Source organism: Coptis chinensis, chromosome 5, assembly GCF_015680905.1.
Source record: "Coptis chinensis isolate HL-2020 chromosome 5, ASM1568090v1, whole genome shotgun sequence".
Classification (NCBI taxonomy): domain Eukaryota; kingdom Viridiplantae; phylum Streptophyta; class Magnoliopsida; order Ranunculales; family Ranunculaceae; genus Coptis; species Coptis chinensis.
The window spans coordinates 93,012,718-93,069,947 of NC_141460.1; the positions used below are offsets into that span (position 1 = coordinate 93,012,718).

The 57,230-nt window shown below is 36.1% G+C and overlaps 3 protein-coding genes, 4 long non-coding RNA genes and 3 pseudogenes across 11 annotated transcripts; 7 read left to right on the forward strand and 3 right to left on the reverse strand.

The window, feature by feature from the left end:
- The first annotated feature begins 906 nt into the window (after positions 1–906).
- Positions 907–1,822, forward strand: LOC147500171 (uncharacterized). The gene is made up of 3 exons (XR_015194640.1): positions 907–1,257; positions 1,351–1,432; positions 1,517–1,822. It is a non-coding gene; the product is annotated as an uncharacterized LOC147500171 (long non-coding RNA).
- A 2,970-nt stretch (positions 1,823–4,792) lies between these two features.
- LOC147500172 (translocon-associated protein subunit alpha-like) lies at positions 4,793–9,990 on the reverse strand (annotated as a pseudogene). The gene is made up of 9 exons (XR_015196231.1): positions 9,969–9,990; positions 9,828–9,860; positions 9,594–9,682; positions 8,478–8,555; positions 8,080–8,285; positions 7,741–7,812; positions 7,469–7,639; positions 6,591–6,675; positions 4,793–6,486 (listed from the first exon to the last, which is right to left on the reverse strand). The product of XR_015196231.1 is annotated as a translocon-associated protein subunit alpha-like (transcript).
- On the forward strand, positions 9,833–16,491 carry LOC147500173 (NAC domain-containing protein 67-like). The gene is made up of 3 exons (XM_086561863.1): positions 9,833–11,490; positions 11,642–11,946; positions 12,216–16,491. The coding sequence occupies exons 1-3, from the start codon at positions 11,148–11,150 to the stop codon at positions 12,708–12,710; spliced, it is 1,143 nt and encodes a 380-aa protein (XP_086417989.1). The 5' UTR covers positions 9,833–11,147; the 3' UTR covers positions 12,711–16,491.
- A 2,314-nt stretch (positions 16,492–18,805) lies between these two features.
- On the reverse strand, positions 18,806–21,264 carry LOC147500174 (uncharacterized). The gene is made up of 2 exons (XR_015196237.1): positions 21,131–21,264; positions 18,806–21,020 (listed from the first exon to the last, which is right to left on the reverse strand). It is a non-coding gene; the product is annotated as an uncharacterized LOC147500174 (long non-coding RNA).
- LOC147500175 (1-aminocyclopropane-1-carboxylate oxidase homolog 1-like) lies at positions 20,710–27,500 on the forward strand (annotated as a pseudogene). Its single transcript, XR_015196233.1, has 3 exons — positions 20,710–21,266; positions 26,125–26,438; positions 26,531–27,500. The product of XR_015196233.1 is annotated as a 1-aminocyclopropane-1-carboxylate oxidase homolog 1-like (transcript).
- LOC147500176 (uncharacterized) lies at positions 25,883–27,713 on the reverse strand. The gene is made up of 2 exons (XR_015196235.1): positions 27,342–27,713; positions 25,883–26,837 (listed from the first exon to the last, which is right to left on the reverse strand). It is a non-coding gene; the product is annotated as an uncharacterized LOC147500176 (long non-coding RNA).
- Positions 27,714–28,493: 780 nt separating this feature from the next.
- On the forward strand, positions 28,494–46,898 carry LOC147500177 (1-aminocyclopropane-1-carboxylate oxidase homolog 1-like). 2 transcript variants are annotated; one of them, XM_086561865.1, is made up of 8 exons: positions 28,494–28,738; positions 28,831–28,894; positions 29,622–30,074; positions 31,759–32,032; positions 32,671–33,252; positions 44,720–45,190; positions 45,885–46,206; positions 46,438–46,898. In XM_086561865.1, exons 5-8 carry the CDS (start codon positions 32,747–32,749, stop codon positions 46,687–46,689), a joined length of 1,551 nt encoding a protein of 516 aa, XP_086417991.1. In that variant the 5' UTR covers positions 28,494–28,738; positions 28,831–28,894; positions 29,622–30,074; positions 31,759–32,032; positions 32,671–32,746; the 3' UTR covers positions 46,690–46,898. The 2 variants fall into 2 exon arrangements, with proteins under 2 accessions (XP_086417991.1, XP_086417990.1); XM_086561864.1 differs by lacking the exons at positions 28,494–28,738; positions 28,831–28,894; positions 29,622–30,074 and having other exon boundaries at positions 30,132–33,252.
- LOC147500178 (uncharacterized) lies at positions 35,568–42,562 on the forward strand. Its single transcript, XR_015196236.1, has 2 exons — positions 35,568–35,620; positions 41,772–42,562. It is a non-coding gene; the product is annotated as an uncharacterized LOC147500178 (long non-coding RNA).
- Positions 46,899–47,016: 118 nt separating the features above from the next.
- Positions 47,017–48,643, forward strand: LOC147500179 (1-aminocyclopropane-1-carboxylate oxidase homolog 1 pseudogene; annotated as a pseudogene). The gene is made up of 2 exons (XR_015196234.1): positions 47,017–48,009; positions 48,108–48,643. The product of XR_015196234.1 is annotated as a 1-aminocyclopropane-1-carboxylate oxidase homolog 1 pseudogene (transcript).
- Positions 48,644–49,537: 894 nt separating this feature from the next.
- Positions 49,538–51,098, forward strand: LOC147500180 (1-aminocyclopropane-1-carboxylate oxidase homolog 1-like). The gene is made up of 3 exons (XM_086561867.1): positions 49,538–50,080; positions 50,282–50,603; positions 50,732–51,098. The coding sequence occupies exons 1-3, from the start codon at positions 49,575–49,577 to the stop codon at positions 50,978–50,980; spliced, it is 1,077 nt and encodes a 358-aa protein (XP_086417993.1). The 5' UTR covers positions 49,538–49,574; the 3' UTR covers positions 50,981–51,098.
- The last annotated feature ends 6,132 nt before the right edge of the window (positions 51,099–57,230 follow it).

Here is a 57,230-nt window from a genome sequence, read left to right on the forward strand (position 1 = left end):
CCCACCCCAATTTCCAAAGCTTCGGCAAGCAAAAGAAAAGAGAAAAATGGAGAACATAAGGGTTTGGAGAAGAAAACCTTCGGCAAACCGCACCCCATCTATCTCTTGGAAACCCTATTCTCTCTAAAAAAAATCATATCCTTCCTCCAAAGTCGAAATCTTTTATTCCATCTCTTTTGCTATGAAAAACCAAACAAAATGATTTTGAATGATCGTTTGAAAAAATAAAAATAAAAAATCACGCTTTCTCTTAAAAAATTGAAGATCTCTCAGAAGGAACTCTCATTCACAAAGAAGACGAAGGAAGCCATTGATTTGTAAGTTTTTTTTTTATTAATTTATTTTTTCACAGAATTTAGATTTATTTTCTTTTTACTAATTTCTAAATTTAAATTTATAGTCCGTGTTATTGGTTGAAAGAGCAACCACTAATCCCCCCTGCTCGGTAATCAACAACAACTTGAGAGACTTCGGGTGTGTTTGTTAAATTTTAACTCATGGAAAGGAAAGGAAATAAAATGGGTGGTCCACTATGGAATGGAATGGAATGGAATGGAAAGGAAATAATTTTAAGTGGCATGTGTTTGGTAAACTGGGGAAAGAAAAGTAAAAACTGGGGAAATGAATAATCATGTTTGTTTTTATGGAAAGGAATAATTGTATTGTTGGGTCATAGGTGTATTAGTAGTAAGTTCTTTCTTTCCACAAAAATTTATTTCTGATTTCAATAATTTTGTTTCCATATGGAAAAGACATGGGTAAACAAACACCTTATAAACTATGGAAAAATGGTCTTATTTTCCTTTCGCTTTTAAATGTTTTCCATCAAAACAAACACACACTTCGCCGTCTCGCACCTTTGGAAAATTTTCAAGATTCATATTCCTCGATTTTTATTGGACATGCGATGGTCCAATCCCGTGTAGGACATCCTCCGGATGATATCAAAGCTCTTGTCAAATTCTTAGGAAATCTCCACTAAATTATATGAGTTGAAACTTCCTCAAGCATTTGAACAACTTTTTATTTTTTACAAGAAATCAAATTTTAGTTTACAAAACGGTCAACGTTAACTCCAAACTCGAAGCAAGCAATGCACTCAGATGGTCAGACCACAGCCCCTTTGTAAGGAAGCGAACCAAAATTGGAAAAGAATGTATTATTCTCTACTTCATCCTTGCTCAACCACCCCGATACTGATGCTCAACCTATTGCCCCTAGCCTTGGCATACAATACCCTTTCCCTCCTCATCTCCAGTATGTCCCTTTTTCCTTTTTCAATGCTGCCCATTTTAATTTTTTACAATAGTAATTCTGTCCATTATTGTTACTTATCCTATTTTATTTTAGGTATGCCTATCCTCCTCCAGACGGCAACATACTCACAAACATTGTCAATGCCCTTATTGCCATTCCTCGCTTTTATACACAGGTAGACAACCACCTCCCCACCAAAAACTCAGGGCTCATACCTTATATTAACTTAGCTTCATTACTTATGAATCTTTGTCTGCAGGTTTTACATTTGATGAACAAAATGAATATTCCCGCTCCATTCCATATGGCATTGCCCACTCCACCTTTGCCAACTTCTAATTTGTAGAATTAAAACATCACCATGTTCATTTCTAGAATATTGTCATTCGAATCTTTACTTTTAAATTATGTTTGGTTTGGTTGACATAAAATAAGTAACCTTAACTATGGAAAGTGTCTTAGATACTAGAGCTGTACAATTGATGCATGTGATAAGAGTACAAAGCAAATTGACAAATATACGAAGAAACATTCTAATAATGCTAGATTTGAGGAATTAGCCAAATATTGGTATATTTGTCATTGAGAAGAATGTTTAATGAGACTTCTTTCTAGCTTCTTAGATAGCGACTATATCTTTCCAGTTAGTGATTTATAGTGTCACTTTTTCCAGTTGCTGGAAACAAACAATCCCCCAAAAGGATAGCATACAAACTCCGCCTCATGATTCTTTAGCAATGCACTAACCAAAGCAAAATTCCCTAATCACTAAGGTCACAATACTGTTTTCCCATGCTAAATGTTGACTCCACATAGCCCAAGTCCTTTTAATCTTACGGTTAGTTAGTGTTACCCCTCCTAGATGAGCCAAAATATTAATCTGGCTTGACCGTGTTTTTTTTGTGTATTTGGGGGGGGGGGAAGACCCTAATTTCCCCATCTAGTGGAGGGAAATCCTAATTAATACTAGTTAACCCTTAATCTTATTAGGCACTCAAAAGCATCCTTATCTCTTTGGACTCAACTTGAGATGCGAACAAGTAATTATAACGGATAACCACCCATCATCTGGCGGCATGCAAATGATGCATTTGAAAGATGATTTAAGGGTAGGTGTGACTCAAAAACAGCATCGTCCTTCTGTTCTTGTCTTGGCCTCAGAAACCTCATATCAACATCCTTAGTCTGGCTGGCCCCTGATAAAAGATTGAGGTGGAGCAATAGCCTTTCCAAGATTACCACAATCGAAGCCACTAAATGCAAGGTTTCCAACAACAAGAGGAACATTCATTGGCATTGACATTTGGAAGTCTAAAACAACCTGACCAATTGGAGCCGCTTGATACATTCCATTGTGGGTGGTATTCAATCCAAAAGAACTAGAAGGCATGGGAGGGTGGAAGCTTCATGTCATAGCAGGCAGAGGAGCCAAACTCCATATCACTACCAAATCCCCCAAGATTACTAGGTCTGAAGAACTCATTGCTGAAGTCGGGTTTCCTCTCAAAATGAGGTACCAAATCTTGGATTTGTGTTTCAGGCTTTGGGATATTGGTGCTTCTCTGAAGCGTCAGGGAGGCTTGAGTATTTGAGTTGGATAGAGGTACACTACCACCAACTGAGTTCATGTGACTACTGCTCCTAGCTGCAGGCACCTCATGGTTGTGTTTCCGCTCACAGAGCATCCCGCACTCGTGCATTTGTAGTAACAATTGAAGGATCAAGACGGAAACAATAATAAAAATAAACCATGATCTTCCATTCAATTACGTTTGAAGGCCAAATAATATGGATTCAGACAACATGCACACACTAAATCAGCACACACCACATAGTCACACACTATGCAGCAGACACAATCACACCACTCACGCAGCACACCAGTGCTGTAGTAGCAGCACAGCACCAGCAGCAGCAGCAGTAGCAACAACTAGAACCAGCAGCAGCAGCACTACCTGCAGCGCGGCCAACACCAGTCCACACTACCACACCCCACTACCAGCAGCACCACCACCACCACACTCACCACACTATCACCACCAGGCAGCACACACACACACACTACCAGCCAGCACACACCACACATATCATCCACCACCTGCCAGCACACATCACACACTTACCACCAGCCAGCATACACCACACCACACACACACACCACATTCACGGAGTCCACAGGCAGCTTGTATCCCCCTTTCTAAAACACATCGACAAATAGTTAAATATCTCAAATGATAAGTAGAATTAAGGATCTTGGTGGGTTTGAACCACCACCACCTTGAGATACATGAAGATATGCTCCAACTCCCAAGTGCTCTACCATTTGAGCTAAAGATCCACTACGTGTTTTTAAAACAACTTAACAAGAAACATTCTAATTATCGAATGAACCTCCGTCTCCGTATAGTATTCTAACCAACCAACGATAATTGGCATAACGAAAAAAAAAACATATCAATAAACATAGTCCACCAGTTACAGCCACACTATATCAGAGAGAGGAAGAGGGAGAGGGTGAACGTGAATGGCTCTACCCTTTTACATTATAACATAGCCCACCAGTTACAACCACTATACTCATGTACCTTCATGTGATAAATAGAGAAGAATAAAGAAACATGTCCTAACCTTGAAAAAGATGAAACCTGAAAAACACAACAAATAATCAATAACAGAAGCAAGAAGTAACAACTTTCTTCCTAAATCACCCAACTTATCCACATACTGAATATTAAAGAGCAAACACCAGATCCAGGTTACCATTATAAAACTTCAAAACGATTTGGTACAAAGCATAGTTTCGTCGTCATTTGAGCTATGTTGTCAAAGGCACTGCCAATGAATAAGGTAAAAAAGAGAAATCACCTTGGCAAAGCAAGAAAATCACACCAAAAAAAGATTAATATTATAATCTGCAGACTTTTTTCCAAAGAAAACTTATGAAACTTAAAAATATATAATACCAAAACAGGTGAGAGGCTAATAAGACATTACGGGTAATGCTAGAGCATGCTGTCTGGATGTTCAAATGATGCCGAAGCAGAAAGTAACCTTACTTCTCTAGGTGACAGTCCCATCATAAAAAACACAGGATCTATGAAAGCGTGGCCACAAACACAGGGACAGCAAAAGTTGCTCAATGAAGAAATCATAAGGATGAAACATTGATCACGATATAATGTAAGAGGTATGAAACTACCTCACGAAATCACGTTCACCCTCTCCCTCTCTCTGATATTAACTATGAAGAAACACAAGGAAGAGACATGTTATAATGAAAGGGATGAAACTACCAGCACTCTTTCCAGCATGTAAAACAAATAAAAAAAAAAAGCTGAACCACACTACCAACACCCTCTCCATGAAACCTCATACTAACTTCATTTTCAGCATACGCGTGCAGCATACACCACCTGCCAGCACCACCTCCTACCACACAACACCAGTACACCACCACCACCACACTACCAGAAAGACACCACCACTTAACAATAAAATTCCAAAAGTAAAAACAAGACCACTTCATAGTAAAACATCATCCATAATTACTTGCAACTAATCACATAATCAATCAAACACCAAATCATTATCTTAAGTAAACATGAATAACTAAATTAACAACCTCAAATTCAGTCAACATGAATAGCTAAATTAACAACTTCGAAAAAAAAACCCCAAACTGTGTTTCTCATCCTCATGGACTCATGAAATCAATTTATTTTTAACAGAAAAATCGATGATACCAACTAATTTCATGATTAAAACTTCACATACTAAATCAAATGAAATAACATGAATTTGCGATCTGCGCGAGAGAGAAAAAAAAAATTAAATTGATTCATGGAATCAATTGACATTGTGTGTGTGAGAGAGAAAGAGAGAGAGAGAGAGGAGAATGAAGAGAGCGAGAGCTCAAGAAAGTGGGGGAGATGGGGTAGAGAGGCGTCTTCTGAAATGAGAGAGAGGAGAGAAGAACTCGAGAGATAGATGGGTGGCAAATTTCCACTGGCAAAAGAGTTTAGGGGAGGTGGATTCTATTTTCCCACTTCTAGTGGGAAAATTTCATTTGCCGGCAAAATGTAAATAGTGTTTGTCACTACCCTTAAACGCAGCCAAACACAGACAAATGGTGTATCTAGTGGGAAAATATGGTTTGCCACCCCCATTTGCCAATAAACAAACTCAGCCTTAGTGCTCAACAGTCAGCACCTTAGCAACCAAAGTGCGAGTGAGTGCGAGGGTGAGAGCGAGTTCGTTGAAGCGTTTAAACTTAAATATTCCCTTTATCCAAAGCATCCTAAAAGCGTGCCTTATGAAAATTTAAAAACTTACATATACATTAAGAAAACATATACAAAAGGAAGTAGTTTTCTGTTTTGCAAAAATTAAACTATGTATATTAAAGTGATTATGCTATTCAAAATATGTTTTCCCATGAATAAAGCAGTTTATTTGGCACATAGTTACATATATGGGATATAAGCTTCAGACTTTTAGCACAATAATTCGACCAAATTTAACAGCCATGTCTTTAGAATCTAGGCCAAAGCATAGTCTATTACTCAACTCTAACCTTTACTAACAAAATAATAATAATAATAAATAAATTGGTATTGAAATAGTGATCTGACATTTGAAAACAAAATGATTACATTAAATCTGGTTATCTGAGATTCTCAATTAGTAATCAGATGACTTGTACAACAAAGTCATGCCTGTGGCTAATACTCTGAGAGTGGGACAACTAGAGAATGTATTTGACATTTTTTTGAAAGCACGACCTAACACGTTTAAAAGTGCGTTTTTTGCGAGACTTAGTAGTAAAAACAGGAAAGCGCGAATTCAGTGCGTGAACGCGCTACCTACACCTGACGCTTTAGGTTGCTAAGGTCAGCACCACCCGCCAAATAAATACCCAGTACTACCCTAGGATTTCAACTAAGAAACAGGAGATATCAAAGTATACCTCTGAGGTGGGAGAGCGGGCATCAAATATCCATCTTTAGCCCCTAACACGGTACGGATCATATGTTGCATGAGCAGGAGGTATCATATAGTTTTCTGCTGCAAAAAGACAAAGGCATAATGAAATGCAAGACAAACAAAATCACAAGGGAATTAAAATCCTAATACCGAACTACTTAGAACATTGGAAGGTTCAAAACAACACCGCCATCCAAGAATGGCATTATGAGGCGCATCGCAATCCTCTATCCTCTCTGTATTACACTATTACATACAAAAGAAATCATTAATCTTCTAGAATACTAAAGCAATCATTAGCTAAAACGAATTTAAAATAAATCACAATGGTATACATTGAAGGAAACTACCTTAAAATCAATTGGCAAGTAGAGAAAATCATAAGTACCCTTGTGGTTTTCATCGATTGCAGCCAACAACATCTTTGATGTGTATCTGGATCAAAGACAAAAGAGCAAACAGAAAAAAGAATTAAGTTTTTGTCCCACAATTTCATTTCAACAACAAAGTGATCAAATTTCATCATACTTGGTAGGAGTGTTTTTGATCATTAGAGTAGTACGAGTATCTTTCCTATTAACAATCTTATCCAAGTCAAGTTGATATTGCTTCTTGGTATCTATTTGGTTCACAATGTTATCAACTCCTGGACGAAGTTCAGGCAATGCCTCGATGCTGCTGGATGTCAGTCCAGAATAAGGGCTGCCCCAAAGGAACATAGGGTTCAACCTCTGGGAGGACAACATTCTGAAACTAGGAGAACCATTTTCAGTCAAATTAACATCACTTGACACTGCTCAGCCATTCAATATATAAGACTCAAAACAAAAGAAGGCAAGCTAAACAAAAGGAAACCTTCAAACTTGAAATTTCATAGATAAAGAGTTATCTTCAAGCCAGTAAGATAATGAAGTACACGTACAAAGGTCAAGAAATTCAATACGAACCTTTCACTGTTTCCAAGTACCCAAGGCATACTTTAAGTGCTTATGTATTTTACTTCAACAAAAAGACAAAAGAAAAAGGTTTTGAAAAAAGAGTAAAGAAATCAGCATAAAGTAATTTACACATCTCGGAATTAATCATCAACACCTCTTAATCAACTAATTATTCAACAATATTTTGAGAGTCTTTGAAATTAGCGAGTAAGAAATACAAGTGAGACTCAAAGAGTAGCTCAAATCTTAGAATACTTACAGGGCCTTTCCAAGGAAAACATATTAGGTACCTTTTCTGGTTCACTAAACTATCAGCTTTGTGCCTTTCCAAGGGAGCCTCAAATCCCTGATGTCAGTAGCAGATCTCACTTCCTTGTAGGTTGTCTAAGCTAAAAGCACAGAGAAGTCCACTACTTTTTCTTTTTCAGCTTGTTCGACTCTGCTTGAGCATATGCAGTCCCCTGATCATTGTGAAGAAAGAATTACCATTTATTTACATTGCAAGATGAGGATGTACAAAAACAGACCTTTTTTTACTGAACACGTGTACAAAATATTTTACCTGCAACCATTCATCCATGGAGGCATCAATAGTTCCAGTGCCAACTTCCACTTTAGGTGACCTCTTTGTTTTCTAGGCGAGCAGACAAACAAAAATCAGTTAATCATGAATGTTACAGCAATAAGATATTTACTCTGATGGAGACATTTCATATATTACTAATTCTCATCATTAATGGAATATCTGCGACCACTTCAAATTTTTATATACGATGAAGTGATTCAAAGACAAAAAACAAAAAACATTTTGACAATTCTCCCATTGCAAGAAGCTAGGTTCCATTTTACACTCTTGACGATTATTTCAGTAACTTGGATTTTGCAGACATAATTTACTTACCTTGGAAAGGTTTTGTATTTGCCATATATCCACAACCCACCGAGGCCAATCAGAAGCGCGACACCAAGGGTAAAAAGAAAAACAGACTTGATGCTGATAAAACCACTAGCCTCAACAACTTCAATCGTGCCATTATAGAAAACGCTCTGGTGTGGAGTCTGGTCTATTTCATAAATGATTGAACCCCCAAGATCAAAGGTTCTCAGCTGAAATAGTAAAAGAGAATCATATGCCAGAACAAAGCAAAAACTTCTTTGGATGGTGATTAACTGATCATGCATCAAATGCAGAACCAGAACAAACAAGCCATAACTACAATTAATTTAGATTGCACCTCTTCAGTAAACAAAAAAGGTAAACTGAATATACTTGATAAAAAAAAAGGAGAGAAAGCAGACCTGCAAAAATTTGCGAACAGCAAAGATGGATGGGAAAGTTGCCTGTGTTGATAACGGCACTGTTGCATCGTTAAACTCCTACAGTTCCAATAACGACAAATCAAGTTTTCCATTATTTGTAGCTGAAAGAGAAGACCACAAGAAAACCTAAAATTGTCCGAGTGTCACACATATATAACTTGTTAAGCTGATAGCATCAAAAACAATATTGACTTGGCCTCAATTTGGCACATCAAATAGCCACACTTAAACACATCATCATCAGCTAAATATTAACCCAATCTACGAGAATTGATGTGGACAGTCAATTTTCTATCAAACTTCAGTTTGAACCACAGTTATACTCGAAATTAGTTAATACAATACAACAAGACATATGAAACTGAAACATATAATGCCTTTGCATCAGATTATTGTTGCATATGCATTTCTTGTAGCTTCTATCCAGATATCATATGATAAATAGACAATCCATCAAATAGACACAAGACAAATATATCATAAAAGAAGTTTTTTTTTTAGAATGACATAATTCTTACTAATTGATGTAGCATACATTGCATGTTGCTTGTATCATCATATCATTTTTAATAATAATAAAAAAATAACTTACTGATATCAGTCAAAACATAGAAAACTAACGAGAAAGAAAATCTTCGAGGTCATAAGGTCATATTGACAATCAGGAGGAAAAACAAACAAGGAGACAAAACAAAACAAAAAATGTAAATCTTATTATCCAAAAAAATCTTCATCAGTTTTTTCTATTAGTTTTGTTTAGCCACAGACCACGGTAAGACTGTAAAAGTTTCGCTATGGATATATTTCAATATTGTAGAAGCCGGTTTATACTTAACCGAGGAAAAATGAAAAATTGTCTTACAGAAAAGTTTCTAATTCACTCTACTCAATTCCAAAGGTGATATCCTCCCTCCCACCAAGGCAACTCTATTCATCACCACCACCTCCAAGAGTACACATCAAACCATCAAGGTTTAAAAGATTCAAATTGCTATCTTCAAAATTCACCACGCACAAAACTAATACTACACAATAATACAAGACAAAACAAAGTTTATCCATATATGCAAAATCAATATACGAAACATAGATTACCCGCACAGTAAGATTCTGGACCAAGAGACAATGATCAAAAGGAAGATGGAGACTGGCCTTAATAGCAATTACATTCACAGTTGATTCCCCTATAATCCCATACAAATGACACATTCAATGCAGTTACTAAATGTGAATTTTTGGATACTAAATGCAAACTGTAGATAAGAACTTGAACCACATTCAATTATTAACAATACCAAAACAGATCAACATTGCCAATAGACGAATTACCCTTATTATTCAGTCCGACAAGTAGTTCAGCCTCTTCCCCAGCAGGTACAATTGCACAAAGTTTACGAAACATAATTAGACATTTGAAAATAATAACAAATATCAAACAATGAATCATTTATTTGAATTAAAACTTCTTACTCCTCGCAGAATTAAAAACATTTATTTGAATTTATCAATTCCAGGAGCCATCATCAACAATTCCTAGCTCACCATTTCCTTCTTCACCAACTCCATCTGATTCTGCCTCAGAATCAGACTGATACCTCAGAATCAAAACCAAAGAAATAGATATAAACTTGTTACCTTACAAACAGAGAAATATCATTTAGAATCAGATTGACACCTAAGAATCAAAACCAAAGCATTAGAAACTCAAAAAGTAACAACCAATAACAGAAATTGGTACTTTACGAACAGAGAAACGGAAAAGCTCTCAGCTTTAATGATATTTGAATTAGATATAAACTTGTTACTTAGAAAACTCTCAGCTCTCAGCTTTATGTTCCCAAGATTAGAAACCGAAATCTCCTCGCATTCCCTTTGTCCTCATTTCAAGTTCCAACAGAAGTGCATTTGTTCTACCTCATTACACTCCAACAAAAGGCAGAATTCTGCAACATAAGATACATTGTGTAAATAATATATTTACTTGAATTTTCAAGACTTGGGCATTGAAAAGTTTAATTTCAGCATTCTTGTTTCTCAATGGCGACAAACAGATGGCAGCTTGTTAGAATCCGCATCATGCTCTTCTTCACCTTTAATTCGTGCTGGAATGCGAAACCCTGAGAATCCAATTCCAGATATTCGAATTGACGATTGACAGTTCATTGAAGATAACAATACTCCTCCACTGCCTGCATCCGTACCAGCACTCCAAGCAACCATTCTGGAAACTAGATAAATGTGCTAGTTCAGTGCAATACACGGTCCCAATGTTAGCGGGGCGCATTTCGAAAACTTCGGACAATTGCGATTATTTAGATTGTGAATGAAGTTATCTCAGCCTAAAATTGTTAGATAAACATACAATTCAGTATCCTATAACCTATGAAAGACTTAAACTAAATACAATTCAGTATCCTATAACCTATGAAAGACTTAAACTAAATACAATTCAGTATCCTATAACCTATGAAAGACTTAAACTAAATACAATTCAGTATCCTATAACCTATGAAAGACTTAAACTAAATCTCGTATTCTGATCACATCAAAGATATAAATATATGGGGAAGAGTCCTCAAATTTATAAGTTAACTTTCCTTCTTCAACATCTTCATTAAGATTATTACCTTCTCCTATAATTGATCCTAGATGGCAGGAAATAATCCAACACCACTCTTCACTACTAATACTATTTCTTATACTTCACTTTCACTAGTGAAGAAAGAAGATACTTTCTATACTGGTAAAGATACAGTAGATGGAGGTCATGAGCATATTGAATATCTTCTAAGCACTACTGCTAGCGCTTTAGAAGGTGATTTAGAATCAGTCGAAAAGTATCTCCATTCTTTTCCAGCTGGTTATAGGTTCGCTCCACGCGATGACCAACTCATTGAAGAGTATCTCATTAGGAGTATTCAAAATCGACCATTACCTGTCAACAATATAAAAACAATCAATGTTTATAAGCATAATCCATATGACCTTGCAGGTGCGTTTAATTTGTTTATTATCTTGGTTTTCTTTTTAGTTTACACTTATTTTTTTCCTGTTTTTTTTCGTGAACATTTGTTTATATTAATGCTGAAGTCTGAACGGACTTAGTTATTTTTAATCCATGTCGATTCTTGTTTATGATGTAGAGATGTTCAAGTTACACGAAGATGATGAGAAAGAATGGTACTTCTTCACAAGTAGGGATCGAAAATATCGGAATGGGTCACGTCCAAATCGTGCAGCAGGCGACGGATATTGGAAGGCTACAGGAGCAGATAAGGATATCATAAGCAAAAAGACTTCGGCACTAATTGGCCACCGGAAGGCTCTGGTCTTCTACAAAGGAAAACCTGGCAAAGGTATAAAGTCAAATTGGATCATGCATGAATACAGAACTCCATCAAGTCCCTCAACGACACCTAAAGCCAGATTGAATGTGCATGACATGAGGGTAAGGCATAGTCATATGTTATTCGTTACGTCCAATTTTATTTTATTATTTATTTTAATTTAGTTGAATATATATGAGTACATAGTTACATGCATACTAATTATGAAGATGAATCTTACTAAGTTTGATTGGCTGATGGAAGAGTGGTTTGAAATATTCACATTTATGTTCTAAGGTTTAATATACTTCGACCACGTTCTTGTTTCAAGCTTATTATTGAAGTCTTTAGTTTCCCAGTTCTCACTCTTATCTCATATTTGTTGTGGCAGCTGGATGAAGTGATTTTGTGTAGGATTTATGAGAAAACTGACAGAGGTATTAAGGCAAAGGCTAATGCTGGACAAGATGATGGAGATGCAGAATTAGGTGGCGGAAGTGTGTCCCCTGTATCTAATAACTCGGAACCTGTTTATGATGAAGATGGAATAACGGAGATGGAAGGACTAATATTGAATGAAGACATTAGGATGCGTTTAGAAAACGAAGGCTGGGTTGACCCTATGATAGACGATTGGTTGCAGATGGAGGAACCTGTATTGCAGGGAGTGGAGGACTGTAGTCAACACGAAACTCTTGAGTCGAGTCCTGCCAAAATTTGTCAACAAAATGTTGATAGTCACAACAACCTCACACATCAATCAATGAATGATCTCAAGGAGTACTTCAATAAGGTGAAGCCTGAAGATTTTTGCATGGATCCCCATGATAACTGTGTTTGGCCTCGATTCCAACCGCCACCCCCACCACCACCACCAGCAAATTAATCAAGAACTGCTTAGTGCTAGGATTGAGTTTGATCAAGCTAGGTCTAGTTATGGTAGGAGTAGTAGGAGCTGGTATATATAGCCAATATAGGCAAGGTGGGAGGAATATAAGCTTAGTTTGGGTCTGTAGGTAGGAGGAATGGAGTTGGTCCATGTAATAAAGTTAGGAGGATTTAAGAACTCTAAGACCATTGATCGATTTTAACTGTTATATAATATATAGTAGGACTTCTGCTTACTGTTCAAAGTCTTTCTGTCATGTTACAAATTTAATTACTATACACATGTTTTGATGTTAATTTGAGAACTAGCCACCTAGCTAGATCGAATTAACCTACATAAGGCATAAGCAGGTATCTAAACCTATTGGACGTCTACATCGACCTAATTGTTCATAATATCCGTTCATTTAAGTAGCAGCCATACAAATTTAATATAAATTACCTCTTTTATGGCTATTTGTTGTGTAAATGATACACCCTTCCAGAGGTAAAAAAATAGGTAACAACCCGCTCAGAAGTCACTATATGGTTTCATCCATGACTGTTCATCACATGTTTTATTGTATTTTTAATTACAAGTGATACCAGAATACCAGATAGATGTTTGCGTTATCACACTCGAAACAAAAAAAATTATATGTTTGTGTACGTGAAGATTGAAAGAACGTTAACGTATTCATAATAATACTACAGAATATCATACCTGAAGCTATTTCTTTTGTCCCTTCAAATGATCTTTTAGATCGAGTATTTCCTGTCAATCTCAAGTATTCAATCCCTCAAAAACATGTGGACAACCTTTTCATGCTTTGTACAGATGGCGGTTTTGACTCTACTACTAGTAAAGCTGGTGTTGGTTTTACTATTAATCAATGGAATAAACCTCTCAATTTAGCAGGAAGCAAGCACATCACAGTCGATTCAGTAGAAGAATCAGAATTGCAAGCCTTAAAGCTCGGGCTTGAGCAAGTGTCTCTCTCGGGTATTAGCAAACTGGTCGTTTGTTCTGATTGTCAAAGCTTGGTGAAAGCTTTTAGTGGAGGCAGTTCAGATTTACCTTGGAGTATGTCGGGTCTTTTGCAAGAGATTGCCTCTCTGTCAGAGTCTTTTGTCTTCTTTAAGATTATCTACTCCAAAAGGTTTTTATTCACCATGCCCATCTCATGGCTGAATCAGCTAAGTCTGGTATTTCACTACGTTGAAATAAATTAGTTCCAAGTTCTGTGCACCTTTGCTTTAATCGAGTCCAAACTCAGTTGTATGACTTATGTAAGACCTAGCTTAACAACTGACAAGCGAGGCAATATGGCTCGCTCCTCTCCTTGGAGTAAGAGAGGTGTCGATCTGAGTGATTCTAGGTGATATGACGTGTACTGGACAGGAAACTCGGTGTAGCCCTCCACCTTCGAGGAATGGGATGGTGTTTGCCTATGGGAGAGACTGAGTCGTATGACTGCCTACATACCCCGCCGAGGGGATCAAGCATGATGTAGTTCCACGCCTGTGTAGTATGTTCTCTAAGTGGAGGGAATGGGTGAGGTAGTGATGGTGAACGAATGATGGTTATACGCCTCCTTCCTTTAGGGAAGGGCGACACTGTCAAAGGCTCTAGTGCTCTCTCAAAACCCTCCACTTCTTCTCCTCTATCCTCCAAGGAACCCCCACTTCTCTCTCTCCATCCCCCCTCTTCCATCCTGGCGTAACTGTAACACCCCTAATTTCCAGAAAATTTAAAATAGGGAATTATCCAAGATATAATTATCTCAATCGTCACCCTATTCAATCATCTGAAAACCCATGATGAAACGAAACTCTAATAACCCAATATATAACACGACATTAAAATCTGAGATCAAACTAGATAAAAAAAAACAACTCTTCATTCACGAATTCACGAATTACCAACCAACTCTATTATATCTGTTTCAAATAAAAGTTTTACTCTTCATAAAACTTAAACCAGTAAGACTCCAAGAGCGAATCTAAATCAAGTGTCGTCATCCACTGCATTATATCATCTATGTTTCCAAGAACACACCCACGTTACAAAACAAATCAAACATGGGTCAGCAAATTGAATTTGCTGGTATGAGTAAGACTAAATATAAAATAACAATACGTTAATATCTTTCGAATAAATAAATATACTATTCAATCATTTCAACTTGGAAAACAAGTTAGTTCCGTTTTGAGAGTTTTCTCAAAACGGCATGTAGTTTTTTCCAAAGTAAAATTTCAATCCCAATATATAGTAAATTAATTTAATTAAAGTCTTACTTATAATCACTTAAGTGTTAGGGTAGGATAGCGTCATTGCATAAGATGTTAATAAGTCCTACCTTCCTGCAAAGCAAAGTTAGGTTTCCCAAACATAAACATTTAATTCATACATCTACTTCTCTCACAACAACCATGAGAATATACAATTTGGCATAATATATCACCAATATTAACATTTATGTCACACCACCATATCCATTACATCACGTTAACCATATTTACATTCCTTCGTAAGAAATTATATGTATCATATCATAATACACAACCAATCATATCCAACAACTCGCTCATACATAAAGCTAATATTTTACTTAAAAACCACTCATCTACTTTTGAGAACGAGGAGAATCATAACCAGTGAGTACATTCATTCATCCCTCGTGAGTATCAACTCACACAAACCACATATACATTTTTTGCAAGAAATCATGTACATCATAATACATAAATATTCATGTGCAATAACTCACGATATGTAAAATCAATATTTTATTTTTCTTATTAATTATCTTGTTGACTCATTCATTAATAGACACAGTCCAACCTTTAGTTCCTATTCTACGATTTGCACTTCACACATTTTTCAAATCACACATACTCGTGTGCCTCACTCACACCGAGTACCACTACAAGACATATGTGGGATATCGCCTCTAGGAAACATATTTCCATCTTGTAAACTCATAACTTATGAGTCACAGCCATCTCTGGGCTTTCCATACACATAAACAAAGTCTCTTTTGGGCATAAAAGTATAATAGGTCATTCATGACGTACACATTCAATGAATACCTTGGGTCATTCCCGCAACATTCAAGGAATATCAATCATAACACTAACAGGTCATTCATGGCACATTCAATGAATACCTTGAGTCATTCCCGCCACATTCAAGAAATACCCATCATAACACTAACAGGTCATTCATGACACATTCAATGAATACCTTGAGTTATTCCCACCACATTCAAGAAATACTCATCATAACACTAACAAGTCAATTATGGCACATTCAATGAATACCTTGGGTCATTCCCGCCACATTCAAGGAATACCTAGACCTATATTCTCATTCACTTAAGGAATACAACTAATCCGCAAGGCGAATGCCTTAGTTCCTCTCTAAGGCAGATTTTAATTCATTTCTTTTCATCAAAGAGGCGTGGAGAGATCTATAGATATGGGCGACACATTAAATTTTCACAAACACTTTTACACCAGATTTTAACACTCAAGAGTTCTCATTTATTATAATCATTTCATTATAAAATAAACATCATCTCAAGCAATAAAAACATTACTAAAGATTCAAACACAATAGTCATTCAACTCGCCTCAATATCGAATATATAAACCATATATATCAAAATTCTCAATTATGAGTAATGCATTAATTAAATGCCTCATGAATTAAAATACAGTCCCAATCGAGGAGCAACACTCTGAAAGAGCACAATCAAGTTCCACATACCGTTTATCACAAAAACTAATATATAATAAAGTGGCTGCACTTTTGCTCAAAGCTGTCTACGAATCCAAATCTTTCAAGATTGGAATCAAGCCTTTGTAGTTCTTATCAGCCACATAGTCAAAGTCAAAGAACAATAAGAATTCATGGCTTAAGGTTGCACACTTCATTTCCCTTTCATTCCTCAATTATATATATACTAAACTCAAACTTTATTGTAATATGTCACATGTTAACATTTAGGGTTTGTGCAACAATTGTACAAATGTTAAATTAAAAAAATAAGACACCCATATGCCTAACTATAATTATTTATCTCATTACAAAAAGAAAAGTTAACTAGAGCTCACCTAAAAGAAAACATGGTAGGTTATCTAAATAACTTGTCAAAGCAATAAATTTTCCTACAGTCATCTAAATGATACACCACTTTATTATTTAAAAACTAGGATAGGTATACTTATTTTTTTATGTAGAACTCGAAGTCCCAATGTCATTCTATCTAGGACTAAAAATAGTTCAAACTTGGTAAAAATCCTAATTGTCAACAAACTAGATTTCTGACGGACTATCTTCCGAATGTCTCAACTCTTTCCACAGGTATCCAAATGCATCGAGGCCTTTTGTGTTGAAAAGCTAACACACATAACTTATTTTATTATGTAAAAAATACTCAATCTCATTCTAAATGTGCGAAAACTAGGTTTGAACACAGTGTGTAGAAACTGATTTCTTACGTATTGTTTTATACTAGTCAAACTTCCAGACGCCATAATTAATTCAACGGGCCTCGGAATGCGATGAGGCCAAATGAGTTAGAATGAAGACTCATAAAACTCACTTTTTCATGTTTACAAAAACTATAACTCTCCCCCTAGATTTATACAATTTGTGATCAAACCCTATGCAGAAAACTATTTTTTGATGAATAGAATTTCTGACGCAAAGAATTGTCGAGGTCATATCTTTTCCGTCACTCATCCAAATTAAGTGAGGCTCACTACGTCGGATAAAAGACTCTCTAAGGTTTCATTAGGTTTTGGTTTCACACAAATCTACAAAGTATAGTGTCCTATACACTTCCTACAATGCAACATGTCCAGAATATGTGCACAAACAATCATCATATATTAAAGTCAGTATTTATAATCTTAAACACGAGTATGAACTCGGGTCAAAGTATGAGGTTGTACCTCTATAAGTCTAGATTCTAATGGTTTTGGAATAAACACAAAAAGTAAATTTTTTATTTTATAAGATTTTATTATTGCAGACTGCTCAGTTTCAGTCCCAATTTTTGCGTTAGACTTCAACTTAAATTTCAGTATGCAAAACGACTAGATATGAAATTTTACAAAATATGAAAGTTATATATATATATATATATATATATATATATATATATATATATATATATATATATATATATATATATATATATGTCTGATAAATAAAGGCGTTGGATTCATATAAAAAAGATCAAAAACGAATTTTCTATGCTTAAATTAGCAAGAACAGTTCTAAAATTCTGAAAATCAAACCCCTATAACATGAATCCAATAACTTCACATCATTCAAAACAGTTGTAGGCCTATATAATACTACCAATCAATCAATAAACACATGGTTTACTCACTACCGTATACAAATACTCATCAACTCGACAACACCTATATATCAAAGCTAAACTTTTGGTACTAGTAACTCAGTGTACCGAAAGTCTCTGATTAAACAAATAATTTCGATATCAAAGTTCCATTATAGAGAATTAAATACACAACTAATCTAAACCATAGTAATAAATCAATTATATAAAAATAAGGTTTAGACTACTCACCAATATCACAAAACTTGAGATCATATCTAATAAAGAAAACCGGAAAACGATGTCGCACCGATACTCCTTAGTTTCTTCATTCTTCCTCCAACTTTTACCTCTGTCTCTCTCACTCAAGCACTCTCAAGCAGTAAACACTCCTTCTCTTTTCCCTATTTACGTCTCTTTCTATCTCTTTTGGTTCAACAAAAACCAAAACACCCGAAACCCCCATCCCTTATTTCTAGCAACTACTCATCCCACTTCCCACATTTTTATCTTTCTATCTTTATCTTTATCTTTATCTTTTATTATTATTATTATTATTATTATTATTTAACTTTATATATATTTAAAAAATAAAAAAAAAAAATTTCGTGAGCGTGAGCGAACTTTTGAGGTCGCTATTCAACACTTTCACAAAAAACCACTTCATACGTGTCACTCTCCCATGTGTCTGTTAGTACCCCCAAATAACCCTTACTTTCTGTCTAACCGTACTCCCCCTCTTCTCTTATTTTCCCATGTCTTGGCCTCCAACCTATCCCAATCTCTCCTCCAAAATGTTCTCACAATCTAAGAGTGATTTACACAACCTCAATCTCCCTCATTCACTCTTCCTCTCCCTCTCCCTCCTTCCTTCTCAACCAAACCCAACTCTCTCTCTCCCCACTACAAACTCATCTCTCCCTCTCTCTTCTCCACCTCCGCTCACGCCCCCACTGCCTTGCAATTATCTAGTAATAGGAGGTGTTATAATAACCCTAGTTCTTTGCCTTATATATTCTCTCTCTGCGGTCCACTACGGACCCTTGATTCCGTATATCATCTCACTTTACAGTAGGACTCCACGTGTGACCCTCTGAACCGCTTCTCGGCTGTGCTCCTATACTCCGTTGCGCCATCTGCTTTGGTGCATCCTCCTTTGATGTGTGACACTTGCCTTCCCAGAGTCCTCCTATATGTGTGAGATCCACGTGGTGAATATGGCTACTACAACTTATTTGCTATCTATTAATAAAGTGTTTGTTTCAAAAAAATTAAAAAAAAAATGAGACTAGCTGATGCCGGTAATTAAATGATGCTGGTAATGAACCTCACTAATCGTGTTTGTTTAGTTTTAGTGAGTGGCATGTATGAAATTCATAGGTGCGTCATTTGTAGTATTTCTCATATTCGTTTATGACAAGTTCGTAGTTAATTAAGACAAAAAAGTTAGGTGATACCTGAGGAGACCTTAAGCTGTCCCCTAGGGCGGCTCAAGATAATCGGGGGCCTAAGCAAAGTTCTAATAAAATTGTTACACCTTATAGATCGATATGATTTGTTTACGTTATTTCATATGAATGCAAACGCTTAGTTTATTTAACAAAAAATTTAGAAGATAACAATTATTGTAAAAATTGATCCTAACATTTTCTTTTTTCTTTCTTGAATAGTCTCCCCACAAACGTTTTTTTTATAACAAAAAATTTAAAAGATAACAATTATTGTAAAAATTGATCCTAACATTTTCCTTTTTCTTTCTTGAATAGCCTCCCTCACAGATTTTTTTTTTATAACAAAAAATTTAGAAGATAACAATTATTATCAAAATTGATCATAACATTTTCTTTATTCTTTCTTGAATAGTTTCTTCACAAACTTTTTTTTTAATTGAATTTTATTGATAAAAAGAACATAAATACAAAGTGAAGTAGAAACATAGGAGTGTTGTGAGGGAGATCCTCACATACAGAGAGATCTACTATAAATACATGAGGAAGAGTGGAAGAATAAAAAAATGTCCTACACCTATAACATCGTAGCAGATCATGGCCAAACAACAATGTCACAAACTTGAAATTTCAATAGATTTATTTAACAAAGAATTACACAGAGAGAGAGAGAGTGAATTATACACCAAATTAAACAATATAGAAAAACCAAATAAGGCAAAAAAATTATAGAAATAATATTGAAGTGTTGGCTTCAATTTAATAAATTGTCATAGGGAGAAGTTTAATTAGTTATGGAGGCGTGCCTGTTTATTTATTAGAGAAGGCGAAAATGCTAGGGAAACGAAGGGGTTTAATGCGATTTTATAATTTCCAATTTTCCAATGTAAAACCGTTTATCTAACGGATTAAAATAAATGAAAAACAAATAGTGAGATTTTTTTTTCACAATAAAACACTATTTATTTTGCTATAGGGTAGAACCGGCCCTGGTTGTCCCATGTGCTCTTGGCCTCTTGGGTGGTTTTAATTTTTAAAATACTTTTGGATCATGTATTCATTCGTGTGCCAGTGGAATAGTAGTACGTGGTTGCTGCCTATCGTTATACAACACCTAAAGTTTGATATGGAGAATCAAGAAAGAAAAACTAGTTTTTCCTAAAGTACATTTATTACCTTGGTTAAATTCAAGCATCACTGAGGAAGCAATCCCAAAATGGAGGTCTCAGGTGATATCAAGGTTGCACCCTTTGATAATTCTTCCAGTTATGATTGATTTAAAGAATTGAAGGCCTTTGATGATACAAAAGATGGTGTCAAAGGACTAGTTGATGCTGGTATAGTAAAAGTACCTCGAATTTTCATTGACCAATTATCTTTATCTGATAGTGTCCATCACAAAGTTATTAATTCTGACATCACCACCGAGTATCAAATTCCTATCATAGACTTGAAAGACATGGAGAAACAAGAGCGACTGGCAAAAATTGTCGCTGAAATTCGGCAAGCATCAGAGACATGGGGCTTCTATCAAGTGGTGAACTATGGTATAAGTGCAAGTATTTTGGAGGAAATGTTACAAGGAGTGCATAGATTTCATGAAGAACCTAAAGAAGTGAAGCTGAGGTATTACTCACGTGAGCTTGGGAGAAAAGTGAAGCTTACGAGCAATTTTGATCTGTATCAGTCCCCAGCAGCTAACTGGATAGATACCTTATCATGTCTCATGGTGCCTGTGCCACCCATTACTGAATAATTTCCCATGGCGTGCAGGTATATTATATACCAAGATTTGGGTTTAATCTCCCTGCTACATAAACCGGTACGTTAAAACCCCCCTCAAATAATCTTTTCTCACCTCAAAACCTCCCTGCCTTTTAAGAAAATAAGAAACTGCCCAAAATACCCCACGAAAATAGACTCGTGAATTTTCTATTTTCTCACCACACTTTCTTATCACTTATCTCTCTGCCTAGATTTTTAGATCTGAAGCATCTTCTTCTGCAAATTCTCATAGTGCACGAGTAAATTCTCTATTTGACGATATGGAACAGCACGGTGGATTGTTTAAGCCTCTTAGAAAGTAAGCCTCCTTCAATCCGGCCAAAAAATGTGCCGATGCTGAAGATTGCGATGGACATTTCTTCGGCCGGTAAAAGTGTTGTCATCATCGAGGGTCGCCTTTAACTTGGGCGGAGACTATCCAAGCATTAGAGGAGAAACACAAACAACAACCACCGTGAGACCAACTGTTCCTTTTGCCGAGCCTCCTTTATTTGTAGAGAGAAATACCCTTTTGTCATGCATTAGGTCAAGTTTTCGAAAGGCACTTCTTGTGGCGGGATGGTCTCCTAAAGCATTTGTTGGATGCTATGAGTGGTTTGCGGCCAGCCTATATCGCCCCGATTTGCTAGATGCATTGACCCAATTGTGGTGAATCTTTGGTTACAAGGGACGATGTCCACAACCGTTATGAATTCATAGCGGTGCTCCGCTTTACTCCACTTCTTAAGCTAAGATAAAGATTCGGCCCTATTTTGTGGGCATGGTTTGGCGCCGTTTGGTCTCTAAGATTGCAATGAGAGGAGTTTCGAGAGATGTGGTTGGGTACTTACATGGATTTCAAGTATGGGGTGGGTGTTTCGGTGGAGTAAAGGCGATTTTGCACCGGTCAACCATATGGTATGCTAAAAACAAAATAACCTTTGGTAGATTTTCATAATGCTTTTAACATGGTTGATCGGACCATCATGTTGAAAGAGGTTCAGATCCGATGCCCGCCTATTGCCCCTTGGGTCGAAAGTACTTGTATTGTTAGCCTGCGAGGTTATACATGGGGATGGCTACATATGGTCACATTGGGGTCCAACAAGGCGACCCTCTAGGTCCCTTCTATTTGCACCGGTGTTGCATCCTCTTATTCTAACGGATCAGTCCGGTTGTCGGGTTATTGCTATAAAGTGCAGTACTTAGATGGGGGATAAGTGGCGGCAACTTTGGGTATGATTCGGGAATAAGGACCTTCTTATGGGTTGGTTCTTAATGTGGCTAAAAAGATATTTTGGCCATCACTAGATCCACGCCGCTCTACTCTGGTCTCTTTCCTTGATTTGTCCCAAGGGGGGGGTTGTTTGGAGGTGCGGTTAACCGATGCATCTTTTGTCATGGGTCTTGTTCGCAAAGTTTATTGACAAGGCTATGACTCGATGGATTGTTTGGTGTATTAGAAGATCAACAGATTGTGAGTTAAGCTCTCTTACGAGCTTGTGTTGGAGCTCTCTAAGTTGGTCATCGCGAAAAACTTGTCCACCATCCTTTTTTTGAGAGACTCGGACTTTTGATCGGCACCTCCGCAGTTGTTCTCCGTGGTATTGTGGTTTTGATGGTCCAGCCGGTATTGATTTATAGTGGCGTTTATCGACACTCCCATTACGCCTAGGCGGTTTAGGTATTTATTATTGTTCGATGTATCTACATTTGCCTTTGTGGCCTCCCCATTTGTCGGGTTCATGCTTGAACCACATTCTTAGGAGTTGTGGCCCGGTACCTTTGGATGAGATTCTTGATGTTTGCATTGAGTCTCTGTCTACCCGATTTTGACCTCGGTTCTATGGTGTAAGTGCTACCGTCCCTTAAAACCACAAAAAGTTTTGGCGAAAAGCGTTCTATGGTAAGATTATTGTTGGTCTTGAGAGGGAGTCAAAATCATTGGAAATCGAGAACATGCAAAGGATTTCCTACTTGCTATTCGATGGAGGGACTTTGGGCGATGTCGCCCGGTAGAGCATCGTTCTATTCTCATTTCTCATGAACTTTCCGGATGGTGGTTATGCCCCTGGTGCAAAAAAAGAGCGGACTAGATACTTTTGGGGACCATGCGGCACATTGTAGATATTTCCTGGGCTTCAAATACCGACATGATCATGTCGGATATATTTTATGTGATGCATTTTGGAGGGGGGGGGTACAGTGAAGAAAGAGGCTCCTGTGAATTTTCACTACTAATCCGAATGAGGGGAGATCGACCTTGACTGCGGATGTATTGATCTAGTTGGTCCGAGGGGAGGCATGCATGTGTTGATGTAATTTGGAGCCTCTCCATTAGTAGGGCTTAGGAATGTAGTCTTTGAGGTGGGAGAAAAGTGCTAATCGGTGTAGGAAAAATTGAGAAACACAAGGAGGCTTGTAGAGCTAATCAAAGATTGTTTCATTCCTTTCGGTTTTAAAAAAAACAAATCTATTGAGCTCCTTAAGAGATTAGAAAGTTATGGACCGGAGAACGTAATGGCGGTTGGTTCTAATGAGTTTGCTTTTAGGAGGATAGGTTTTGCCATTCAGAAAGGACTTGTGGCGCAGCTTGTTGCACGCTTGTCCTAATTATTTGTAAAACTTGTTATCATTATTAATAAAATTTCCACTTCAAAAAAAAAACAAAAGAGAAAAATAAAACTCTACAATTTCGGAAAAAACTAAAAATCCAACAAAAAAAATCAACCCTTCAAATTCTAGAAGAGATGGAGATGAAATTGAGAAGATGATTGCTCCAAAAACTACAAACAAACCAAATTTTATTAAAATCAGTTTAAGTTTTCATAAATTTGCAATTTCAAGTTTAGACTTTTATGTTTGTGTATGTAGTAGTTTTGTTATACATTTTTATATTTTCGTAGTTGTTTTTACTCTGCATTCTTAAATTTGCATAGTATTTTTTATTTGCTTTTTCATGTTTGTGTAATGTGTGGTGGTAATTTAATTTGCATTCTTAACTTTGAATAGTATTTTTATTTTGCATTATTAATTTTGCATAGTATTTTTACTCTACATTCTTAAATTTTACTCGGCATAGTATTTGACTATTTGTACTTTGCATAATACATGAGTTGTATCCGTTATTCATCTTAGTGTATGAAAATAAATACAGTCAAATGTCGGAAAAAAATTAGAAAAAAAAAAGAATAAAGTGTTATTGTTAATCTTCTCATCTTTTCAGTAGCCATTTTCTAGAACAAAATATTCACATGTACATACAAATTTGCATAGTTTAAACTAGTATGAAAATATAAATTGTCATATATAAATATAACTTTACATAGTTTAACTAGTATGAAAATATATGTTTTCATATGTAAATATAAAATTGCATAGGTTAACTACTATGAAAATATAAACTTTCATACGTTATCTCAAATTTACAGACATGTTCAGTTTCAAAAACTACTATGCAAATGACAGTTTTCATATATAAAAAAAAAAATCACGTTAACCAACTATGTAAATATAAATTTTCACAAGAAAAATAAAAAATCATGCTTGTTCAGATTTTAAAATTTGGTACAGTGCCAATTGCTAGTTCAATTGCGGCTTACGTTATCTCAAATTTACAGACATGTTCAGTTTCAAAAACTACTATGCAAATGACAGTTTTCATATGTAAAAAAAAAAATCACGTTAACCAACTATGTAAATATAAATTTTCACAAGAAAAATAAAAAATCATGCTTGTTCAGATTTTAAAATTTGGTACAGTGCCAATTGCTAGTTCAATTGCGGCTTGCGTTTTTTATTTCCCTCTTGCAACACCACTGTTTTCATTCATTTTCTTGTTTCATATTTTTATTGGCTTTTTTATTGTGGTTCATGCAATTATTTTCCTCTTGGGCATTTCCACAAATATGCAATGAGCATATTCAACTTCTCCCCTATTTTGAATATATACCACTCAAATTTGTACCTATAAAATATGGTTATCCATGAACCCATTTTCTATCACAAAAAATCAGCGTTCTTTTTTGAGTGTAACGAAGAATCTTCGTTGCTTTATTGGAAAAGGTAGTTTTTCTTCGAAGGATCTTGATTTAATGAAAATGGTAGAATAGGAAACCAAATATTTAAGGGGATAAAAATTAGACTGCAAATTGCTTACAATTTGGAAAGCAAGGAGTTTGTTTGGCAAAGCCTAAATAATAATAGGTGGGTTCTACATATACGTTCGTGACTGAGGAGTTTACACATAACCAGATTGGATTGAGGGGGGTGAGGCCCATTTTTTGTATTATATACTTGCATTGTAATTGCCTGTAGCACTCAGGCCCTTAATCTGGCCCAGCCCGACCCTCAAATTATGTCGGTGCTGGTGCTGGTGCTCGCCATACTTGAGGGCCAAGTTGACCCGTCCTCTAGCCGTTGAGAGGGGCCAATATATATATATATATATATATATATATATATATATATATATATATATATATATATATATATATATATATATATATATATATATATTAATTATATTGAAGCTTTAACTCAGCCTCATTCCGCCCTTATATCTTATATATATATTAATTATATTGAAGCTTTAACTCAGCCTCATTCCGCCCTTATATCTTATATTTGTTTCTTGTTTAAATTATGGCAAATGATAAGGAGAGATCATTCTCTATAAATTTTAGAGAGATCAAGGCAAATAGCCGTTGGATGGAGAAATTTCTTCTCGAGATCGAAATTGTTGCATGGCCCACAATTGACAAACCACACCAAACCATATGATCATGTCATCCAACGGCCGATATGAAGTGCGCACTAAATTTAGAGAGAATGATCTCTCCTTATCGGATCTCTTAAATTATTACAGAGACATTATACTTCAGTACTCAAAGGAAGTACAAGGATTGGGAATTACTCTATTTGAGTTACTATCAGAGTCTCTGGGGCTTAATTCTAATCACCTCAGAGAAATGGACTGTGTTAAAGGGCATGTACTTCTTGGACATTACTATCCAGCTTGTCCCCAGCCAGAATTGACTATGGGTACTACAAAGCATTCTGATCCTGATTTCCTCACAATTTTTTTACAAGATCACATTGGTGGTCTCCAAGTTCTTCATCAAAATCAATGGATTGACATTCCACCTGTCCCTGGAGCTCTAGTAGTTAATATTGGAGACCTTCTGCAGCAAGACCATAGCACATTGAACTTCTATAGGTGCGCGCATTTCCACAAAATTAATTTACTTGTCTTCTAAATTCGTTTCTCTGAATCTTGCAGCTTATATCCAATGATAAGTTCGTTAGTGTTGAGCACAGAGTGTTGGCGAATCATATAGGTCCAAGGGTATCGGCAGCTTGTTTCTTCACAAATCTTGGTCAATCAACAAAAACGTATGGGCCAATCAAAGAGTTATTATCGCAAGAGAATCCTGCAATCTATAGAGAAACCACATTGAAAGAGTTTGTTGCGTACTACGATACCAAAGGACTTGATGGGAACTCTGCTCTTACACATTTCAAGATTTAAATTTTGGAAGGGAAACTTCTCATTTGGATCAACGGTTCTTCCTCATTTACCTGGTAGGAGAGGATTTTCACATTATATATAGCATTGTCGATCACCTATATCACACTTCAATATAGATGGTACAAAATCTGTTTTCCAGGTAAACTGCTACAAAATTTTTAATTTTTAATTTTCTAAGTTGTAAGCTGTAGTAAGTTGTAACATTATAATGCCGTACCTTCCCTCTAGGCTTCTCCTCCTATGCACTGACAGTCCAATCAATAAAAGACATGACTTGAACCAAGCTACTATTGCAGCTTAGAACTTTCGGTGCCAATCTATTTTGACCCAAAATTAGTTTCTAGCTATACTCCAAAGTTTTAAAGGTTTTGGACTTCGGATCATTTGAGCTTAGAGTCGATCACTGACTTTTATTTGTTGTTTATTTTGAACTGCCACTTATCTTTTTGCCTGATGTCATGTTTTTGGCAAATAAAAAGTTTAATACAAAGTCCACTCTTTTCCGCATGACTTGATTTTCATTTGGGTATTGAAGACAAAAGTAAATCACATACCTTTCGTCCAAATAGAGCAGCCGGATCAAAAGCCGAAGCGATTATGTCTTCTCTCCTTGTCATAGCACGATTACTAAAAAGGAGGCTTGGTTTTCACACAATAAAACCCTATCTAAACTTAGTGTTTTGGAAAAAAAAGTGAGTATGAGAGTTTTTTTTAGTAGACATCCGTTGGTTTTTTTCTAACCTTTTTATAGGGAGAGAGTGATACATACGTATCCAAAGTGATATTTATCTCAATCTCAACAAGTAGAGTTTTGCTTTATTTGGAGACTTGAGTCTTGATCCCCAAAGCACTGAAGTCAGAACATAAAAAAAAATTTGTGGTTGTTGATTCAATGTATTTTTGTTTTCAAAATCAGATAAATTATTTCATGTATGATTTATTGTAACAAAACAATAAACGGAACTTAGACGTATGCACATAGCCCATATCTTACAGGTATAGCTAGCATGACTTGATTGATCTTAGAGCAAGTCCAATGGAGGGATGCTAAAAGACTGCCACATAAGATTTTTAGCCTTTTTATCTTGCCCAACTAAATTTAGTGTGACAAACATCAAAAACCATTTAGACTTAGCGTTGGTAAATTGATACAGAAGGTTGTAGTCTGTCCATTAGTTTGCTCAGTTAAATTGAAACAGATGGGACAGACGATACAATTTCTGCCGTCCGTCGAAATTTAATACATAGATGGTAGAAATTGTGCCGCCCCTGCTAGACAAGGCCCCACAAATTTGGCTAGGTTTATCACACCAACCAACCCCATTGAAATGGCTATTTGTGATAATTCTTATAAAAGAAATGATTTCATTATTATCAATTATTAATTCTGATTACATTTATATACTGCTCTCGGTTAGTTACAAAAACTGTTGTACAAGAATTAGTTACTAAAGAATCTGAGCTGGCATGATTAGTTAAGGTGTTGTTTTGACTGTTGACTGACTTGACTGCATTGACTGATTTTTATCATATCTAAATCAATTATTACACAGTAGGCAAAAATGCTCATAAAATAGATTAGAAGGCCTTATCAGCAGTATTTTTAAATGGGTATATAAAGATAATTAAAAGTCAGAATAGTATTTTAATTAATTGTGAATCAGTCCCTATTACAAATTACATCAGACGTTGGATTTGCTCGAGATTTTCTAGTTGTTCTTGAGATACATATAATAAGAACAGTACAATTACCCGCCCAATCTTCAAACCAATTTGCGAAACACAAAATTTGAATCTGAAAAAAAAAACCCCCTCTCGACTTCAACTAGGAGTCCTAAAAACCCAAAATACCTTTCCTACTATTAAAAAAAAAAAACACCCAAGTTCTCAACCTCAAAAAAATGAAGAGCTCTCGGAAGGAAGAGGAAGCAATTCGCCAGTCCATTGATTGGTATTCTATTTTTTAACACCTGTTTTTGGGTTTGAAATGTCTATTCAATCGAAGCTATATAAAAACGCAATTCTTCTTCTTCTTCTTAACAGAAAAAGAAAACCCCAATCACAATGAAGAAGAAGGCAGTAAGGTCGTTCTAAACAGTTCCATCAAGTAAGCAATTTTTCCCCATAACCCTCATTTTCGCGATAAGGTTATCTTACTGCAAGAATGAATTCAATGTCGAATAAATTATATCTCTTTCCGTCGTTGTGTATATATTTTTTTCCCCAAGAACTCACATTCTAAAAACAATTAATTTTTTCATGAGGAATAATAATAATTTCAATGGGTTTAAGTGGAATTTTATTATCCTGCAAATGTGATTGGGAAATATAGGAGAAATTCCAAGACTTTGATAGTTTTAAATATGAGTTGTTTATGCATTTAATTATGCAATAAGAATTAGTAGAGATTTTCAGATACAATTTTTTATTAATAGATTCTTAGTATTGGTTTTGTCTGATGTAGAGGATATATTTTTTTACTGAGTTTATTGAAGAAAGATGCGACAGTACGACAAATGAATGGAGGAGGTTCATCTGATTGACCAACTAATTATGAATGGAAAAATCAATGTGAGGTTTGAATGGATTATCATAATTCTAGATGCACAAAACATAACAACATTTTAAGACTTATGACATTGAATTGCTTCATGCCTATGAAAAGGAAGATGTTTTTTTCAATATTTGTTCACATCCTGATTATGCATATCTTCATTGGATGGCTATTGATTAGAGTTCAGAAAATGGTGTGCCTATTATTGTGTCGTTCAGCTTAGGTATAGAAGAATTTGGATTTGTTTCAATTCCTAGCTCACATTTGCGTAAACCTACAGAAGGCCGCTATAGCCTTTGGATGCTTGAAGGGTATCTGTGGTGCAATGTACATCTCAATGCAATGTTGGTATATGGTAATATGGGTTATGAAAAAGTACAATATCAAGGAGTCTTGGGTAAAGCAATTTTCTGTAGAACTTGATTCATTGTGTAGACATGTGATTGTTGAGATTATAAAACTTTGTGAGAGTGGTGATATTGCACTTCTTTGTGATTCTAAATATATGGTTTCTTAAAACATTATAAGCTGAAAGTGTAGATTTATTGAAATGAAAGGGGTCCAGAAACGGAATGGGCTTTACCTAATTGCATATCCACTAGCGGGAAACCTACTTTCACTAAAATCAGCTTATGGATTGGATTGCAACAAAGAAAAAACTATTTCAGTCAGGGAGAAGATGAAAAGGACACTCGCTGACAATATGCATCTCCTTTTATCATTGGATATATAGGTATGCATTTCTCCCTCTTTTTATCATAAGTGCAATTGCATGATTAAGTTTAACAAGACTGTGATTTCTAAAGTGTGTTCATACATTCCGTTGGTGGTGATTATAGAAAAACTCAACTTTCTTATGATGTATGGCCTTGGTATGTCAGTGTTTTGTTTTACTGTTTATATGTTTTTTAATTAATTAATTCCATTTGATTAGTAGCTTTTGGCGGTTCTTATGAGCATTTTTGTGTACCATATATGCATTATATATATGATTATAGAAGTAGCTCTGAAGTGATTAACCTTGGGGTAAAGGTTTGATTCGACTTTTACACATTACACTACAACACCATACCAGTTGTTGCCTCTTTGAAAATGCACATGGTGACCACGTCCAACTGTCCAAGACTGTTGTTTTGTGGTGTCAAGAACAATCACTGGGTTCATTACATCAGATCCGGTATTTTATTCTTTATGTTTTACTACCCAAAATATAGCCAGAACCTAAATCTCACTGAATTGCAGTAAAAGTATGTTTGGTGAAATATATGGCCTGCAGCTTTACGAGATTTGTGCTTACTCTCTGTAACAACACAAACATTGTTTGCACTCTAAGTCTGAACTGCTGAAGTGTAACAAACAAGATATCCTGATGCAGGCTCCAAAGTCCAAACCTGCTTATAAAAAGATATATAATATTAAATCTGACTAGCTGCTAAGCTGAATAAAACTGACAAAAAGAAACCAGACTACCAGAGCCTACACCACTAAATAGTACTATATTAGTTAATAAAGGATCAAGATACCTTGCTTCTTCTCGATAGCACCAAAACTTTTCTTAAGGCCGGTTGTAGGCTGCAGAACTAAATAGATTTTCTGTTGTGGAGTAGTTACGTTGCTTTTTCTCTCAGTTGTGCTTTACACTCTTCTATGTCATTGGCAAGAACTTAACATTGAGTTTGATGAAATTGATGTCTGAGAATGACTTTCGCAGCTAGGGGGGATTCAAGGTGTGTTTGGGCACTACGACCTGAAACAACAATATATAGTTAGTAAGTAATAATGGAGCTTTGACTAGAACGAGAATTGAATTTGGAGTACTCAAATGTAGTAAAAAATATAGTAATATTAAGTTTGTTCTAATAAAAGATTTTGGAGCTATTATGCAAAAAACTGAAAGATGTTAGCTTATGGGATGCAACACAACAGTAGCGAGTTATCATTCCAAAAGTGCAAAAGGTGGCACCACCTTGGTATTGTTAATACTTGGTACCATCTATCAATCAATTTTGTTTAGTCTTCCTTTCCTCTTATTTTTTTTTCATACTTCAGGAAGTCATGATAATCAATGCTCAATGCAATGCTCTTTTATCGTATTTGGAGTGAAACTTCAATGGGGAGTACGTACACTATGTCAGTTTTGAGTATTCTTCCTTTGACATATATTATTTTTTCACCTACTCTTACTAATTTATGAAGCCTTGATATGAGGCTATCTGGCTATGGAGTGAAGACATGTTAAGAACAAAATCTATAGATAATATCCTAAGGTGGTGTATGTATATTTTTGTCAAAAGTAGATTTAAACTTTGAAGTGCTAGGTGTTTTTGTTTGTATCACTTTCTTTTTCTTTGAAATGCAGAACTTAGATATGAATTATGTGAGTGAATCACTTTTAAATTTCATGCACTTATACACAGGAACTTATTGTCAAAGAAGAATATTGCAGTAGGATAGGAACGCCAGGTCGCGAAATAGAGGGTAGAAGAATGACACCAAAGGCAGCATGAATAAGGATGTCGGGTGATTTTGAATAATGCCAAAGGCGACACAAGTAAGAACTTACTGTCAAAGAAGAATATTGTAGTAGGATAGGAATGTCAAGTCGCGAAATAAAGGGTAGAAGAATGACACCAAAGGCAACATGAATAAGGATGTCGGGTGATTTTGAATAATGCGCCAAAGACGACACAAGTAAGACACAAATAAGATCGCCAAAATCGATTTGCTCCGAGCTAGATTATAGTTTCCAATGCTTTTTCTTCAACAACTTTGGACACTAGGTTAAATTTTCAAATATTCTCAATTGTTATTTGCAAGGGTATATGACAGTGTTTGTAAGTAGTGGATGCATACTCTATGTTCTATACCGTCGAAACATTTTGCAATTCATAGTACAAAAGATTTTACTTTTTCTATAGTGTTTTTAAAGAGTTTGCATTGGAGATGCATTGTAGAATATAGAGTAGTAGTGTTATTTACAAACTATACTATACGCTGTGCTGTGATTGTGCTGGAAAAAAAAACAATTTCAATTAACAAGCCCATCCAGATGGCGAGTCTTATGGCTAATAAAACCCACATTGAAACAATCCCGGCCATGGGCCGGGCGAAATGCTAGTATTTCTTTAATAATTTGGTGTTTGGGGTGGCCGGCCATATAGCACCCATTGGACTTGCTCTTATTGGTTATCTCAATTCACAAGAATGGTATTCTGTTGGCTGTAACTTGACACTTAGGTCACTGATATCGTCACCTTAGTTATATTCTAAGCAAATACATTATTGACTAGTGAATTTTGATCAAAGTATATGTATTTTGTGATATGTAGAGATGTAGTATATAGCTGTTATCTTTAGTGGCATTTCTATCCAACTAAGATCACAATCATATACAAGGAAGAAAAAATGGCTGCCATATCAAGTGAGCCAGATTACAACAGAGTTGAAGAACTTCAAGCATTTGATGAAACAAAAGCTGGTGTTAAAGGAATAGTTGACTCTGGCCTAGCAAAAGTTCCAAAAATCTTCATTAGACCATCTAGTGAACTCAATCAGAAGTCAGAGTCTGATCTGACCCATTTCCAGATTCCAGTCATAGACCTTCAAGCAACACATGAAGAGGTGGTTTATGGGATAAAAAGTGCATCAGAGAAGTGGGGATTTTTTCAAGTTGTGAACCATGATGTTCCCTTAAGTGTATTAGAAGAAATGGTTAAGGGGGTGATTAGATTTCATGAACAAGATACAGTGGTGAAGAAAGAGTATTTCAGCCGCGATGACAGGAGAAGAGTGAAGAATAATAGTAACTTTGATCTTTATCTATCTAAAGCTGCAAACTGGAGGGATACATTGATCTTGCTCATGTTGAATCCTGATCCTGTAGATCCTGAGGAAATGCCAGCTGCCTGCAGGTATAAATCTTTCATTTCAGCAGTCAGTAATATGCTATTCGAAATATACTAATATGATATTAGTATACCAGTTTAAGCGTTCATTGGTGAACTCATTTCATCACCATTAGGAAATCTAGAGATCTACAAGTTCTCATTACTTCTTAAGCCTGGTTTCCTGCCTCTGTCCTGTTTGCAACTACACAGATTAATGCATAATTAGCTTCATATTTTTTTTTTACAAAGAATTGGCTTATAAGTATAGCCACTAATTCTTAGGAATATGGCCGTATGGGAAGGTTTTCTTGCCGTGGTAAAATCCATGACTTGGATACTTTGAAATTAAAAAATGAAGAAGAAAAAATGTTCTGTCAGGTTGAGCTTGGATACAGATAGGGGGGCACCTGGGAAACCCAATCGCCTTACTAATTAACGGGTTTTGGAAATCCAAATTGGAACTCAGTCAGAATATGCAATATTGCTTGATGGAAACACAAAAAATAGAAAAGGAGAATAGACATATAAATTGAAGTATCTTGTTCACGTTTGTTTGAATCAATTAGGGATATTTGAGTAGAATAACCATTTGTCGAAATATTCATGTAGTTTATGTTATGGTTTGGCTTGTATTTGTAGAGACATAACCATTGAGTACGCAAAGCGTGTTGCAAATTTAGGAGAGACACTATTTGAACTCATATCAGAGGGTCTTGGGCTATATGGAGATCATCTAAAGCAAATGCAATGTGCTGAATCATGTACCTTAGCTTCTCATTACTACCCAGCATGTCCAGAGCCAGAGCTAACTATAGGAACTGCAAGGCATACAGACGCTAGTTTTCTCACTATTCTTCTTCAAGACAGCATGGGTGGTCTTCAAGTTCTTCATCAAGATCATTGGGTTGATGTCAGTCCTATTGCAGGGTCTCTGATCGTAAACATAGGAGATCTTCTCCAGGTATGTTTTCTGGAGACAATAATGCAGTTTTGCAACACTGTAACACCTAATATTAATGGATCAAATAAATCACAAAAGATAGATTTCAAACTAAATATTTATGTTGATGATTTCTAAGCAGATTACCTCGAACGATAAGCTTAAAAGCGTAGAACACAGAGTATTAGCTAATAGGAACGGACCAAGAGTATCAGTAGGCCAATGTTTCGACAAGTCCACAGAACCTTGTGGACCCATCAGAGACTTGATTTCAGATGAAAACCCCCCTATTTACAGAGATATCTTGATGAAAGAATATGTTGATCATTTTTATTCTCAAGGTCTTGATGGCAAGTCTGGTTTAGACTATTTCAAACTGTGACTTCGGCAATAAGCAACATAATGGTTATGGTTATGGTTATGTTAAAATTCAGATATCTGGTTACTGTAACCGAGCTTACCTTGTGCCCCGGAGTTATTTGTTTCCCATATCAAGAGTAATTTTGTTAAGGATGACAAGATTTGCAATCATGTCAGACCAAGTTTCAAACTGACAAAAAAGTTTTAAACACTCAGGTGTCAGACTAATGCCTCATTTCGTTTCTGAAAGGCAGCGACGGCAAGTCAGGTCAATACTTTCAATATGACTGTTTGTTTGTATAATAGAAATAACTAAAGTGGTAGTGTGCCGGAAGAAGTGTATGTTTGTCTATTACAGTTAGTCCCTATTAAACAACTAGTGAATGCCCGTGCCAGTCGGCACTCTAGACACATTGCTTTTGAACAACACCCCAAGAGAGACCATCTCTATGGTAGCATTGTATCGATGATATAACCATTTCCAACAGTTTTATACTTCATAATCATTTCATACGCATACTCAAGTGAGATACTCAAGTGAGTTTAATTATTGCAATTCTATGCATTTCATTTCTCACAAACCAACTCATTATACATACTCTTATACATTCATTAATTTAATACATATCAGAATGAGAATGATGAAAATAAAGGGAGAGAGTCTTCAATTAAGAGCATCATCATTTTTTTTTTTTAAATAAAAAAATCCAGCAGAGTCTCCTTTGTATTTTCAACATTTCAAAAACCTAAATCCTGTCATAACCTGAAAATCAAACAATACAATTCTCATAGATCAACCATACCAAAATATATAACTTCATATTTATACATAACACAAATTACTTCTAAAACTAAAAGACAACTCATTAAACATTAAAGAAGACTTTGCATAATTTTTTTGGGGCTAATTCTAGTAACGAAAAGGGAAAAATAAAATAAAATAAATATTCCATTCGCCTACTTATCGAAGTTCCTCATTTCTCTCATTCTCCTCTATGCATCTTGTTCACACCATTACGCTATATATGGATAAATCCGCCATGGAGCAAAGACTACAATCATGTATTTGAAAAATTATGGCAATTTAACTTGGTACTCGCAAAACAAATCACATACACATGATTTTTTAGACTTGATACATTTAGCATATTGTTTACAAAAGAGATGGTTTTCAAAATAAAATAATCTCTATTCTTATTTTTTAAGTATCCACGCTATCATCAACAAAAAAAACTATCATAAAACTTACATAGCATATATATGGATACAATATATTTTTATTTTCTAAATCAATAAAAGTAACATTATTTAATTTCTCACTTGCCTTTTTCTCATTGGTATCGATGTCCTTAGAGAAGAACTTACGGGTATCGACATTTGTAGTACAATTTCTTGCATTAGGTGGAAGAAAAACGGATATTCTTTTTGAAGAAGTACATCCGGACATGGCCACATAGAGTTGCCCATGATGAAAACCGGTGTCCTCAAATCAATGCCAACATATTTTCGACCGGCCTTGCGACTTATTAATTGTCATGGCATAAGCTAGCCTAACAGGAATTGTCGTCTTGATAGTTTGAAAGGCAACTCTGCATTTGAGGGAGGCGAGATATTCTTGGGATGAGTACCGGGATTTCCGGCTTTTCTCTCGGTCAAAATTTTGGCTTGAAGGACTTTACTCGCACATTGAAGCACCATAAGTCGTGGTCCCATTGCAAAGCCCATCTTTAGGTGCTATGTTCCCGAAAGCAACATTATAGGGCATCCGTGTTTTAACTTGAGATTGAAAGGTGGTAAGCTAGAAGGGTCGAGGGAGTTCGAAACTTCGGTGGGATAGTGAGCCCCACTTGGATTATCAATATCATCTTCGATGATTTTATCTGCCGCCAAATACTGCCGCTTCACCGGGAAAAACAAATTCAGTGCAACCTCATTAATTGTACTCACATCATCATTACGGGCGACAAGAATAGTGCGATCGGTTAAGAAATTTGGAAACGGTGTGTCCATAACATCCAATTGGGGATAGACAGAGAAGATGAGTTTTGGATATTGGTACACTTTGCGTATTCCATTCGCAATTGTATGCGCATTCTTTGGGATTTGAACCAATCTAAATGAATCAAAGCAAAAATGAATTCATTAGTTTCTAAAATAGTTCGTTTTATATATGGAACTAATGGAGAAAAAAAACATTCTAATTAGAAGGCATTAGTAGCACACCTCCAACAAAAAAAAACGACGGCCGGTCTTGGACTCTGCCATTTCAAGCCGCATGTTGTTCGTACCAAGTGCAAAACTTCTAAATAACTCCAAAGGAAAGAGCCGTAGTGATGCACCAACAAATTGCTCTCTCTAGCCTAACGGTATAACACAAAGTGTTTGTCGAAAATCACCACCAAGAGCGTAGTGATACCACCAAATATCTTCTTGTTTCCACAAATATCTTGAAGTGTTCTATCCACGGCCTCAACACAAGATATATGTTGCATGGGCACCTCGTCCCAAACAATTAGTTTGTTTTCTTTAAATAGGTCGACAAGGTCGAGAATGTTTAGTGAAGCCGCAAAAAAGTGGTATCCATCACATCAATTGGAATTTTAAATGTAGAATGGCGGTCGTCCACCGCATAATAACAGATGAGATGCAATTCGATGATGCCACCATGATGACAATAAGACCCGTCTTGGCAGTGCCTTTGCAATTGTATTATACAAAAATGTTTTCCCCTGTACCACCGGCTCCATTCAAAAGAAAAGTTTGCCCTTGTCACCATATATTGAATCGATCCGCGGCCGATATAAGCATGAAGTTGTTCGGCATTAAGGCGACTCACATCAACTGACCCTCTTCTCCTATGCCTTCATCTTTGAAGTTGGCGTTGTTCCCAAATGAGCCTATTGCCAACAATTTTGCTCCAATCCTCCTTTTGCTTTGGCATGGGCGGAAATCTTCCAATGTCTTCCCAGATTCTAAAAGGATTTGTTCCACCGGATATAAGCCGTAACTGTTATTTGCTCATCGGTTGGATCCGGGATGTCGCGGCTTTGTTCGGCCTGTGTCAAGATCATCACATATACTCGATGCAAATTTGCTCCAAAGTAGATCCGGGTAAGAACGGATGACACTCTAAAAGAATTACACAAAACAACCTCCGTAGTTGATATCCGGTTTTCATTATCGCCTCTTCTAGGCATTGTATCCACTCATCATCGACTTCCAACAGCCCACGGGCAATACATGCTTCTTTGTATGCCGCATTACCGGTATCACCGACTTTATAAAGATATGCAAAGGAGGTAGGCCCTTTTACAATAAGTAGCAAACGATAAAAGATAAAAACTCCCCGGCATTGGGGCTTGCAAAATACATCCTACCAATGGAAGGTCCTCGAGTCCTAGGAGTCCACTCTTGAGAGTCTTTGTGAAAAACATAGTGTCTTGGAAATTCTTGATAGGTAAATGCTCGTGCATTTGGATCTTCAAAGACAACACTTAAAGAAAACCGCCGTTTGAGGTTGAGGTTTGGTCTCTCGCTCGGGCAAGAATTGCATCCATGGGCTCTTTGCTATTGAAAACAACCCTATGCATGCCTTCCAAATGAAGCCAATCGTTGGACACTTGGAAACTCTTTATGCATTGGATTCTCGAAATAGATGCCATTACCTTCGTTGGTCCAATGTACCTTGCATCGATATATTCTGTGAATCTCATCATTTGTTCCCGCCACCTTTTGTTGCTTTGTCATAGCCTTTGTAGATGTACTTGTTAATATATTTAACAGACTTGACACGATGTACAAACTTCAACATTGATATGGCAAATCAAACATTTTCGAACGGATATGCATTGTAAGGGAACAACATCTCCATTATCAACTTTAACCATTTTATTCCTCCTTTTCACAAAATATTTCTTGCCGATTAATGGCTTCCGGTAAATGGAGTACCCTTTTTATCCATAATTGTTTCCTCCACAAACTCTTTTGGATAGGCTTTGGTGCATCGACCATTTTCCATACATGAAGCACTCGGATCTCGATCACCACAGGGGCCATGAACCATGCACTTCTTCACCGTTTCAAACAATGCAAAGGTGGGTGTCTCTGTCCGGAAATTCGCACATACAAATTTATCCACTTGCTCACTGTTTGGATCTTGTCATCATCATGCGTGAGAAATAAAAGGCAATGCATGTGTGGAAGACCGCTTGAAATTCAATGGTATAGACATATGCAACCACCGGCGAAGATATCATTCTTCAAGATTTCTTTCATAATTGCTTTTCGTTTATTTCGAATACCCGCAACTATTTCAGCCGAAGTGTCGAAGTCGGTGTTCCTTGAGCATCTTTAATTTCCTCGCCAATTAGGGTTTTGCGATCACCGTAAGAAAAATATCCGGGTGCTTATAGTCCGGGTGATAGCCATTGAATCTGAAAAATCTCGTGACATGTGCCTTGGACTTCCAACATGCGAGGAAGGCAAAATGAACCGTTGCTTAATTTGATCGGGACTTAATCCCTCAAGTGCAACATCTGTCAAGCACTTGTACACATCCGAACGGATGGTGTCTTGATTTAGTCTAATGTATCGCAGACGGTTCTGTTCATATGCAGCCCAAGCATCAACCAAAAATTCATGCAACAATTTACACCCCAGCAAGATGGATGAGTACTCTGTGGGTCGTTCAAACAAACGGTAGGCGTAATACAATAATTGGGTGAGTCTTGCATTGCTTGGAGCATTTCTCTTGACGTCCCATAACTTCAAATCAGGTGACCAACCCAAATCCCCATAAGGAAACAGAAGAACATAATGCAAAGGCAAATAAGCGGGATGACATTCGCTTATCCGTTCCAACTCATGCCCTCCTCTCAAGCGAAGTACAATATCACGCATGGCATCAACCTTACTCCCATCTCCAGGCAATATCACTGCAATCTCATCAGTTGTCGGAAGGTTGTACCTTCGTCTATCCAAGCGGATCATAGTGTAGATGGGCCCGGAACATTGTTATTTTCGAGAAGCATTTTCGGTTAAAACCTCAAATGCTTGCTTATAGATATCACAAAACTTGTGGTCTCGAGAAGAGTTTCTTGTACAGTTTTCAACACTTCCCTTGACAAATTCGGATTACGATTGTGGCGGTGATCCAAAGCAGCTAGGGGATCATAAATATAAAGTTGTGAAAACTTAGGTTTCATCCCTGGATCAGGCAACAATGAACCGATTTGATGCCGCAACTCTCCATGAACAGTGAATGAGGTAGGACCACGTCCATGTAACACACGATCGTTAAATTTGCAACCAAGACTGGTAAAGGCATTACACACATTGTATTGCCGAATCTGCTCACGGAATAATCTTGCACGTTTATTAGATCCTTCGAATAAAGATTTAAGTGCCGGAGGTAGTGGAGAAAGAAGCGGTAGCTTAACTTTTCCTTGTAAACAAACAAGTTCCAAATAAAGGTGGTTCGCTTTGATTTTGATAATTGTTCATCTTTCCAATGAAGGGCGAACAAAATGGATGAGAGAACATCCATCTTTCCTAGAAAGTGGCGGCGATTTGGAACAGGAAGCACATGGCCTCTATGAGGATTAAGAATTTCTTCTTCACTTTCATCAAATCCAGTCATATCATGATCACTGCAAAAATAGACCTATGATATATCACGCTTTACGTTATGTTGAAACCTAACATAAGAGTGAGAATTTAAACACTTGACTTACATAGTATTATCCTCACAACTTTGCATTGTAACATCTTCTGTGATAGATGAAGAGGACCCAACTTCCATGATAGGTGAAGAGGACCCAACTTCGTGCGTTGACCTCGTCTTCTTAAAGGAATCGATATGTCGGATATGACGTCTTTTCCTCCGTCTCGATTTTGTTGTGCTATAGTCCTTTGATCGATATCTTTTTCTCTTCGAAGACGTTGTGCAATAGATCTCCGATTAGGAAGTACAATAGAGCTTTGACTGGGAGGCACAATAGATAAGAGATTGGGAGGCACAGTAGATCTTCGATGATGAGAAATAACAGATAAGACATTAGGAGCCGTGGGAGATTGTCAATTAGGAGGCACAACAGATAACCTATCAAGAACCGCGGGAGATCTTCGATTAGGAGGCATAACAGATAACCTATTAAGAGTCGCAGGAGATTTTTGATTAGGATGCACAATGGATAACCTATTAGGAGCCGCATTAGATCTTCGATTAGGAGGCACAACAAATAAAACATTGGGAGTCGCAGTTGATCTTCGATTAGGAGGCACATATAGATTAGGACGCACAACATTTCTTCGATGTGGAGGCACATATACCAGATTGGGAGGTTCAATAGGATGGCGTGCTATGGAATTGACTGGGTGAACTAACAATTCCCTTCCTCTCTTCCATCGCTCTTTAACCATGATTGCCTAGGAAGCGTCAATTCTTAAAAAATGCAAAGTTAAATAATCAAAATGGAGCTCTAATCAAATAACACGGCGAAGACTCACAGTAGTAAATTGTTGGACACCTAATTAAAAAGCATCGAGATACAGTTATATGCTTAAATGCGAACTTATGGAAGCCGCGAATACCAAACGGAAGCCATTCTTCACCAATGCAAAGATCCAATTAAAATCGCAATTAAAATCAGCGCACCTCGAATCAAAACAATCACTTAACAAATCGGCAATATGCAAGCAGTACAATGTATCAACTAACACTAAGAAAAACAATCTCAAGTTAATACCAATGCAAAGATCCAAACAAAACAACCATTTTCAAAGTTAAATAATCAAAATGGAGCTCTAATCAAAGAACACGGCGAAGACTCACAGTAGTAAATTGTTGGACACCTAATTAAAAAGCATCGAGATCTGATTTATATGATTAAATGCGAACTTATGGAAGCCGCGAATACCAAACGGAAGCCATTCTTCACCAATGCAAAGATCCAATTAAAATCGCAATTAAAATCAGCGCACCTCGAATCAAAACAATCACTTAACAAATCGGCAATATGCAAGCAGTACAATGTATCAACTAACACTAAGAAAAACAATCTCAAGTTAATACCAATGCAAAGATCCAAACAAAACAACCATTTTCAAATAACTCACATCAAAACACCCAAATCTAACAACGGAATAGCAACCAGCTCATTTTAATCCAACCAATCAAACACTAAACAACAAAAACCAAGCTAAATTACAATCCAATCCAAATTTCCAATATCAAATTAGATAGATACCTCTAAAATGCGGAAATAATTATATTTCAAATTCTTTTTATCCTCAAGGCAGAGCTTTGAAAACAACGTATACTGTTGAGGGATGGTGAGGATTTGTGCTGTTGGAGAAACTTTAATAAACAACGTATACTGTTGAGAGATGGTGAGGAACTTTAATAAACAACGTATGCTGTTGGAGAAACGAAATAAGCTTTATCCCCCAAATACAACCTTAAAATGTAAAAGCTGTAAAAGCTTCAATGATTATTGCAACTTCCTTCAACAGTAAAAACTGGGATGGCTACTGTAGTAAAAGCTTCAATGATTGCAACTTCTTTCAACAGCAAAAACTGGGATGGCTACTGTAAAAGCTGGATTGCTGATTTGGGAGTACGGGAATCGCCTTGTTTGGGAGTAAGGGAATCGCACCAAACAACACAAAACTCTTCCTTTGATGTCATCTCTACCGTTAGATTTCTCTCAAACAGATCTGGACCGTTCTTTGTTATAGTTTTGTCTTTTAGTGCAGAAAAAAATCCCTATCTTATTAGATAGATAATTCTGAATGAATTAAAATTATTGTCTAATAACTCGAGAGGTACAACTTAGATCTCGCAAGAACAGGAGCTGCACGGCCGAGTAAGCTGTTCGTGAAAGTGAGTCAATGCTACTTGCTTTCAGCTACTTTCTCTAATAAAATAAGGGCCCATAAAATAATGAGAGATTTTTAGAAACCGCCGGTTGAGTAGGTGGGCTCCTGTGATCGGAGTGTTAAATTGTTAATTTCTATATAAATTCAAATTTATGGTGAATAATGAACTCTATTTATATATTAGAGGAGTCTAAAGAACATATATAGTCAACACTTTTTCTTAGCAGATTACGACTGAAATATAGAGATGGGCACCAATTTTGCAACACTTTCCGTATTAGTTAACATAGTATGTAATATATAATTTTTTTTCAAAGTGAGCAAGATTTTGTATTAAAATGAGAAAGAAATTACATGGAAATATACAAGGGAAAAAGAAAAAATACAATGGAAACTAGGGAGACGATCAATTCCCACTCTAGTGTGCAAATCTAAGGTAATTTAGACTAGGGACCTCCCACTTGGACAATCACATTTCCCACTCTAGTGTGCAAATCTAAGGTAATTTAGACCAAGGAACAAAATATTGCCGATATATATGATATATCGTCGATATATATTGTTTTTTTGGTACACCAACATTGATATATATTTACCGAATATTGAATTTTTTTTTTCTTGATATATATTGGAATTTATGATATAATGATATATATCGACCGATATATACGATATAAATTATTGACTTTGACCGATATTGTTGACTTTGACCAAATATTGTTGACTTTGACCGATATATTGTCGATATTTCCGATATAATAGATGATATTTCCGATATAATCGATGATATTTTTGATATATCGACATACAAAACAAAATTTTGACTGGTCACAAAAAAACTGGATATATCCGATATTTTTGATATATATCAGTTTTTGGGTACACCGATATATTCACCGAATTTGATATTTTGATCATTGATTTAGACTAGGGACCTCCCACTTGGACAATCACATAGGCTTGCCTTAATGTACAAAGGTCCTATTGTCAATCATGATTATTTTATGGTTTGCCGCCTAATCAGTCATGGTTAATTTTCAGGTTCAAAAGTTTTATCTTGCAAACGTTCCATCTGTTCCACAAGTACCATGGTAGGTTCCAAGTTCCAAATATAGCTATGGTGACTTCGAGTTAGATTCAACCCATAATCTGCTTTTGTACTGCACATTCTATACTCAGTGTTCGTGATTCCGAATGAAACTTCGGAATTCCCTAATATTTCGGTTTTTAAAAAAATCGGAATTCCAGATATAGAGTTGAAATATATGAAATTCCAAATGTGATAGGGTCGAAATTTAATGAATTTCGGTTTTTGGATTTGTTGAAATTCCGAAATCCCGAACTATGTCTATACCTTCAAGGAGTTCAAGCTATCTGGGATAGTTGACAATTTTTTGCAGTATTAATTGTCATGTATTAGGTTTTTTTTAAAAAGGTTATGGGGTTGAGGCAGACCCCTACCTGTTTATTACACTTCAAAGAGTTACATACCTTCTTAAAAGTATGATCATTAGAGGGAGAATTATCACTACAACAATACTAGGCTCTAAGCCTTACAATTATGAGAAACTCATGAACATAGCCCACTCGGGTGCACACACAAAAAATTAACAATATAAAATCATCTATTGTCTGCCACCAAACAAAAATTTCTCTGTTAAAACCGGATGATCATTCCTTAGATGTTTCTGTGCATACTCAAAGTTATAGAAAAAAAATCCCACGTTCACTGCAAGCGTATGTTCAAGTCATGTATTAGTTTAACTTGACATTTATATATGGTTAAAATAATTTTGAAAGAAAATATTTGCGATGAACAGTCATAGGACAAAATGATCGATATGTACAAGAAGAAAAGATTAACATTTGATTATTTTTCGCTGCCAACATACTATATGCTATGTCTTCCACTGTTTTCCTCGTCATGCTATGTCTTCCAAAGTGATGAGACTGACAAACGTTAAAAAAAAAATACAGTTTTAACATGTCCAGTCTCTGCTTTTTGGTGTAGATGATTGGTTATGCCAACTATTCGTTTTGGCTTTTTGGCAAAATAACTACTTACGGACAGATTTTGGCAAATGTATTTAGTTCATTCTCTATGTCGTGTTTCCAAACTTCCAACGAGGGCAAATTTCCGAACTGCGCGCCAATTACACATGCCAAATGTTCAATATTTTTTAATACAAATCTTAGCATATAAATAGTTGCTTCATGGCAACTCTATCCATAGAACACACACAAGGAACAAATGGTGAGCAGCAATGAATCAGTTCTTTCATCTACCATAATAACTGAGTCAAATTACAACAGAGTTGAAGAACTCAAAGCCTTTGATGAAACAAAAACTGGTGTGAAAGGACTAGTTGACTCTGGCCTAGCAAAAGTTCCAAAAATTTTCATTAGACCACCAAATGAACTCAATCAGAAGTCAGATTCCAACCTGACCAACTTCGAAATTCCAGTCATAGACCTCCAAGGCGACCATCAGGAGGTGATTGACGGGATAAGAAGTGCATCAGAGAAGTGGGGATTCTTTCAAGTTGTGAACCACAGTGTGCCTGTCAGTGTGTTAGATGAGATGATTAAAGGGGTGATTAGATTTCATGAGCAAGATGATGAGGTAAAGAGAGTATACTACAGTCGTGACGATAAGAGAAGAGTCAGGTATACTTCTAACTTTGATCTTTATCAATCCAAAGCTGCAAACTGGAGGGACACATTGACCTTTCGAATGCTGGCGTCTGATCCCCTCGCTCCTGTTGAAATGCCTGAGGCTTGTAGGTATGAATAATTCCCTATAGATTTCAAATTATCTTAACACGTACGTAAATGTTTAAGTTTACGAGTTAAATATAAGGTTTTGATCGATGTCGTCCCCACATAGCCTTGGCCTGTGCTCGAATGTGAGCTTTCCTTGAAAAAGTCCTCTACCGAACACAAAAAACTGGTGACCCAATACAATTTGTCCAGGATCTCAGACGGCTTCAATTCCTAGTTAATGTGAGACAAACCCCATAGTGTATAACTTGAGTTGATCATCCTAGGGTTGCAAAATCTACTCAAAACCATGCAAAAACACTGGAAAATAGGATATAAACTTATCACAGCTAGGCAGCAAAACTTTTGCCCTTTTTTTTTTTCTCAATATTTAGAGGGTTAAGGCAGGGCAGACCCACACCGGTTACATTGCCCGAAGGAACCTAGCCCGAAGGCTCTCGCCGATGCACCAGTTTTTAGTTTCCACTTTGTCCATAAAGACTTGCTTTTGGTCCTTGGTCCACCCATCGTAGCAGCATCTTGTCTCTAGCCCGAAGGCTCACTTGGCCCAAAGACCCATCACATAAAACCAACACTTGGTGGGATTCGAACTTGCAACCTCTCCCATGAGGAGAGGAGTACACAACCAATTGAGCTAGAAGGATATTATAACTTTTGCCTTTGGTCGTTCACAATTGCTTGTGTATATTTTTCGTAGGGACATAACCATTGAGTACGGGAAGCAAGTTACCGATTTGGCAGATGCACTGTTCGAGTTATTATCGGAGAGCCTTGGTCTCAAACCAGATCATCTAAAGCAAATGAACTGTGGTGAATCATGCACCTTAGTCTCTCATTACTACCCTGCATGTCCGGAACCATACCTAACATTGGGAACTTCAAGTCATACAGACCCTTCATTCATTACTATTCTTCTCCAATATGACATTGGCGGCCTTCAAGTTTTTCATCAAAATCATTGGGTTGATGTACATCCCACTCCAGGAGCTCTTGTAGTAAACATAGGTGATCTTCTCCAGGTATGTTTTATGAGGCCATTATTTATCACTGAAGGAGTGTCTTGAAATTTTCATATTGTTGCAAGAACATTTTTTTTCACCACGCAGGGGATAGAGATATTTTCTTGCATCAAATCAAAGTATCAACCATACCCCAAGAACTGAATTGATATTTTATTTTTCATTTTTGTATTTCTGTATCTCTCTTTTCCTTAATATTAGTTTCAACTTTCAACTTTCAATGACGTGCAGATTACCTCCAATGACAAGCTTAAGAGCGTAGAGCACAGGGTACTAGCTAACCATGTCGGACCAAGAATATCAGTAGCATCTTTCTTAACTAATCGTTACGACGTGGCCACAAAGCCGTATGGGCCTATTAAGGAATTGGTTTCAGATGAAAGTAAGTTTGTATACAGAGAAATCTCTATGAAAGAATATGTTGACCATTTCTTTTCTCAAGGATTTGATGGGAAGTCTGGCCTGGACACTTTCAAATTGTAATGTGAGCATTGGGTAATAGTACTAGTACCAAGTTAAACGGTTGTATACTTGTATGGTAAACTATGTTCTTCTTTCGTGTGAGCAAGTCGATCTTATGAGATACTATAGTATGTCTGATTGTCTGTATCTGGTGAGATCTACTAATGTAAGCATTGTTATCAGCACTATATATAGCAACATTAAAAGTTACGAATATGTTTGTTGTTACAGATTAGATCGTGAAAGTTCATTCAAATACAAAAGCCTATCATGCTTGTTTCCATTCAATTTAAGAAGATTTGCTTATGCACGTGACATTCATATATACCTTAAGAAAGTATTCTGTTCATCTCCATTATATTGTTAGCTGTTACAGAAATACACTTAATTTATTGAAGTTGGATCCGGAGAAACATTTGATTGAACATTTATGTTAAATAACATTATCATATACTTGTACCTAAAGTAAGATGGTGGTGGCCGTCATCACCTATTTTGTTCATGTAACCGATATGCAGAAATTAATTGTCAACTAAAATTCTTTGCTGGTGGCAGAAACTATTGTGTGTATAAGAGATCTGCCTGGCTGTCCTAGATTTTGTACAGTATGTATATACAAAGTCAGCCCTCAAGTTGATGTTTCATGGCATTCTTATATATGGAGTATTGAACGGGAACCATAGTACACAAACAAAGAACCAAAAATGGCAACAAGCAATGAAGCAGTTCTTCCTCTTGTTATATCATCACAGTCAAATTACGACAGAGTTGAAGAACTTAAAGCATTTGATGAAACAAAAGCTGGTGTCAAAGGACTAGTCGATGCTGGCCTAGCAAAAGTTCCAAGAATCTTCATCAGGCCACCAAATGAAGTCAATCCGATGTCAGATATCGATCTGACAGACTTCCGAATTCCAGTCATAGACCTCCAAGGAACACACCAGAAAATTGTCAACGAGATAGAGAATGCATCAGAGAATTGGGGATTCTTTCAAGTTGTGAATCATGGAGTGCCCTTAAGTGTACTAGAAGAGATGATAAAAGCATGCTACTACATTGGCCAATGTTTTGTTTGAGTTAGTATCAGAGGCTCTTGGTCTCAAAGCAGATCACTTAAAGCAAATGAACTGTGCCGAATCTTGTGCCTTAGTCTCTCATTACTACCCGTCGTGTCCAGAGCCAGAGCTGACTTTAGGTACTGCAAGCCATACCGATCCTACGTATCTCACTGTTCTTCTCCAAGATAACATTGGAGGCCTCCAAGTTCTTCATGATGGTCATTGGATTGATGTGAATCCGATTCCAGGTGCTTTAGTTATAAACATTGGGGATCTTCTCCAGGTACAATTCTTAGTCATATATGGTCATTATAATATAGAAATCATGCGCGCTGTAATATTGTAAGGCCTCAGGTTTAATTTGATTTTTTCGCCCTACAGATTGCCTCCAATGACAAGTTTAAAAGTATAGAGCACAGGGTGTTAGCCAATCATGTTGGACCCAGAGTATCGGTTGCATGCTTTCTGACTCCTCGTTTTGATATGGCAACAAAGCCTTTTGGACCTATCAAGGAGTTGATATCAGATGAAAGCCGCCCAGTATACAGAGAAATCTCGATGAATGAGTATCTTGCCCAGTTCTTCTCTCAAGGACTTGATGAAAAGTGCATGTCCAGTTTCAAACTGTGATATGTGCAAGCAGTAAAGATCGACTACCGTTTGAACGTTAACTAAAACTATATGCTTCTCTATTGTAATATTATTTATTTTTTCAATTTCTGTTGAATTAATTGCTATGTCATATTGGGAAAAAAATATGTTCGAGTATCAATTGCAGAGATATCAAACAGAACCTCAGCGTTGGTTCCTGATGATGGATGTAATCAAATAAACCTTTAAAATACATAATGCAAAGTTGTTGACCAAAAAAAATGGCAATGCAAAGTATGAGGGGAATGTAATATTTCTAATATGTACATCTTACAGGAGTACAGACTATAAAGACTTTGTTAGATGGTTACACCTGTGTAATCAATTCATGTAAAACAGAAACATTTCACTTCGGTTTACTTTCAGATTTTAAAGGCCTCATACGTCCGTTCAAATCAACTTCCAAAACAGACAATAAAATTCAAGCATATGGAACATCAACTTCTTAGAAATTCAGAAGAGAGGTTGTAGATGCAAGCCAGTTACCAAGACAGGTTTCAGAATCCGCTAGCACCGCAAGATAAGAAAAATAAATTAAATAAATAAATGAGAAGAAAGAGGTGATCAGTTTCACTGGAAGATGTGTACAGAGTATGTTTGCTATTAAATGTTGCTCAACAATGAAAAGAAAGAATATAGAAGAAAATAATTGGGAAAGTACATTTACAATGTACCTCATCTAAAAGATCCCAAACGAGTAGAAAAATTACAGATTCTGAATCTAGCTTGCATAAATACATCCAAAACGAGCTTACCAACAAAAAGGAATCCAGTTATTAAGTATTTCATATAGAAAAGAGTTGAGATCGTCTGCCCCCTGCTGCATGGAATTTTGGATTCTGAATTTACCATAGCCACGTTCCTTGTCAACTTGACAAGCAGGTACACGGTACACACACTTCATTGTTCCTGCAAAGAAAACGTGTGTTATTGCACACATTGCCTAACAATCTGATCTGGCCAGTAAGTGAAAATTCAGTCTGCTTGATAACTAAACAGCCTAAGTTGTGATCATCTACCCCAGTAAGATTCCAAAATTCCAAAAACGGCGATGATTATTCTTAGGAATCAAGATACGTTAATAACCATGCAGGAAGTATATTCTTAAGATATTTTAATGCTTAAATTGTCTATATAAGAAAGCTGAATTTTGCAACCATCTACCAACACAAAGGATCCAATAACACAAAAGAGAGAATGGCAATTGGCAATGACCCTATTGTTGAGTCAGATGAAGAAGTGAAAGCTTTCGATGACTCAAAAGCCGGAGTCAAAGGACTGGTTGACTCAGGGATTCTTAAAATTCCCAATTTTTTCATTCAACCACCATATGACCATAATCAAAAGAAGTTAGATACCAATCTGACTAACTTACAGATTCCAGTCATAGACCTTCAAGGAGAACATCAACAGGTGGTTGATGGAATAAAAAATGCATCAGAGAACTGGGGTTTCTTTCAAGTTGTGAACCATGGAGTGCCCATAACTGTAATGGATGAGATGATTAAAGGGGTACGTAGATTTAATGAGCAAGATAATGAGGTGAAAAAAGAGATTTATAGTCGTGATCTAGCAAAGAGAGTGAGGTTTAGTAGCAACTTTGTTCTTTATCAATCAAAAGCTGCTAATTGGAGGGACACTTTAACTTTTCTTATGTTCACTCCTGATCCTCTTGATCCCGTTGAGTTGCCAGCCGTTTGCAGGTAGTATAAAATTTGTAGTATAGTATTATTAGTAAGAGCCCGCAGTGGTTAATTATTGTGTAGTACTAAAATATGTCTGCTCCATGTTACGATATGACAAGTAATTATTGTTTGAGTGATCGTGCCTTCAAATTTTTTGGAAAAAAACATGTTAAGTTCAACATATTTTTGTTGATAGGTTGAGGGTTATTTAATCTGCAGGGACATAACTGTTGATTATACAAAGCATGTTACCGAACTAGGAGATAGTCTCTTTGAGCTATTATCAGAGGCTATTGGGCTGAAACCTGATCACCTAAAGAAATTGGAGTGGGCTCAATCCTGTGTCTTAGCATCTAACTACTATCCAGCGTGTCCACAGCCAGAACTAACTTTAGGAGCCGCCGAGCATAGAGATCCCGCATTTCTGACCATCCTTCTCCAAGACAACATTGGCGGCCTCCAAGTTCTTCATCAAGATCAGTGGGTTGATGTCCAACCTATTCCAGGAGCTTTTGTAATTAACATTGGTGATCTTCTCCAGGTATGTTTCCTAAAGGGCGCAGTAATGTTTTATCTGAAATATACTACATGTCTGGCTCGATATAAAGTTCGCGATTCAATACTGCAAAATAATTGGATGTACTGTCCTGAATTTTTATCCTCATGCAGATTGTTTCCAATGACAAGTTCAAGAGCATAGAGCACAGGGTTCTAGCAAATCTTGTTGGACCAAGAGTATCAATAGCATGTTTCCTAACTGTATGTCTGAATATGACCATGAAGACTTACGGACCAATCAAGGAACTACTTTCAGATGAAAATGGCCCTGTATACCAAGATTTCACAACGAAAGACTATATCCAGTATTTCAGTTCTCAAGGGGATGGGAAGTCCGGCTTGAATAATTTGAAATTATAATATAATCAGTGAAAAAGGATGGGATGAAACAAAAAGATGCTGTTAGTAGTGTAATGGTGACTAATAAAGCAATAGACCCTTTTGGAAGGAAATCTATTGGTTTTTTTTGCATTATAAATGCATGCCTGTACAGTAAGAATATAAATACCTAACTAGTTTTCGAACCCATCCTACAAACGGGTGCCGTTATATTAAATTATTCTAAAAAATATTATCAATTATAAATATCTATGAGATATATATGATAATTATATTAATCACTCATTCAAATTTCTTGCACTACTCTCAATAAAAAGAAAACACCAAACCTTGATAAAACCTATTGATTTTTTTAACTGTTAGGTTTAACAATTGAAGTTTGATTGAAGTTTTATGAGAATGCTTAATGTAGCGAAGATGATATTGAAACTATTTGAATAGTAAGACACTCTCAATCATAATAAAAGAATTATGATAAACACTATTTAAAATGCAAAACTATACTTGTTAAGACATTATATTCCCCCTACAAATAATACAATTATGTTTCGAGGTTAGTTCAATGCATTTGCATCAAGTTTCCGATTTTCTGTTAATTATTCATTGAGGTTAGTTTAATATAGCCATTGCATCTAGTTTCGATTTTCCATTTATTATTCTTTGAGGTTAGTTCAATGCAGTTGCATCAAGTTTTCGATTTCCCGTTAATTATTCTTTGAGGTTAATTCAGTGCAGTTGCATCAAGTTTATGATTTCTCGTTAGTTATTCATTAAGGTTAATTTAGTATAGTTGCTTACAATTTTTTATGTTTCTTTAATTAGTTTTTGAGATTAGTTCATTGCATTTCCATCTAGGTTCCAATTTTTCATTAATTACTCTTTCATATTAGTTCAATACATCTGCATCCAGTTTCTGATTTTCAGTTAATTATTTTTAGAGGTTAGTTCGATGTTCAATGCATTTGCATATAGTTTCAAATTTCTTGTTATTTATGCTTTGAAGTTAGTTCGACCAGTTACATCCGAATTCTGATTTCTAGTTAACTATTCTTTGAGGTCATTTCAATGCATTTGCATCAAGTTTTTGATTTCATATTAAATATTCCTCAAGATATTGCATCCAATTTCTGATTTACCATTAGTTAATCTCTAATTTTAGTTTTATGCAATTGCATCCAGTTTCTGATTTTCTGTTAATTATTCTTTGAGGTTAGCTCAATGTAGTTGCATCCAATTTTTTTTTTATTTCTAGTTAATTGTTCTTTGAGGTTAGTTCAATATCAAGTTTCCAATTTCCCGTTAATTATTTTTTGAGGTTAGTTCAATGTAGTTGCATCAAATTTATGCTTTCCTGTTAATTATTCATTAAGATTAGTTTAGTGCAGTTGCATCCATTTTTCAATGTTTCGTTAATTAGTCTTTGAGATTAGTTTATTGTATTTGCATACAGTTTCTGACTTCCCGTTAATAACTCTTTGAGGTTAATTCAATATATATATATATATATATATATATATATATATATATATATATATATATATATATATATATATATATATATATACATCTAGTTTTTTATTATTTATGTTTTGAGGTTAGTTCGATGCAATTACATCCAGTTTCTGATTTTTTGTTAACTATTCTTTGAGGTTATTTCAATACATTTGCATCTAGTTTCTGATTTCCCGCCAATTATTCTATGAGGTTAGTTCAACGCAGTTGCATTTGATTTTTGATTTTATATAAATTATTTTTTTAGATTAGTTCAATGCATTTGCATCCAGTTTTCGATTTCCCGTTAATTATTATTTGAAGTTTGTTTGATGTATTTGCATACCATTTCCAATTTCGATTAAATATTTTTCAAGGATTTGCATCCAATTTCTAATTTATCGTTAGTTATTTTCTGACATTAGTTTAATGCAGTTACATCTAGTTTATGATTTTTAGTTAATTACTTTTTGAGTCTGGTTTATTGTATTTACATAAAATTTCTGATTTCCTTTTAATTACTCTTTGAGCGCAGTTCAATGTATTTAAATCCACTTTTTGATTTTCTTTTAATTATCCAATATGGTGTGTAATATCAGCTTCAAACAGGACATAAAAATAAATTATGTTTGATTTACTATGTGGGATCATAAAAAAATTATCTAGTTCGATTTCTAGTTAATTATTTTTTAAATTATACATGACTCACTATGTGGGATCTTCAAAGATTATCTACGAATGTGTGAAGTTATATTAATTATTCTGAAAAATATTTGCAACAATATATGTAGAACTATTATATATGAATATTATATTGATCACTCATCCAAATTTCTTATAATGTGAAAACCCCACTATCTATTAAAAAAAAAGAACTCACCCTTGATAAAACCCTTCAACTTCATTTTGTTGTTTAATAATAGAAGTTTGATTAAAGTTTTGTGAGATTGCCTAATAAGGCGAAGTTCATATTGAAGTTACTTGAGTAGCAAGGCGTTCCCAATCATACGAAAAGAGATAAGATAAACACTATTTTAAATGCAAAACTATACTTATCGAGACATTCCTACAACATATAACACAACTATGTTTTGAGGTTAGTTTAATGATTCCTTCAATTGGTGATCAAATTACGGTCAACATAGATGGGGATTCTAGAGGGAACCCAGGTCCAGCTAGGTTGGGTGGTTCCTTTATAAATGTTCATGGTGATTTTGTCTTACTCTTGAGCAAGGGGTATCGGAATTGCAGACAACTATACAGCCGAGTGCATGAATATATTGGAGAGTGTAGAGCTTGCCCTTTCAAAAGGATGAAGCAATCTCTGGGTGGAATCAAATTTGGCAGCAACTGTCACAGCTTTTAACTCATGGGACATCCCTTGGCAACTCCTATGTAGATGGAAAATTTGCACGACGAAGGTGCAAAGCTTGAATGTGTAGCACAACAGGAGAGAAGCTAACCTAGTCTCAGACCAGGCGGCAAAATTTGGATCTTTCTTAGCTGAGAATGAGGTTTTTGTATCAAATGGCAGACCCCCATGGCTATATGAATGGGAGGTTCCATATGGTTGCTATTTTAGAATATCTTGAACCTACATCGTATAGCATGTATGTTCTACCACTCCTTTACAGTTCTTTTATTTCGTTTCTTTCCTTAATTTCAATTTACACTTATTGAGCAAAAAAAAAAAAGGTTGGTTTAATGCATTTGCATCCAGTTTCTGATTTTCAATTCAATTATTTACTTTTTGATGTTAGTTCAATGTAGTTGCATTTAGTTTTTGATTTCCCGTTATTTATTTTTTGAGGTTAGTTCAATGTGGTTAGTTCAATGCATTTGCATCAAATTTCCTATTAATTGTTCTTTGAGGTCAGTTCAATGAATTTGCATACAATTTCCGATTTCTCGTTAATTATTCTTTGAGATTATTTTAATGCATTTGCATCCAGTTTTTGATTTCTCGTTTATTATTTGATAAGGTTGTATTTGCATTTAGTTTCCGATTCCCCGTTAATTATTGTTTGAGGTTAGTTCAATGAATTTGCATCCAGTTTTCGATTTTCCGTTAATAATTTCTTGAGGTTAGTTCAATGCATTTGCATCCAGTTTATTTTTTGAGATTAGTTCAATGCAGTTGCATCCGGTTTTCGATTTTTGATTAATTATTATTTAAAATTAGTTCTACGCATTTGCATCTTGTTCCCAATTTATAGTTAATTTTTCTTTGATGTTAGTTCAATGCAGTTGCATCCAGTTTCTGATTTCCTATTAATTTAATCATTGAGGGTTAGTTCAATGCATTTCCAACCAGTTTTCGATTTCCCGACAATTATTTTTTTTATGTTAATTCGATGTATTTGCATCAAAGTTTTGATTTCCCGTTAATTATTCTTTGAAGTTAGTTTAATGCAGTTGTATCTATAGTCCGATTTCCCATTAATTACTTTTTAAGATTAGTTTAATGTTTTCATTTGCATCAAGTTTCCAATTTTTCGTTAAATATTATTTGTGGTTAGTTCGATGCATTTGCATCCAGTTTTCGGTTTCCCATTAATTGTTCTTTGAGCTTAGTTTCATGTAGTATTATATATATATATTTTAAAATGTTTGTCATTATTGATTTACCGTTATTTTTTTTTAATTTTTTTATACATGTGAGCTTGCATTAGAATGAATGCAAAATTTTATATTATATATTTTGTGATGTTATTTTTTATATAATTTTTTTTTCCATTGTAATTTGTTTTGGTTTGGTATATATATTATAAAATTAGAAATTACATTATAGTGTTGAAAAAAAATTTATAAATTCAAAAATTTAATTGGAATATGTCATAATTACTGTAGATTTTGAAATCATTAACGATGACTAAATGTCTAAATCCCAAAGTGGATGATGCATTAAATCTATCCAACTTTATTTGTTTAGGCCCATATAGACATATAGTGCATACAATACAATTTTATTTGTTGTCCGCTTTTCATTATCATTTTTTAGAAAGAAACTTTGTTATGTTAAACTTCGTCTGAGATTAGTGTGGAAACTATTCTTTGTGGCGTAAGGGTTTTAGGAAAATCGTTTTTGGTTGAAAATATTGTTTTTTGCAATTTAGTTTTTTTTTCCCGTAATTAGCTATATTGTTTATGAAAAGTTGGATACTCTGTGAAACTCTAGATAAGATTATTTATTTATTTATATCATACTTTTTCATAATTAGTAATAGAGTTTAGAAAAAACTGGAGTCTCTCGAGTGCTCCAAAAAATAGATTGGTGAGGGTATAACTATAATATATATCTAAAGATTTGAATTTTTTAAAGCTTGAATGTGTAGCACAACTGGAGAGAGGCTAACCTAGTCTCAGACCAGGCGGCAAAATTTGGATCTTTCTTAGCTGAGAATGAGGCTTTTGTATCAAATGGCAGACCCTCATGGCTATATGAATGGGAGGTTCCATATGGTTGCTATTTTAGAATATTGTATGGGCTCGATGGAGAAAAGGGTTGCCAGGTCAGCGGACCTCATGGAGGGTCAAAGAAATCTTGGGATAGGCGGAGAAATTGGAATCAAACCTAAGGGTAAGACAGTCAGTGGGACATCGAGGATGGGGAGGGTAGCCTAGGAAGGTCCACCGAGTGGCAGGGGATCATAACTGGGACACCCTAGAGCGCGGACGTGGCAGGGGTACGGCAGAAAGTGGGACGGTTAGATGGGAGGACAGCTGGACAGACAAGACACGAAGGGGAGGGATATAAAAGGAAAAGGCAGGGGAAGAGGAGAAGGGGATCCATTGTGTGAGACCAAGAGAGAGAGAGGAAGGGTGTGAGTAAACTGGGAGAGTGATCAAACCAATATATTGTGTTGTAACATTTGGCGCCGTCTGTGGGGAGAGCGAAAGCAGAGTAGAGATGGCTCCAAAGAGACGAGTAGGTAGACCAAGGAAAGCACCAGTGCGGGAAATGACGCCAGAGGCAGGAGTAGAGGAAGAAGGAGTCGGGAGAGCAGATCTGGGGGCAGAGGAGATAAGGCTTATGAGGGAGGAGATCGGAAGACTAAGGGAAGAGAATGATGGTTTGAGGAGAGAGAAGGAAAGAGAAGAGGAAGGACTGGACGAAGAAGCAGATGATAGCTCGGGAGAGGAAGGAGAGGAGCCCAATTTGGTAGAAAATCCGGTGGCCGGCCTGACTATGGAACAGGTGCAGGAAATGATAGATAGCATTTAACCGCCGAAAGAGAAAAGTCGTGGAGGAGCGGCCAACCAGGTGGTGGCGGGGTTAAACCGCAATCCGTTGGCGGACGACATTTGGGCGTCGGAGGTCCCAAAGCGCTTTAACCAGCCTCGGTTCGAGAGATACGATGGGAAAGGGGACCCGGCGGACCATATCCACCACTTCAGGCAACAAATGCCGCTATGGCAGGAGTCATGGTACGATGGATTACGTTGCATGATGTTCCCGGCTAGTTTGAAAGGCGGGGCTTCGGATTGGTACTATCGTCTGCCGGCGGGGAGCATAAAGAATTTCCAAGAATTGGAACAAGCCTTTGTGAATCATTTCATACACCAGAAGAAACGGGCAGTGGACATCGCGGCCCTGTTTAATGTGAGACAAAAGTCAGCGGAGACAGTAAGGGAGTATCTATGCCGGTTCAAAGCTGAGACGCTGAAAGTTGAGAATTTGGACGAGAGAACTGCGGTTATCGCCTTTGAGCGAGGATTGCTACCGGGGACGGGAGTACACCAGTCGGTCGCAAAGAATGAAATTGCAACGCTGCATGAG

Excerpts from the sequence above, each read along its gene's own strand:
- LOC147500177 (XM_086561865.1), top strand. The coding sequence starts at position 32,747 with ATGGCTGCCATATCAAGTGAGCCAGATTACAACAGAGTTGAAGAACTT. Across the intron at positions 45,191-45,884 it reads GAAATGCCTGAGGCTTGTAG|GGACATAACCATTGAGTACG; the intron begins GTATGAATAATT and ends TATTTTTCGTAG. Across the intron at positions 46,207-46,437 it reads ACATAGGTGATCTTCTCCAG|ATTACCTCCAATGACAAGCT; the intron begins GTATGTTTTATG and ends AATGACGTGCAG.
- LOC147500180 (XM_086561867.1), top strand. The coding sequence starts at position 49,575 with ATGGCAATTGGCAATGACCCTATTGTTGAGTCAGATGAAGAAGTGAAA. Across the intron at positions 50,081-50,281 it reads GAGTTGCCAGCCGTTTGCAG|GGACATAACTGTTGATTATA; the intron begins GTAGTATAAAAT and ends TTTAATCTGCAG. Across the intron at positions 50,604-50,731 it reads ACATTGGTGATCTTCTCCAG|ATTGTTTCCAATGACAAGTT; the intron begins GTATGTTTCCTA and ends ATCCTCATGCAG.
- LOC147500173 (XM_086561863.1), top strand. The coding sequence starts at position 11,148 with ATGGCAGGAAATAATCCAACACCACTCTTCACTACTAATACTATTTCT. Across the intron at positions 11,491-11,641 it reads TAATCCATATGACCTTGCAG|AGATGTTCAAGTTACACGAA; the intron begins GTGCGTTTAATT and ends TTTATGATGTAG. Across the intron at positions 11,947-12,215 it reads TGAATGTGCATGACATGAGG|CTGGATGAAGTGATTTTGTG; the intron begins GTAAGGCATAGT and ends TTGTTGTGGCAG.